Raw genomic sequence first — 72,089 nt, forward strand, 5'->3', positions numbered from 1 at the left:
TTTTTATTAGCTAAATGTATCTATACTGAGTGACTTTCCATGTTTTCTCCTCTAAATTCCATCAATCCATGTTGCGCTGCCGTTACACCAGTTATGTGAAAATGCGGGTATATGACTTAAGCATTAAATTGCCTTCTTTGGACAGTGATTGTCCTATAATTCTCACAGGATTGCAGACAATTGAATAATGCGCGTTATTATTAATTTGTCTGCAATCCTGTAAGAATTATAGGACAATAACTTTCCAAAGAAGGCAGTTTAATACTTATATTTCCGTTTTTAATTTAAGGTTTTCTTATATTTCCAACATGTTATCGCATTTCAAAGTCAAATTTTGCTCTGTTTGTCAATTAGACATGTTCTTGTGACGTCACGAGTACACGCGATCGTTCCCGGGAAAAAAAATATAGTTCGTGGAAATAATTAACAAAATCATCAATTTCATTTCAACAATTTAATCATTGTATTCCACCGTGAGGATATTCACCTTTTATACGTCAATAATACACTGAATGTAGTGACGTCGGTCAAAACGACGTCATTTAGTCACGACGTCACGAAAAGGTTCTTCATACTGCACCAATTGGAATGATGTGAGAATTATGATCTGATATCTTTCTATTTTGTTTGGTAAGGTTATATAGTCGCAATGCAGAGCAAATGGAAATATACGGTATTAACATAGTCGGTAACTGGCGGAATGCACAGGTAAAGCAAATGTAACAATTCTTTGCATGTTTATATAGGTAAAACCATATCAACATGCATGGTTGATTCAGATTCATATTAAGATAAATGACAGTTGTATACAGGTAAAACAATATCAGCATATTTGGCAGGTAAAAACAGGTAAAACAATATAAACACATCTGACAGGTATATACAGGTATCGCAATATAAACATATCTGACAGGTATATACAGGTATAACAATATAAACACATCTGACATGTATATATAGGTCATATCTGACAGGTATATAAAGGTATCACAATATAAACATATCTGACAGGTATATACAGGTATAACAATATAAACACATCTGAGAGGTGTATACAGGTATAACAATATAAACACATCTGACAGGTATATACAGGTATAACAATATAAACATATCTGACAGGTATATACAGGTATAACAATATAAACATATCTGACAGGTATATACAGGTATAACAATATACGTAAACACATCTGACAGGTGTATACAGGTATCACAATATAAACATATCTGACAGGTATATAAAGGTATTACAATAAAAGCAAACATATATGACAGGTATATACAGGTATAACAATATAAAAATATCTGACAGGTATATATCGGTCATATCTGACAGGTATATACAGGTATAACAATATAAACATATATGACAGGTGTATACAGGTATAACAATATAAACACATCTGACAGGTATATACAGGTATAACAATATAAACATATCTGACAGGTGTATACAGGTATAACAATATAAACACATATGACAGGTAAACACAGGTATAACATTATAAACATATCTGAGAGGTATATACAGGTATCACAATATAAACACATCTGACATTTATATACAGGTATAATTTAATCTTGTTTGTAACAAGCATTTCATTGGCTTAAAAATGTATGCTATCAGCCCATAACGTTAAAAAATGACGTCGCCGTTTGTAACGTCGCTTTTGATTGGCTGATACAGCAGCGCAATAATTTCTAAGAGAAAAGATTCCGTCAATAAAATTGGATTCCCACAGGAATTGTGTATAGTAGACTAAATTATAAGAATTAACTTGAATATATTTTTCATGTTATGGAGCTATAACACAAAAAAACGGAGTGTACTCTCGCTTCGCCTGTATATCCAAGGGCCACGTAATTCTCTGGGCATATGACTGAAGTGCTTGAAACAGCTGAACCCTGTTGTCAGGTCCCGGAAACAAGAGACTTTGCATCAAATCTGTTATAGAATTTAACAATGACAGTTTTTTTTCAAAACTATAGAAATGTGTCAGTAAGACACGGATGCCTCGCTTCCTGTTAGGCCGTGTATACATGTACATGTATATCCTCTTACACACAGTGTAGTAGGTGCTGCGAGCTTTATGTTACACACGCTGTGAATTGGAGTGTGTGCTATTTTTAGCATGTCACAATTTACGTTTTAGTTAATTACAAGAGCACTAATTAACTTTGAGTACATTTTCAAGAAAATAAAACAACAATTTTATCAAACTTGCAATCGGGCATCACAATATTCTCCCACAAATGCATAGCCATGGCTGTAGTCTCTTGGCTATAAATAGCCTAGAAAACTAAAAATGAAACAAGAAATCGTCGGCCTTAGAAAGATGTTGTCTAAGAATGCCTACAGGGATAAACTGGACTCCAAAACAGTTGACAAATTCCAAAATTAAAGAAACGAAAAAATAAATAAATAACGAGACAACAAAATGAAAACAATCACCATGGTGATAAAAATGTGTACCTATCTTTATGAACATTCGCACTTATATGATTTTAACCTTGTTTGTGCATATCTAGAGGTTGTATTGGTCGAGTAGAAGAGATTGTCAGTTACCCGTGTAAAATACTGGTGTAACTTACATCATGTGACAACACGACACGAAAGTCTGTGCAGGAGAACAAGCAAAGGGTTATGATCCGATACGACCCGGTCTACCTACCTGGAGTATCGAGGATGGAGTTCAAGTTCTTTATCAACTTTAAGTCTTGCGACTTATCAGTGTAAACATATATTAAACAGGATATTTACATAGGTACAAAAAGCCACATTGGTCACATGAGAATGAACAATACACACATACTAACTGTCATATATCTGATCGGCGCTTATTTGGCGCTATCAGATACTTTCCAAGATTACATAATTTAATATTCTGTGTAATTGAACAAGCTTATATACACTAGGGTTATTTCTATAGTAACATTTTAAATACTTCCGTCTTAAATCTGTATATCTTGTGCAAACTAAAACAAAATGAAACTCGTCTTCTATGTCATTAAAATTACTCTTTGTACATAATCTATTAGTTCTAACAGTGCCAACATAACGTCCAGATTCAATGTTAAATTTGTGAGCTGACAGCCTAAGTCGAGCAATTTCTTTCATATAACCGATATTAACTGGTTTTGTTAGATACGATTGTAGTACAATTGTACTGTTTAATTCTCTGTAAAGCATACCTTTAGACATACCTGTATTTAAACTATATCCCTCTTGATTAAAAATGTCAAATAGTCCTGCCTTAATAATTAAAAAAGTGAAATTGTTTCCATTCTGTGCGTCCCAGATATATCCTAAGCCTAAACGATACAATCCATCTTTTATTTCACAGACCCATGGATCCTTGATTAGCAGCATATTTTCATAACAGGATTTCAAAATACAGTTTTCGGTATTTAGCAATTTAAACCAATATTTAAATATTTTTAGTTTCCTTGTTACATGCAATGGATAACGGCCTAATTCGAAATATATCATCATATTCGGAGTGGATTTGCGCACACCTAGCAACCTTTACAAAAATCTACATGTAGTTTTTCGATGTCGGGGCCTTTATGGAATCCCCATACTTCTGATCCGTAGTTGACTATACTACTGATATAAGTATCAAACACTGCTAATTAAGTCTCAATATTAAAATACTGTTTTTTTTACATACACCCAATAATGCAAACAATGTTTTTCTTCCTTGTTCAGGTATTTTTTTGTGTGTTTGTTTAAATTGAGAACATTTTGTTGGCATGAAAATTGAATGTAGAAGCACATGACACACATGAAAAAGTATCCCAAAACAACGAAATTCTTAACTCAATGGAAATGTAAAATACACGTTACTAACATTTGATTGAAATATGTGATGAAGTTAAAATAGATAGCAATGGGCGCAACAGTTATTCTCTGTCTTAATGATTTCCGTGGGTGTATGTTACTAGATTAAAAACATGACAAGACCATATTGAGCGAGGAACTGCTTGTATCTTGAGAAACATTGAAAGGGTGTTTAATTTTCATTAAAAATATTAGGTCACATGTTTGCGATGGGAGCAGTCACGTCAGGAACAACGAACAGGACGAGGTGCCCCAGCAACTATATTGTACGTAACGCTTGATTATTAGCATATTCAATTCGTTACCCTGCCAAGAAATTGGACAGGCGTCACAGAGGCCTAGCGTGATGCAGTCACTCAAGAAGTATACGTTAGTTAAGCCTAACTTGAAAATATATGCCAAACAAAAAAGTTTCGTCCTACTTGTATAAAAAATGTCGATAATTCCCTCGACTACTGAGAAACAACGACACCCTTTTTTATTTTTTTCCCCACAAATTTTATTGTATTTACAAAAGGATTAGACAACAGGCAGTGCCTATATAAGCCTTCTCCTGAAATATAACGACACATAATTGGAACAACAACTAACTGCCTCTCATAGCTGGCAGCCGTATCGTTCTACCTACATGCATGCTTGAAATTTCAGGGGTCACGTTCTCTGCATCCTTGGTGTATGTCATGACAATATTGAAGGCTCTGTTCGCACCACATTGTGGTTATATAAATAGACTAGTTTGATCCTTTGATGTAAATCCAAAGAATCGCGCGGCACGGTAACGGTAAAATTGAATGGCTTTCAAGTCGGGTGCCTGGGTAGTCTTTAAAGGCAAGGTATCCGCCTAGCGATTGGTAATCTTTTCACTTGAAACCAATAAATCAACTAACAGCGTGCCATCAAATTTGTCATGACATACTGCAGGGGTGCAGAGAACGAAAGTGAACGTAACCCATGGAGTATCAACCGATGATGAAGTACATGCTGTAAGACAAAACGTATAATGTATTGAAGATGTCGGAGTTTTAAAGTTCAACAAACCCATTCTTCACCTCTAAGATTTTCAAAATCCTAATCAAACATCCTAATTCAGATACCTGTATGTCATTTGGAGAAGTAGACTGAACATAAAATCATTGATTGCGAATTTAGCTGAGTCTATAATAAGACATTACGGCATTATTATTATGAAAATAATGTATAACAGTTAAGGTGATAGATTTACGTAAGTGTCTCAGACACTCATTTCTACTTCCTATTTTGTTCAATATTGTCTTGTTACATCATATATTGAATATAAATTGATTTTTTTTTTTTTTTTTTTTTTTTTTATCAAAGAACGTTTCGATTAAAGAATTCAGCGATTTTACAATGTGTCCGTCGGTCCAGTAACCAAACTGATAACTACGAAATGACACGTTTTCTGGCCCCGGTTTCATCAACGTTCCTCAACTTTAAACCAGCTTTTCCCTTAAATTTAAGGAAATTCCTTAACTTAGATAAAATCGCGTTTCATAAAGCTTCCTTTACTTAAATCCTTCCTTAAATATAAGGAATTCCTTAAATATTTAAGGCCATATCAACCCAGACTTAAATCGCTAAGGAGCTCCTTAAATCAACAAAGATGGCTGCCATATGAAGAATTTGACAAAGATTAAGTTAGGAGGTTGTAAACCAACTTTCCGACTAACGTTTCGGTCCATTTCACTTTGTTGACAAACCTATGTCCGGATATTCACCATTCTATGGTAGATTACTGTTCGTAGAACAATGATATCGCATGCGGCATTTATTTGTTTGCTGCAGTACGCCTATTTAATTTTGTATTTTGACATTTTCTGGGTAACTATCTGTAGTCACGCGAGTCGTTGTGTGGCCAAAATTTATAATTCGTGTGCATAATAAGTAATGTTGTGTTGTGTTCCCGTCAGTTCATCGTGGTCTCGATAGGATAGGCAGTGTCAATGAACATTCGAAGCCTAAATAAACAACGGTTTCTAACATCTTGTTGGACAAATTCGTTTGCTCTTGTCTACATAAAACCTTCTTCCGGTACTAACGTAGTACTTAATACAATGCCTCACCCATATAGTAACATGGATACAAGTTACCTACGTACATCATGGAGCGCCTTGATTGTGTAAAATCTGGTTCTGTTTTAGTATTAATTTGCTTTTTCAACTAAGGTCAATTACTTATTTGTGTTAAATCTGGCATGTTATAGCAGAACAAATTATTAACATTAATTTTACCAAATACTTATTTTCATAAAAGAATATATAATATAACTGTAGGAATGTCACAATTCATATCTATCCTGTCTTTGGTGTAACTGCTACATTGAACTTGAGGTAAACAAAAATAATATTACCCAATGTTAAGTTTGATATTGACTAAAAATTGCTGAAAATGACCAACTGCTTTCAAATTCCAGGATTTTCTCCTGATATATGGATTATAAAATAAAGATAAGACACTAGACCTCCGGTATCAAAACATTAGATGAGACCAGAGTAAAGTTTTAATGTAATGTTTGGTTGAACCTTATTTTTGGCAGATATGTCTAATCCTCTGTGTGATCATATAGCATCTATTCATAATTTCTGCAGCATGGTATTTCCAAAAATTGATAAAATCACCAAACACACAGCAAGTGAAAACATTTATTAATCTAACTGTAAAAAAGTACCATAACAATTTGTAATTATTGTTTTCTTTAAACACAAAGAGTTTCCTCACTTCAAAGACAACATTGATTGTCTTGGTTTAAGCTGTGTTACACAAATTGAAAATGACCATTGGGTTAAACTGTCTAATGTTAGTTTTGACACCAATTTTTGGAGTGTATGGGAAATTCCATTTGTTGTCTATCCATGCGAAGCAGGATTTCAGGATCTGAAAAAAATAGGTTAAAAAAGTATATTTATAACATTAATTAGCTGTATAATTTAAAGAATTATTCACTATATGAAAGTATATACATATGTATACTTCACTACAGTGAAGAGTAACAAAACTTTTCTTTCCACTGTTAAATATTCAACACTTTGTTGGATTTAAACCTGTATATACACAAACATAGAATAGATGTACAATGGAAGGTTATATTATCATGTATAATGAGAAACAATCAAGAGTCTTTGTAAATTACTGGTCTCTTTTTAGATTTTCCACTGAACTACATATATGTATGTTAAAAAAGAATATTGTTGTGGATGTACAAGAAATTTTGTAGTCCCACCCATACATTCTCCGGAGGGACAACTAAACAAATAAAAAGGTTACAGAATGAAAAAGTATACGAATCTCAACAATTTACTTTGCTATATACTGTCCCTGGTTGCACAGTGTGTTTGGTATCTGCTATATCCATTTTCACACCTAACCTCCTCCATCACAGATTTGTCCCTGTTACACACTTAATGTATGCCATAGTGTATAAATAAACCTTAAAACCTTCAGTGATTACATAACAGTGACTGCCCTACAGTACTGTGGGGTGGGGTTGACCTACCCCACCACATTTGTAGTGGGCACTTCACCACATACAGATATTTCTTTATTGAAAACAATCATATACCACAAATTTGAAGAAAAAAAGTATATAACCTACAGACCATGCATGGGAATTGTGACATTGTAAAAACAAATATATATACAGGGGTATTTTCATGTGAAAGGTTTTGTATAGAACATAGACAATTCATTTGACAAATACTACACATTAGCCAAGAACCATCATATACAGTGTATAGTATATATATGCATACAGTGTACATGCCAGCATATACATGTTGCTTTGTATAGGAATATTATATTCAAATTCAATTATGTATCTTTATTGCATAATGTTATTTCCATTTTTCCTACTTAATAACTTCATTCATTTTTAACGATGTGCTTTTGTTCTGTATTTGTTTGCCTCTCAACAGAAATGAAAAACCCTTTCTGTAGAAGTCATATCTCAATTGGTAAGATATCAAATATACAGATGATTACAGAACTATGAAGAGTGTTCTATATTAATCTGTATAGATACTTATACTTAAGAGTTATTAATTAATATTTTACCACTGGAAAGTTTTTAAATCTGAACACAAATTGATTTGGAGAATTCCATAAATATCTTGAAACTTTCTCTCCTCTTCCTCTATATAAAACAAAATACAATGCCAACAGCTGAGAATGAATATTCATCATAGCTTCTTTCTTTAACAGAAAGCTATTAACATGTTAAAACATTTTAGGTGTGTATAGCAAATTTAAATAAGCAATCCTTTAAAAAGGAAATGAAACTGATTTGAGGAAAATCTTAGGAGGTTTCAACAGAATTACTTTGGTGAGCAATATTGACAAATGAATTTTGTTTGAAAAAATTAAGTCTGGTGGTCAAACTAAATATTTGTTTAAAGTTTTTATCCATACTTTATGTAAACAGGGAGATTTTCTCTCGTTTGGTTCAGACCCTGGAAGTCATATTTTTTTTAAATATTAAAAAAATGATCAATACATTTCAAAATTTGATAAATTAATGAATTATTTGGTGAAATATTGATTAATTTCTCATGTTAATATTTAAAAGTATGGACTTTCTCCACTTTGGTTTAAAATTGAGCATTTTAAAACAGTGAATTTGCTAAATCATTTCTAACAGGTCAAATCTTCCCTGGGTTTTATATACACACCTTTTATATAATTTTTTTTCTTTTCTTTCTAATTTTAAATAAGTCTGGGCTCCCGTTCACAGAGAGCAAACAATGATCGTGTAAAGGATGTGATCAGTGACTAAAACCACATTTTACATATAGTCTGTAGGCCTACAACGTCACACTATGTAAACTGACCTATTTATAGAACAAGTGTGTATTAGTCAACTTATATTTAGTAAAGATTTATGTTCTAGACAAAAGTTATTGGTATTTTTCATCTCTGCTACCCGGACATGAATCGGATATTAATGAGTTAGCTAGGCCACAATAACGTAAAAGCAATTCACTTACGCATTCAATGTGTTGGATTACATGTTAGGTACGCAATATGTAATCTTGTCGTCTGGCTGTTCCGCTTGAAATTGCCGATTAAATCGTCTTCTCATCGGGATATATCAAGATGGACAACACTATTTATTGAGAAAGAAATGTAACCTATCTGCCTTTCCAGGATCTGACGTTTGTTTTAATAATTATATGGTAGTCGACAAGATCACAGCTAAAGAAACCGTGCTAAATAAGACTTTTGGTCACCCTTTCTTGATTAAAGGCTGGGGTGGCTGTCCACAGCTAGTAGAAGAGAACTCAAGGTCTGCGTGTCCTAATATATATAAGTACAAGTAAAATTTGGCTACATGAAGCATACATACATTTGAGGACATGGATGCTATGTGTTTGGCTCACAGAAGACTTTTGACAGATGTTGCCCCAGCAAAGATTATACAAACAGATAATATGGGAAAAGAAATGTTCTGTTTTCAATGGAAAACTGCGCAAATACTTATAGCACAAACGATTATAAAATAATAGCAAACGATTCAGAACACCTAGATTCTACTTGGAATCTTAACGACAGCAAGGTCACTTAGTGACTAAACTTAGAAATAACCCAGGGTCAGTCACTTAGTGACTAAACTTAGAAATAACCCAGGGTCAGTCACTTAGTAACTAAACTTAGAAATAACCCAGGGTCTTGGAATCTTATAAACAGTAAAGTCACTTAGTAACTCAACTTTAAAAATAACCCAGGGTCAGTCACTTAGTGACTAAACTTAGAAATAACCCAGGGTCTTAGAATCTTATAAACAGTNACACCATTATTTAAAAGGAAAATTATGATGTTGTAGGTGACCAATGGAATATGTGTGACAAGTTTCATGCAAATATGGCAATGGGCGAACATTTACAAAAAGTATCTATACATATAATACACACATACATAACAAAACCGACTAGAAAGATTGACGGAATTAATATTAGTCATTGAAGAAAAGAGGCCCCGCGGTGGCCGAGTGGTAAGACTTTTGGTAAAATTGCCAGCCCCATATTGGGATGGAATTTTTCCAGAAAGTCGATATAAACCCCTAAGACATGTTAAATGACTCTGAACACCTTATAGTTTAGGTCCAAATATAGCTGTAACAAATTCTCAGGTCCCTGTGGTTTCATGGAGTGGCATTGTATGTAGATGTACATTATGGGAAGGCGTTGGGTCGCGGTTAATATATCCTCAATTTTACCATGAATTCATGATCAAATACTAAAATAAATCCATCTCAGGTTTCTGTAGCATATCTCTGTCACTGTTTCATGAATAGTATAGATATGCGGGGAGGGGTTTTTCCATGAAGCCCACGCTTCGAGTTCAATCTAGTGAAGATACCCTTACATCTAGTTAATCTTTGGAAGTGAATTCATTTCGAGTTGGGTGTAAACGTTTCAGCTCATCCTCCACTCTAAGATTTAGTGCACTTGATGGTATTTATTTTAACAAGTATTATACAACCATCCTAATGTTGGGTGAACATATTTAATAGTATGACTTCTATGAAGGTTAAATAATTATATATATAACCTGAACTGTGATCATCCTTCGTGGTCATAATACATTTTTGATGCAATACAGTGGCGGATCCAGATTTTGTTTTTGAGTTTCAAGAAACCCCCCACCCTGAGAATTTTCTTTAAAAATCATGTCTTTTCACCATTTTCCTCAATTTCCCCCCACATGGAACCCCCCGCCCCAGATAGGTATCTGGATCTTCTTTGCTTTTAATGTGACCAGGTGTCTCAGCGACACTGTGAAGATATAAAGATATAATATAAGGGACAGTACTTCTGCTTATTTAATATATTGTGTTAATCCGCAAACTTGTCGAAAGGATGTATCACAACCAGGATACATAGCCTTTCTACAATTCGATACTAACCAACCTGAAGAAAATGTTAAGGGGAAAAAAGCTGCCAATCTGTTTAATATATAGCTTTTGTCTGTTGGACCAGGACAGCAGCTATACTACATTTCTCTTGTTCTCGTTTATTCCATCCTCCAACCTCCTTAATCCCTCTCGCCCACTCCCTAACCTCGCTTTCACACCCTTCCCTTAGCGTCATTAATTTCTACCCCATTAATAATTCTATTCCTGTACTACTACCTCTCTCCCGCACCTGTCGCGATTGTTCAACACACTTTATGAAAAGAAGAATTCGTAGCATTATAAACATCAAAATAGAACGGGGTGACTTAATTAGAAATACCTGGAAAACATTAAATTTACATAAAAAAATACATTCCTACGCATATCAACACAGAAGAAAATTTCATTACTCGCACTGGAAGTCGGATGCAAAGGCCTACGTCACAACTTCGAGTTAGGAAACAATTTGGTTCTGGTGTTAACTACACGAATTACATCGTCGGTCACGAAAACTCGACCTGACTAGTAAAACTGTTGTGATATGAGTGGGACACATTTTGTATGCCCAAAATACATCGTTCAGGCAGAAACGTAATATATACGTCTCCGGTTCAGTTGAGGTTAGCTTTTAATTCGCCCATATGCACATGTCTTTTTTTTGTAAGTCAGGTTTTGTTCACTATGATCATGGACTTATCTAATTCCGTGCTATGATGGACAAGTCTAATAGCGTATATCGAATCTACCAGGACAGTGCCTCCTGACCACATGTAACGTTACAGTCCCCGTGCAAAATGAAATGACTCGTCGATATATTTGTTGGCACTGACACATTGTGATAGAAAAACAATAAAACATAACACAGTTTAACATATAGGAATAATGGTTATTAGTTGTCTCTGAATTACTGAATGCTTAAAATCAGTGTTTAACTTTTATAAAAGTTTTGCTACGTCATTTTAAAACTCATCAGTTACCCCCGCGCGGGCCTCTCAGGTGAACCAGGAAGTTTGGATTACTTTTTCAGCAGACGTCAACAACTGACACATGGGTACATGCTCACACGCTGGTACAGGACACAGGCTGAGTGCGACGGAGGATGATCTCTTAAGAGCAGCATCATGTTATCACTTATGACGAAGGTCTTCCTATAGCCAGGTACCCATTATGTGACTACATGTGCTAATATTATAGTAAATACTAGTAACCATCCTACATGTAATATCACAGGCCTGACAACTATGGAACTATACACATGATACACTCACACTGGATATATTCTATACGTGGACTTTAAACTATCACATTGCTTTAGTTTTGTTTAAATTTTAAGCAACGAAACAGATATTGCCAGAGCAATTGTATGGTGAAATCTCAGGGAAATCTCCAACTGCAGAGCAGGGTAACTTTGCTTTTTTGTGTCTTTAGATCTGCGGATGCTATCTATAACACTGTTTGTTTTAGAACAATATTCTTGTCCTCTGATTTATATTGTCTCTGAATTTTTAGAGAAATGTTCACCATCAGTACCTGTTGGGAAAATGTTTATTATGCTGTGTTAAGTTGTAATGTTGTATTCTATAGACAGCATTTAAAATCTGCAAAACCCCCTTACCTGATTACCACAATCTAATTATACCCCCGCAACGAAGTTAGGGGGGTATACATTACTGGAATCACCCTGTCTGGATGTCTGTCGTCTGCAGTAACTTGTCCGGAAAACTCCTCCTTTATTAACAGGTGTATTTCATTGAAACTTTGCATGAATGATCAGTACTTTATGTATTTGTGCACCGGCATTTTAATTTGGGATTTCAACCCTTTTTGATGGAGTTATGCCCGTTTTGTGCGAAAGGCTTGTTTATTTTTCTGTTATTTTTGTTTTTTGTTTTTATATTAAATAGTGATTAACTCATTACTGGTGGGAGACTATATTGCTTTGCATTAGTAAGGCTTAAGCTTACAGGTCTGGTTTATATAGGAGCGGGGTATTAGTTAGCCTTTGGCTTACAGTTCTAGTTTGTACAGCACTTGATATGCTACGACACCCTGGTGATTGTGGGTACGTGTGTTCAGGTTCTTTAGTCACCAAAGTTATTATTCAATCCGTGCAAACTCGACTCAGAACTGCACTGTACTTTTCTGGAGCTTGGCTTTCAGCTCGCATGTTCAGAAGTCCAAGTGAACTTAGTGAGCAATGGCTCAGCATTTGTCTTTTTGTGCCCTCTTCTTTGGAGCATAACTGACCAAAAATGAATCTGCTACATCCATTGCATCCTATCTTAGTATCTCCTTTTGGCCTCAAGGTGTTGAGTGCTGACCCCGGTGTTGAAGGTTATGGGTTCTGTCCCCTGACCAAGACAAACCTGAGTTCTTAAATTGTCTCTGCTTGACAATCGTCTTTAACCATTTCACCCCTATTCATCTTTAGTAGACTCTACCATGCATTAATCTGGATGAGTCCATTATGGTCTACAGTTGTGAAAGGGTTAACTGGTAACTCTACCTACATACCAACGCTCCTGCATCGATTACATATTATGTGTCAACGACATTCTGTTTTTAGCTAACATGTAGGTTAGCGCATAATGTCTGCTCATTATCTTGATAAATTGATGAAAAGTAAAAAGATTAACTTCAAACTTTATAAAAAAGTAATTAGAAGGCTCAGAAAAGTTTTATAACTGCTATGTGACCATAATTTCACAGCTATGGCCCATTATGGATTCATAATGACAATTGTACTCAAAAAGATATCTTAAGTAATATAATTATACATATAATTCTTAACAATCTAACTTTGTAAAAAGTTTAATTACCATAAAAGCTTGGACACAAGGTCAGTATAGCCATTATCTGCATGACCATAAGATTTCTTTTTAGTTATGGACTAGATATATCAACTTACTCATGTCAGCATACACCTCCAAGGAGCAATGTGAGTTAGTGATGTGTTCCAGGCGTTTTGTCCAAGAAGGGTTCAATGCCCCCCCACCCCTTACAGAAATATTGAGTCTCTGGCACACTATTGCTGCGATAGCGCCACAATATTGCGGCAATATCGCGGCAATATCGCTGCGTGTTCAGATTTCGTATGCCAATTAGGTTTCCGGCGATATAGCCAGAATGTTCCGGTGCAGTTGCGGGGATATATCGCCACAGGCTAGGGTTCTGGTTGTCTTGGCAAGCAAGATAGGGATTCCCATAATCAAATATATGATAACATTGCAACAGGGTTGTGGAGTACATATAGTTTAGATAATAAATCATAGCTTATATTGATCAAAGATTGGTTACAAAAAGTTCATAACATATATATGGATTATTTCACAATGTGATATTCGTTAATAGTAGTTATCAATAATGTTAATATAATGTATAAGTATATGAACAGTTATATAAGAAACCGTTCTGTATAGAAGCAACATGAACTGCTGTAAAAATGATACAGCAGTTCCTAAAGCAAGATTTTGATATGATGTACTACACTGCTAAATACATGTAGTAGAATTGTGTAGGACACAATTTAAACTTATAATTATACTGTTGTATAAAAATGCACAATAGTTATTCAGTTAAGATTTTACATGTTTTGTGACCATGGATTATATAAAACCACGGAATTAGATTATTGTTATCTAAGTCCGTGATAAAACATAGAAGAAAACATATTCTACATTACCTTATAAGACTCAAGAATGCTGTCACTTTATCCAAAAAAGATTAAAGCCTCCTTATTTCACACAACTTTTCTCTTCACCATGAGCTCTCCTTCATTCATCAGCCATTTTGTGATTTTTGAATTTAGGGGTCAACTTTATTTAGACAAGTTACATAGGATCATGGGAATTCCTTATCTGTGGTGCACTTCTGGCGATATTCTGGTGATATGAAAAGTGGGCCAGAATATATATATATATCACCAGAATATTTTATCTGTGGTGTACTTCTGGTGATATTCTGGTGATATTCTGGTGACATTCTGGCGATATTCTGGTGATATTCTGGTGACATTCTGGTGATATTCTGGTGACATTCTGGTAATATGAAAAGTGTGCCAGAATATCTCCAGAATATTTTATCTGTGTTGCACATCTGGCGACATTCTGGTGACATTCTGGTAATATTCTGGTGACATTCTGGCGATATTCTGGTGACATTCTGGTGATATTCTGGTGACATTCTGGTGATATTCTGGTGACATTCTGGTGACATTCTGGTGACATGAAAAGTGGGCCAGAATATCACCAGAATATTTTATCTGTGGTGTACTTCTGGTGATATTCTGGTGACATTCTGGTGACATGAAAAGTGGGCCAGAATATCACCAGAATATTTTATCTGTGGTGTACTTCTGGTGACATTCTGGTGATATTCTGGTGACATTCTGGTGACATTCTGGTGACATGAAAAGTGGGCCAGAACATCTCCAGAATATTTTATCTGTGTTGCACTTCTGGCGATATTCTGGTGATATTCTGGTGACATTCTGGTGACATTCTGGTGATATTCTGGTGACATTCTGATGACATTCTGGTGACATTCTGGTGACATTCTGGCGATATGAAATGTGTGCCAGAACATCACCAGAACGTCACCACTAGTGGCGATATTCTGTGCACTTCTGGCAACATGTTCTGGCGAACTGAATTGTGCGCCGCGATATCGCTGCAAACTTTTTATTTCTGTAAGGGCCTCGATCTTGTTCAATATAGGCACTCAAGTTTTGATAATGTATTATAAATTATCACAAGGACTACTTATATATTGAATGGAAGTAAACCATAAGAAAAGTTTAGACTTCTGACAGACCACCAAATTTTAAAATGCCAAGTATGAAAACTTATTTTTAGATGCAATTAAATTGCAATTTAATTGTCAAATATGACACTTTATGGTCCAATAAAGTCTATTAGTTAGGCTCCAATAATTTACCAAAAAATTATTTGAATCTGACAGATGACAATTTTCTACAAAAAATATTTTTAAAGAATAAAGGAATAATTTTATTATTAATTTGATTAAAACAGTATCTTAATATACTTTGTAGAGTAGTAAATTTGGGTCTGTTATTCCGTCTTTGCGTATTGCAGAGTTATCTTCTCTTTGGAGCAGGTATTGATTGTTACGTCATTTGTTTTTGAGAGTAACGTCATCAATTTTTGAGAAAACGACGTAATTTTCTCACACAAACCAATGACGTAACAATCAATACCTGCTCTCAAGATAAGATAACTCTGCAATACGCAAAGACGGAATTGATCAAATTGTTTCGATAATTTTTCATAAGAATACATATTTTACTCATTTGCGAAAATAAGCCAGGGTAAATTAAGATTGGAGATAAAGGTTAGCAAGTATCAATGGCTATTATAGTTGATTATGTTTCTTTGATTGGAGATCACCATTGTATTGGACGAGATTTACTCGTCAATCACAAAGGATAAACAGAGTAATCAATTGATCACAATGATAAGATAAATATTACGTATATATTCTCTAATTGTACGTCACCAGAGATTATTCAGCTGTTAAGATTTAATAATTTCTTCAGTGTTCCTTCAATGGCAGAACAAATCAAACAGAATACTTTTTGTTGGCAAATTAAAACACTTAATTCTACTGTCAGTCATCACATTTTTATAGACCAGAGTACTAAAATATTCACAGGTAACTTCAAGTCTTAATCAATAATCTATAAATAATACAAACAGCTACACATTACATCTCCAGCACACACGCAGGCATACACACATACAGAGATATTAGCCAGGTGGCATAGGACTAGTAGTTAGCACCTGATAAGGCAGCTCCTGCGAATTCCTCAAAATTGTATTATTAATGTATATGCTAATTGTTTTGATTGTATAGATTGTGTACTGTAAAGCGCTTTAGGGTGGCTTAGTTTAGCTAGATAGGGTGCTATATCAAATGTGGTATATTATTACTATTATCAATGCCATTTAGTAGAATTTCTGATTTTCTTGCCTAACAGCTAAACATTTACACCATTGGTGCACATGATCTGCAGTTAGTTCATGCAAAAATATATGAAAGAAGGGATTTGGAATCAATTTGGCATAGAGCTTCCCTGGACACCTGGGGCTCAATGTCACATTTATAAACCATGTTAATTTCCTTGAGAGCAGATGGGTGTGGCTCCAGGTTTAAAACACAAATGTTAACAAAAAAACTAAAGCAAATGTCAGATCATCTCAGGACTAGTTATTATTTTGATTCCCTCTGCAATGAATTGCTGTAGAAGTTAGTTTTGAGCCAAATCTGTTTAATTCTTATTTAATTAAAAATGTTCAATGTCAATCCCTGCAACATATTGGATGGTTTCCTTTTCTGTCAGTCTGACAATGCAGCTGTCTGTACGATATCTTGGTTAGACTTTACATGTAGGTCAGTGTAACCTATATTTTCTGCTTCAATGACTTACAATTGACTTTGTGTTATGCACCATTACTCAAAAACTACAACTTATTGTAAAGAGTAGCAACATTTCATTTGTAGGTCACTGTGACCTTTATTTCAACTTGACTGACTCTGGTTAAATTTGGTATGTACCTATGTATCGGTTATTCCATAATCAAGTTAATCTGTACAAGACTTTCTAGAAGTCGAACATTCATCCAACTTTTTACATAGAGATACATGATTTTTCGGTTTACTATAGCAGTGTATCAAATGTAAATTACAGGTAACTTGGACTTATATTTCCACTTCTCTGACTTCACATTTAGCTCCATTAAATTTCCATCTAAGCAGGAGTAGGGGCATGTATACATTTAATAGTTTGGGCTAATGTAAAATCCAAGATGTTTGCCTTGGCCTCAGGTCGGTGGAGATATTTTCTACTTATGCTGTTTCCATCAGGCCAATTCTACTAAAGTTTTTCTCATGGCCCTAGACGCTGTTATTTTTCAACTAATTCATAATTAAATCTGTTCTTTGGTTGCTGCTCAATAGTGCTGAATATGTCCTCTGGTTACTGCAGCTAAAGATAATCTGTTCAATAGTGCTGATTATGTCCTCTGGTTACTGCAGCTAAAGCTAATCTGTTCAATAGTGCTGAATATGTCCTCTGGTTACTGCAGCTAAAGCTAATCTGTTCAAGAGTGCTGAATATGCCCTCTGGTTACTGCAGCTAAAGTTAATCTGTTCAATAGTGCTGAATATGTCCTGTTCTTTATTGGGTTGATTGGAAATTCAAAATGACTTAATATCCCAGCAATTTGAATAAAAATGTCACATGGAAGTTTTTTTATTTTTATTTTTCGGGTACTTATGAAACCTGATACGGCCACCATTGTCTGAGAATGGAAACAGGTGAGCGATACCAGTCTAATGTGGCTGTTAGCATAAGTTAGTCATATACCAGGACGAAGAGAAACTACTATAGGGGTAAGGTTTCAGTCCTCGTCAGTTGAGGATACTTCCTGCTGTCTATTTAAAAATAAAGAATTTCAACAATTGCAGGAAATATAAAAATGAATATGAATACCTGAAACATGATCTGTTTTTATTGCACACATCTGGAGAAATCCTTTATGATCACACCTACCCACCCATCCCCCTCCTTCATCAAGTTGTATGATGGGTGTTATTATCCTAATAAATGTAGAGCATAATTACTAGTTTCCTGTCTGTTGATGGGCCTTTAAGTTGCTGTTTTTTAAATCAAATCAAATAGTGGTCATACTAGCTACAACTTCACTGAAAAAGTACTGCATTGATAAGTCATTTCAAGGAAAGTAGTTTTACAGACATTTATTTCCACAGTTTTAGGTAGACTTCAATGTTTAGTATATTAGTGAGGAAGAGTTTATTTAGGTAACTACATATGCAACATAATGAAATGAACATCTCTGTGGAATGTGTACTTAACAAGGTGTGTAATCATTGGCTCTAGGTCTAGCCAATGAAAAATGGTTTCAGTTTATTCATATTTATACACTTTCTATTTATACACTTTATTTTATGTTAAGTTTTTATGTAAAATATTAATGTTGGTTGCATTTGTAGTTTTACTATTGATGATGTAATGCCAATGCATATACCATTTATTACCCAGAATTATTTGATCACCAAAAAACGGAAAAGTGACTGGCTCTCTGAATCTTGGGAACTGGTATTGATGTGTATGGACCAGGTAAAGTATATTTTTTTGAATTAAATTAAATATACTGGAAAATTATGAGTAACTGTGTCATATATCTATTGTTTGGTATTGAGATGTACCCTATAAACTGTGGTTTACTTCTATTATTAGGAATTCTACCACATCTTTAGTGTAACAACAGTTTTCATGGGTTCATAAACTGAATAACCATGGATGATAAACCATGCTTGCTGACCATGAACCAAAAATAAAACCCATCCAGTTGGTTAAAATGTACCGGAATTATTTGAATGTATTACCAAGGTAATATAATGATTGAAATATATTTTTTAAACATTGTGATCATTTGGTTTGCAAGTATGTCTTGGCTGACTGAGTGCTGAATACAAAAAGTATGTCACTGTGACCTATATCCCGAGATACAGCTAGGTGAATTGAGAAATCGTTATCAGGGGGACTATGGATTGCCTTGTAATACTTTGTTTGTTCATTCAAAAAATTTCTTGAAAAAACTATTCCTACAGCTCTTTGTGCAGGTGGAGTGGAGGGGGGTTATAAGTCTGCCATTTTGGCGATAGTTCTAGATGTTTTCCAGAGTGAGACATACATTTGAGGGAATATTTTGATCTGACATCATGTCTGTGTGATTGTCTGTGGGTCTGCCTCTCGACCTATACTGTTGACAGTATACAGTATTTAGTATATCAACTGGTGTTAGGCTTCAATCAATGGCATTGGTTTCATAAATGTATTTATTGTATACTTAGGACTCACATAACTAAATCAACTAAGTCAGCCTATCAGCAAGTGTTTCATACGATTGTAATCCCTATCTAAAATTTGTTCCGGGTTAATACAGTGTCTCGGAGTAATTTAAATAGGTAAATGTTGACATATTTTACATTGAATGAAATCTACAGATATTGAACTTTAGAAAAATGTAGAGTTTTAGTAGATTTTAAAATGTGATGGCGGATTGATATGGGGTCAAAGGTCAGGGGGTGTTCCTGTCCCATTTCACCAGTTTGGCATGTAAACTTCCGGTTATCAAAAGCAGACGCCTGTATGCCACCAAACTCACCAAAAAATGCCCTTCGATCCTTTGTCAAGTATGTATCTGTGAATCTAGACAGTTTTCACTAGTGTTGAACTTCAAATATTAACGCTTTTAGCTTAAAAGCTTAGTATAACATATAGTAAATGATTTAGTTGTGTGAGCCCTTTAAAAAGATTTGTTTTGCTAGCTGTCCATAACCCATATCCTGTTCAAACCTATATCTACCATGCATGCACCATATATACCCAGCATGTCTATATCTACCCAGCATGCACCATATCCACCCAGCACATGCCATATCAGTTTTACTTCCGGTTCAACACATCAAAAATCAGACATTACACACAATTCCTTTTGTTACTAAAAATTTTGATGTGGTATGTTAATTAATACACGTATTCAGAATAGGTTTTTATATATGATAAAAATGTGATAATATGCAAGCTTTTCAATATCCTATCCAGTATCAACCCTCAACTAATATCAGCCCTCAAGCCGCCAGCCCCTCGGTTTAATAGGAAGGTCTCAGGTTGATACATGGGGTAGGATATGGAAATGATCATATAACCTCAAAGGGTTAGACTTCTATAAATATATACTTTAAGTCAATCTTTTCTTTCTTTATAAGTGAGCAGAACAAGATGGAAGACTTAGATATTTGTGAAGATTTGTACGATCGGAAGATTGAGCCAAACAGATGTCAACTTATCAAGTACATAGAAACAGGAGATATTTTGGATGAACTGAGACAAAATCGAACCATCGGCATTGATGATTATGAGGAAGTACAAGCCTGCGCCAGCCGTAGACGGAGGACAGGTACGTTGTTTCTATACGTGGTGGTTGATCTCACCTGATCGGACCACATGGATTTTCTCCGGGTACTCCGGTTTCCTCCCACACTAAGACACACACACACCCTGCGTGCTAACATCTGGGCCTAGACTGGCCACCGTCTCTAGTATATTGAATAATTAAGAAAACAATTTTAACTCTAAAACTTTTGATCACTTGGATGTCTAAAGTTCTAAACTAGGGGGAGATAAGCTAGGAGTAGAATGCAGCTGTGGAAATTCTTCATAAAAGAGTAGGGGCTGGTAGCCAGTCTAATCTGGGCCCAACAAGAATTATTTATATAAGTTGACATAACTTGTTCATTGTGTGTTTGTTTACTTTTCATTTTGTCCTCTTTTAAAAAAAAAGTACAAGTCTAAATCTGATAAATTTGTCACACATTTTGTTACATGTATCAAGTAGTCCAAGGGAGTTCCTATTTGTTTAAATGATGGGATTTTGTTCTCTAATGGCTTCAAAAAGGGACTGAAGGCATCATTTTGTGAAATTCCATGGTCTGTTGTCTGTAACACTTAGTACAGGCAGCCATCTTGGATTGTGACAGTTCAAGTTTGTTATCACTTATTCTTAAAAAGGTCTTGACAGGTCTTTTTTAACTCCCTTTAGTCCTTAGATGTGCATGTTTTCTCTTGAGATTGATTTGAAAAACAGGTGGGATATAAAGGCCCATTGAGTCTTTTGTTATTATAACTGCACAACAAGGTTATAGGAGGCACATGCTGTTGTCTGTCTGCCTGTCCATCTGTCTATCAGTCTGTAGATCTTGTCTGAACAATGTTTCATCTAAATTTAATGGAACTCCACTGATATCAGCACTTCAACGGAAGTCGTGGGGTATAAAGTACATGTACTCACTTTGTCCATCTGTCAGTCCGTCTGTCCATATTGCTTGTCCAGATAATAACTTAATTGAGAAACAAATTATCTCATATATTTCAAACTTGGTTTGTGGGTTGCAAAAAGTGCAATTGATTTTGTCTACGGTATATAAGAGGTCACTGTTGCCAAAAAAGATGTTTGCTTGATTGCACTTGCGCGGATGATTAGTTAAAAATTATTGATCATACATATTTCAAATTTGGTGTGTAGACTGCCAAAGCGGATGTGAAGAGCCCTATTGTTGATTTTTGACATCATGGTCTATTTTGACATGGTCTATCAGACATCACATCATGGTGTATCAGACATCATGACCTATCGGACATCATGGTCTATCAGACATCATAGTCTATCAGACATCAAGGTCTATTTTGACATGGTCTATCAGACATCAAGGTCTATTTTGACATGGTCTATCAGACATCATGGTCTATCAGACAACATGGTCTATCAGACATCAAGGTCTATCAGACATCATGGTCTATCAGACATCATTGTCTATCAGACATCAAGGTCTATTTTGACATCAAGGTCTATCAGACATCAAGGTCTATTTTGACATGGTCTATCAGACATCAAGGTTTATTTTGCTTAAAATAGAATTTGTATTGTTTCGTGATAACAAAATTAGAACTTGGTAAGTAGTTTGCCCAAGTCATAAACAAAAATCGAGGATGGCCAGGTTCGATCACAAATCCTGCATTCCTGCATGACTTTTTCTGAGGGATATATATGCTGCCGCTGGCAGCTCTCTCATTGCATGTGTGGATTTTATTTTTTTGTTATCCTATGTCTTAAATTTCTTGTTTGCAGTACCAAATGTCAAACAGCATCATTTTCTTTTTAAATTTTCAGCAAAGCTTTTGGACATCTTGCAAACTAAAGGAGACAAAGGTGTGGAGGAATTTTTAAAGACGATTGAGCTGATTTATCCAGACCTGTATCAGGCAGTGACGGGAGAATCACCACGGAAACCCCCTCCTAGTGAGTAGCAGAAACAACCTGGAAAAGAAGTGCTAAAGCTTCTATATCAGGAGTATCATAATGTAAGAATTTACAATAAGGATTACAAGTTGTTACCAAGATATTAAGCTGATTGTGGTTGGAGTATACATAGGTTTTTATCACATAATGTACAGCGTTATCCAGTGAATATACCTGTCAGATTTTTTTGCGTATTAACCCATGTAATATGACCTATCAACCCTGTGATTGGTTGTAAGTATCAATTGTTTCAATTATGACGTCATGCCTAGGACAATTTCGAAATGGCAGCTTTTTACATTTCAAAGTTGCATTTTACACGAATAAATGCCACAAATCTTGATTATGTGATAAAAAGGATCTTACACCCGTTTTCATTTCTTATGAAATTTATATAACTTGTCACAAATTTTTCATTTTATCTCTTCAGAGGTTTTGCTAAAGTGAAAAATTCTAAAAAATGCTATATTTCCCCTATTGGGCCCCGCCCCTCAGGCCCCTCAGGGGCCAGACCTACGGTTTATACAAAATTGGTTCCCCTTCACCCAATGATGCTTCAGACCAAATATGGAACAAATCCTTTCATTCCTACAGAAGAAGAAGGATTTTAAAGAATTTACTATGTGTTCTCTATTGGGCCCCGCCCCTCAGGACGTTGTGTGTTTATATTTACTGTCCAAACATCTGAAGGATCCTGTAAATTTTCCCTATATGTTTATTTTCTGTCAAAGCATCTGAAGGATCCTGTAAATTTTCCCTATATGTTTATTTTCTGTCAAAGCATCTGAAGGATCATGTAAATTTTCCCTATATGTTTATTTTCTGTCCAAGCATCTGAAGGATCCTGTAAGTTTACCCCCTATGTTGTTTGTCTTATAAGTTGACTACGTTACACTCTGCCTTGGCAGATTTCTTACGTTGTAGTCGGATGCCGTCCATGCGTACCATTAACCACCTGCCACAACTTGCCCAGGAACTGAAGACACAGTACCAAAATAACAAACAACTAGTTCAGCAACTACAGGAGTTAGAGAATGCCATGGTGTTTGAACAGAATGATAACAAAGAATTGGAGGTATTATTTGAAGAATTCACAAGCTTCAATGACATTATTTATTGTACAATCTTTATTTTATGATGTTTTTGAAATAACAATAAACACACATTTTTCGATTAAATGGCCGCAGCCTATTTAATGATATTTATTCTCAACAAATGTGACGAGCAGGCCTTTCTACTGACAGGTAATTTCCTCCCCCCTGGGTTATCCAAAGCGGGTTGTAATTTTACCCTAACTAAACTCACCAATGACTAGAGTTATACACTTTAGGTACATGCAACGGTAAGTACCCCACACTGAGTATCTACCACACTGGTACTGGACACATCAGCTACTCACCCTCCCCAGGGTAAACCTTGGCATAGTTTGCACGTACCTGACTATAAATAGCCTTGTCAATCTACCCAGATCAACGAGGCGCCGCCATACTTTCAGGGTATAACCTTGGCAAGTATTACGTAACATTCTCCACCACGGAGAAACCAAATACTGTACATGTTTATAACTATATCCTAATTACTATTATAGTACTTCCACCATCTCGACTCCCTGGGATTCACAAGGCAAGTGTGATGGGGAGTTTACTGTTAAACTCGTTTATAATATAATGTGGGTTTACCCGACTTCTAGGATTAACATCTAATGGTCCACTTTTAGTACTACTTTGGAAGCTGTCTGATAGTGATACACAGGGGATTAACATCTAATGGTCCACTTTTAGTACTATTTTGGATTAAAGGTTACTGCCATGGCATCTGATTGGCTGAGAAAATGTGTTATAAATTGAGTTATAGGGGACAACTTTGTCCATACTTTGTGGGAGTGATACATATGGTATATAATTTATATCATATTGCCATAGATTGGTTATGGCCTTAGATTGGTTAAGACGATAACAGTTATTAATTGAGTTCTCTAAGGCTGTCAATGGTGTTAATACTTTTTGGAAGTGATATATGAGATATACTTTCAATATATGTAGAAGTTGACGTAATTTTCATCATTCAAGATAGCTGCCGTCGCCTGTGATTGGCTATATTTATAGAAAATATTTGTCATCACTATAGGGATTTTATTTCTGAGAACACTTTGATCAAATTCCATACAGAGGTTGTATTTCAGGGTGCTACAAGGAAATATTTACATGGTGCTTCAGAAATGTACAGATAAAACGAAATCCATTATCAGAAAATGAGCTAGCCAGAGTGGTATGTAATTAGATACTGTTGGCAAGATGCAAAGTATATACTTAGTAACAGAGTGATGTGCATAAAGGGGGATTTATATATTTTTCTATGTATTTTATGAGTGGTTTATTTTTCAGAAAGAAAATTCTGAACTCAGAAAACGGATTGACAGTTTGAAAAAAGGCAGTGATGCATTGGAATCTCAAGTGGCAAGCTTTATGACAGAAAACCACAAACTCAAGGATGAATCCCGTTTGTATATATTATATATCTACCATGACAGGCTTGTAAGACTTGCTAAGTCCACGAAAAACAAAAACGCTTCAGTATATTAAAAATAACCATTTACATTTGAATTTAATTGAATAGAAAACCTTCAAACTAGTTTAGAGTTCTTTGTTGTGGATCCAATATTTCAATAAAACAAGTATTGATACAAAAATACAGTGTACTTCAGCAGAGTTAGTCTTTTGGTGATGTGGGATCAATGTCAAGGTCACTGTTCTATCAAAAAGAACACTTTTGTGACTGCTTTACTAGCTTTGTTTTTCTACTGGTGCGGATGAAACTCAGAACACAAATACTTCAAAGAAGTTTGTGTATGGGTTTGACCCAGATTTTAAGTCAATTTTCATAAAGAACTGATCAACAGGTACATTCCCAAGTTTGCTTGTTTGTCTGTGTGGCTTTAACATCCACACAATAGCCAAGGTCATATAAGGAAAGTGCATGGGACCCAAGGGAGACAGCCCTGAAAGGGAAGAATCGACAAGGGAGGAAAGTATAGGTCAAGATCTAAGGCTTTGCAATGGGGGCATTTTGTTTTCTTCAAAGTCCTCTAAGAAGAAGATACAGAAGAAAACCCTAAGACATGTCTAGTTATAAAACCCCTAAGACATGAATAGTTATAAAACCCCTAAGACATGTCTAGTTTTAAAACCACCAAGACATGTCTAGTTATAAAACCCCTAAGACATGTCTAGTTATAAAATCCCTAAGACATGTCAAATTATAAAACCCCTAAGACATGTCTTGTTATAAAACCCCTCAGACTATCTAGTTGTAAAACCCCTAAGACATATCTAGTTATAAAACCCCTAAGACATATCTAGTTATAAAACCCCTAAGACATATCTAGCTATAAAACCCCTAAGATATAATTAGTTATAAAACCCCTAAGACATGTCTAGTTATAAAACCCCTAAGACATGTCTAGTTATAAAACCCCGAAGACATGTCTAGTTGTAAAACCCTTAAGACATATCTAGTTATACAACCCCTAAGACATGTCTAGTTATAAAACCCTTAATACTTGTTTAGTTATAGAACTCCTAAGACATGTCTAGTTATAAAACCCCTAAGACATGTTTAGTTATAAAATCCCTAAGACATGTTTAGTTATAAAAAACCCAAGACATGTCTAGCTATAAAACCCCTAAGACAAGTCTAGTCATAAAACCCCTAAGACATGTCTAGTTATAAAACCCCTAAGACATGTCTAGTCATAAAACCCCTAAGACATGTATTAAGTTATAAAACCCCTAAGACATGTCTTGTTATAAAACCCTAAGAATTGTCTAGTTATAAAATCCTAAGACATGTCTAGTTATAAAACCCTTAGACGTGTCTAGTTATAAAACCCAAAGATATGTCTAGTTATAAAGCCCCTAAGACATGTCTTTAGTTATAAAACCCTTAGACGTGTCTAGTTATAAAACCCCTAAGACAGGTCTAGTTATGAATATTACTCACAGACCTTATTTTTCACTCAACAGTTGCTTCATTTGTTGGTAAATAAAAGTAATGTTTCGAAAGTATGTTTTAAAATTATGAGCATGCAGTGAAGAAAAGAAAATAATCGAAAATATTCAATAAATTCTTATCCAATATAAAATTAATGCATCTTTGTCCAAATCATTGTACACTTAACTTTGTGCTGGATGTATTGACTTTGTGAAAAAGTATTTTGAGAAATTTGAAATGAGAAAAATTACCTTTCTAAGTGAGTTGTATGAGTTAGAGATTTAGCAATGTTTGTTGTATGGACTTTGTGCAGTAAACTACCTGAAGACGAGCCTGGAATACCACCAACAGTCTGAGCTGTATAAACAGAGGGCCCGGGAGATACAGACAGAGAAAGATGAGATGGAACGGACATTTCGTCGAATACGACAGGAACACCAAGAGGGTACATAGCCGTTCTTAACATTTGTGCTCATGTCTATATAGTTTCTGTTTTATTTTTAATATTCCTTGAAACTAACTGTTGTTTAAGTTAAATTCTTGTCTGTTGATTAAATCGGATAACTTGGTGAAAATATATATCTGTGCTAAATGATGAAACATGAACTTCATCTAACGATAAAGGTCATAAGTAGTAAACAAGTATGGTTTTAAGTCATTAAATGTCATATAAGAATGAATATTGAATTGATATCAGTATGTTCCAATAAACTTTACCAATAATATATCAAATTACTAACACCTTTTCTATTCCTTGTTAGGAGTGCGCCAGTCACGATTATCTTTTGGTGTCTCCATACGACCAACAGAACCAGACCCATCCGTCCCCTCCACAGTAAGTCTCAACTTATTGTTTAACCTGTATAACATAACCCACATCTCATCTCCAGGAAAAGTCTCTGCTGTAATACCAAACTGACACCTCACTTACCTGTATAATCCAACCCACATCTCATCTCAAGGAAAAGTCTCTGCTGTATTACCAAACAGACACCTCACTTACCTGTATAACCCAACCCACATCTCATCTCCAGGAAAGGTATCTCCTGTATTATCAAACCTACACCTTAGCTCCAAGATGAGTCTTACCTGTATAACCTAACCTACACCTTAGCTCCAAGATGAGTCTTACCTGTATAACCTAACCTACACCTTAGCTCCAGGATGAGTCTTACCTGTATAACCTTAACTACACTTTAGCTCCAGGAGGAGTCTTACCTGTATAACCTAACCTACACCATAGCTCCAAGATGAGTCTTACCTGTATAACCTTAACTACACCTTAGCTCCAAGATGAGTCTTACCTGTATAACCTAACCTACAACTTAGCTCTATGATGAGTCTTACCTGTATAATCTAACCTATATGTTAGCTCCAGGATGAATCTTACCTGTATAACCTAACCTACCCCTTAGCTCCAGGATGAGACTTACCTGTATAACCTAACCTACAACTTAGCTCCATGATGAGTCTTAACTGTATAACCAAACCTACACCTTAGCTCCAGGATGAGACTTACCTGTATAACCTAACCTACAACTTAGCTCCATGATGAGTCTTAACTGTATAACCAAACCTACACCTTAGCTCCAGGGTGAGTCTTAACTGTATAACCTAACCTACACCTTAGCTACAGGATGAGTCTTACCTGTATAACCTAACCTACAACTTAGCTCCATGATGAGTCTTAACTGTATAACCAAACCTAAATGTTAGCTCCAGGATGAGTCTTACCTCTATAACCTAACCTATATGTTAGCTCCAGGATGAGTCTTACCTGTATAACCAAACCTACTACTTAGCTTGAGGATAAGCCTTACCTGTACAATTTGTATAACCAAACCTACACCTTAGCTCCAGGATACGTCTTACCTGTATAACCAAACCTACAACTTAGCTCTATGATGAGTCTTACCTGTATAACCAAACCTACACCTTAGCTCCAGGATACGTCTTACCTGTATAACCAAACCTACACCTTAGCTCTATGATGAGTCTTACCTGTTTAACCAAACCTACACCTTAGCTCCTGGATGAGTCTTACCTGTATAACCAAACCTTCACCTTAGCACCAAGATGAGTCTTACCTGTATAACCAAACCTAAACCGTAGCTCCAGGATGAGTCTTACCTGTATAACCAAACCTACACCTTAGCTCTATGATGAGTCTTACCTGTTTAACCAAACCTACACCTTAGCTCCATGATGAGTCTTACCTGTATAACCAAACCTACACCTTAGCTCCAGGATGAGTCTTACCTGTATAACCAAACCTACACCTTAGCTCCAGGATGAGTCTTACCTGTATAACCTAACCTAAACCTTAGCTCCAGGATGAGTCTTACCTGTATAACCTAACCTATATGTTAGCTCCAGGATGAGTCTTACCTGTATAACCAAACCTATATGTTAGCTCCAGGATGAGTCTTACCTGTATAACCAAACCTACACCTTAGCTCCATGATGAGTCTTACCTGTATAACCAAACCTACACCTTAGCTCCAGGGTGAGTCTTACCTGTATAACCAAACCTACACCTTAGCTCCAGGATGAGTCTTACCTGTATAACCAAACCTACACCTTAGCTCCATGATGAGTCTTACCTGTATAACCAAACCTACACCTTAGCTCCATGATGAGTCTTACCTGTATAACCAAACCTACACCTTAGCTCCAGGGTGAGTCTTACCTGTATAACCAAACCTACACCTTAGCTCCATGATGAGTCTTACCTGTATAACCAAACCTACACCTTAGCTCCATGATGAGTCTTACCTGTATAACCAAACCTACACCTTAGCTCCAGGATGAGTCTTACCTGTATAACCTAACCTAAACCTTAGCGCTATGATGAGTCTTACCTGTATAACCAAACCTATATGTTAGCTCCAGGGTGAGTCTTACCTGTATAACCAAACCTACACCTGAGCTCCAGTTTCAGTCTTACCTGTATAACCGAACCCACACTACACCTCCTTGATAAATCTCACCTGTATAAACTTACTCTCACCTCAGCTCCATGATAACTCATACATACATAACCAAACCCAACCTCAGCTCAAAGATGAGTCTTACCTGTATAACCAAACTCACATTTCTTGGATTTCTCACCTGCAGGAAAACGTTCAACTCATTGGTTCACATATATTTCCAGGATGTGACTGACCAGTCTGCTCTAGAAGCTAACTTGATGCTGCAACAACAAATGCTGAATGAGAAGCTAGAAGAAATGCAGCAAGAATTGGCCCAGACAGCTGAAGATCTCCATATGTCACGCACACAGACTGACGAGTTCCAGAACCTGCATAAAAATGTATTTAAGAAATTTCTATGTCAATATAAACTCGAATCTAACACAAATCCTATAAACCATTTATCGGCAGTACAAAAAATAAATCTTTTAATTCTCAAGTTCTAAATATTATCAAGTTTACCCAATGCATTTAATCGAACATTTGTAGCACACCTGGTCGACCATGGTGAGCTTCTGTCATATCATGGCTTCTGTTATCCGTCTGTCAATAATTTCTTCAAACAACTCCTTTCTCTTAACCAGCAACTGGAATAAAACAAAAAATTAGGGTGGTCAGGTGGTGGTCGGGTGGTGGTCAGGTGGTGGTTGGGTGGTCGGATGGTCGGATGGCACAGTGGATAAGCACACTCGCCTTCCCAAATTGATGGGAAAAGGTATGGGGTCACCTGCCTGACCATGTTGATTTGTTCTGTGTACTCGGGTTTCCACCCACATCAAGACCCACTGCACACTACCATCTGGACCAACAAGAATGATTGATATAACTTGATTTAACTTGTTTCATAATTATTATAAAGTAAATAAAGTTTATATTAATTTTACCAAAATATGACTGGTAACATTGCAAGGTGTGGATATCATTGTTTACGTTACTGTCAAAGAAATTTGAATGTGCATCAAAGGAATAAGAAGTTTGCCAGCGTCCCTTAATTGAATAATAAGACAAAATGGATCGCGAATATGTTCCATGTATCTAGATGTTGAAGGAACCAAGCAATGGTTTTCATGGGATTGTTATCTAGCTGAAGAGTGAACGGTGCCATATTTGAAACAAGTATCAATTTTTTCACTGTGTTTATGCTAATTTTTATGTAATTGTACTTTACTAAGCTGAAGAAGGGAGATAAGTAAATATAAAGAGACAAATACACGTATGCTACCAGGATCGCCCACGGGTTTGGCCCCACCCATGGAGACTTGACCCCTGGATCATAAGTTCGAAATAGTTGAGAACCCTACCCATATCCATATACAATTGCTGGGTAAAAGAGACAAACACAGTCAGGATATTAGAATCTGGCAACATCCCAGGGGACTTAGTTCTTGGTCACTACTTGAAAGCATTTCAGATCCCCACCTTATAACCATATATACATTACTGAGTGTAAAGAAATTAATACTTATGTACTACCAGAATGCATCATGGGTATGGCTCACTTTTGGAGACTTAGTATCTGGGTCACAACATTGAAACGGTTGAGATCCTCACTCCATACCCATACACGAAGTTGCTGAATGTAAAAAGACAAGTACACATATGCTACCAGGATGGCGTTGAGGTCTGACCACACCCCTTGGGACGTTGTGTCTGGCTTAAAACTTTGAAACAGTCGAGATCCCCACCCGAAAACCTTACATACAGTTTTGTTAAAAAAGTCAGCCTTGGTGTCTGCTCCCATCCCTAGGGACTTTTTTATTTCCTGGGTCATAACATGAAAACACCACCCTATAACCATATATACAATTGCAAAAAATGAAAATTTGGACACACTTATAAAATCTATTACCTGTAACTGAGCGAGATCGGGTTATCTCAGTCGAGGGTTAAGATTCTGTAACAAAATCCCAACCGAGTCGTAAGCCGAGGTTGGGATGTTACATAATCATAGCCCGAGACTAGCTAAAAACTGTAAGTATCCCACCTTCGGCCTCAAATGATGATGACCTCTTCACTGCTTAAGCTACATTTGAATGCTTCTGCGTAAAAGCGTAGCCCATCCTTACATATATTACAACATATTTCACAATGTAGATTATATTTTATCTACAACATCAAATATCTAACAACATCAAAACTATACAATAATGTCAAAACAGAACATTTATAATGCAAATTGTTAATTTCAAGCAGTTAACGCGCGGATGAATACATCGTAGTGTAAAAATTCTGCGAAATGTCACGTAAACGTACAAGACAGATCGAACGAGATAGAAAAATCTAGCATGACGTGGGATATCTCTGTCTGAGGTGCGATAAATATACTATCTGGTTGTGGATTGACCCTGTAGACTGGTCTTATCCCAGGAACCTTATTTGCCATTCTACTTTTAATGCGAATATTTTGTCATGGTTGTTTAAATATCCAGGTGAGCGATACAGGCCCTCTGGGCATCTTGTTTATAAAAGACAAGATGTTTTACACAATTTTAATTTTCAAGCAAATAAGTAAAATTTGTTTGTTTCCTATGATAGTTTTTACAGTAATAGTTAAAACATATACTGTATAACAGGAAATGTTCGTGGATACTTTCCTTCGTGGTTTGAAGCCATTTAGATCGTTTCGTGGTACAAACTTTCGTGGATATTCTGTATTAACAAACAGTAGACATGTATATCATTCTAATTCGGTGTATTTTTTGGTTCAGTAACAACCACGAAAACCATGAATGTTTCTACACAACGAACATTTCATGATATACAGTAGATGACATCAGTATTTGTACATTTTCAGGTGAAGGAAACCTGTGAAAGACTGAAAAAAGAGAGGACAAAGATGGACAGTCTCCTAGAGAAACAGCTGTCTACAACCAACCATTATTTTGAGATGATCCAGAAATTGGAAGATGACAAGAAAATGGTAGGATGTTATTCAGGAATGGTGACTTTATAACTGTGACTGATCCATTTTATGATTCCTTGCTGAATGTAGCGGAGCATCTACAAAACAGAAATACCTGTCCCTGTATCCAAATTTCTTGAAATATTTTAGCTCATCTGGCACACCAGTGCTTCTGGCAATGGTGCAGCATCCACTGCCCAGCTTCTGGTGTCAACTTTTAAATGACTTTATCATGCTGATAGTCTCAATATTTGCCCTGTACCTGGCCATGTTTGTGTTCAAATGAATGTCCTTGTATCACTTTCAATGTCATTACGGTCAAATATGTTCAAAAGATTAAAAGTACTTAAAAATAGTTGGCCTGGATCCTGCTGAAGTGAATGTGTTCCTTTACCTACCTTCAAGGTCACAAGTATCAAATATGTTGTGGTTTTTTTAAACAAAATACTCCTGAATATTCGGCCTTTCTAGGATGAAATATATTTTTCGAAAAAAACCTCTTTGACCTTACAATGTTTAAAGAAAACTTCAGAAGATCTTTAATGCCTGTTTTGAAATAAATTACGTTGACATACTTTAATTGTCACAAGGGTCAAATACATGTATTTTTAAATTCAAATGACATTTTATGAAGATCCATAAGGTCTAGTTTAATGACTTTGGATGAGATTCATCAGTTAAGGATTATTAATATACAGTTTGTTCTGTCTACAGACAGTATTTGGAACTACATGTTGGGTTTTGCGAGCTTTCGAAAGCAACTGTTTCCTTTGTCAAACAAAGAGTGTAGATTACCATTGTTGTGGTCTTCATAAAGTTGTAAACAACTCCTAAATTAGTGTTTTGCTGAGTTAGCTGTCAAAAAATGTATGTAGTTATTTTGTCTCGCCCCTATAATGTATCCATTAAAAGCTGATATAGGTATGCATAATGCCCATCCACCTGACTGCACTGTTAGACCACATCCACCTGACTGCACTGTTAGAGCCCATCCACCTGACTGCACTATTAGAGCCCATCCACCTGACTGCACTATTAGACCCCATCCACCTGACTGCACTATTAGACCCCATCCACCTGACTGCACTGTTAGACCACATCCACCTGATTATATAGGTATGCATAATGCCCATCCACCTGACTGCCCTGTTAGACCACATCCACCTGACTGCACTGTTAGAGCCCATCCCCCTGACTGCACTATTAGACCACATCCACCTGACTGCACTACTAGAGCCCATCCACCTTACTGCACTGTTAGACCACATCCACCTGACTGCACTGTTAGACCACAGCCACCTGACTGCACTGTTAGACCACATCCACCTGATTGCACTGTTAGACCACATCCACCTGACTGCACTGTTAGAGCCCATCCCCCTGACTGCACTATTAGACCACATCCACCTGACTGCACTATTAGACCCCATCCACCTGACTGCACTATTAGACCACATATGTCCACCTGACTGCACTACTAGAGCCCATCCACCTGACTGCACTGTTAGACCACATCCGCCTGACTGCACTGTTAGACCTCATCCACCTGACTGCACTGTTAGACCACATCCGCCTGACTGCACTGTTAGACCACATCCACCTGACTGCACTGTTAGACCACAGCCACCTGACTGCACTGTTAGACCACATCCACCTAACTGCACTGTTAGAGCCCATCCACCTGACTGCACTATTAGAGCCCATCTACCTGACAGCACTATTAGAGCCAATCCACCTGACTGCAATATTAGAGCCAATCAACCTGACTGCACTATTAGAGCCCATCCACCTGACAGCACTATTAGAGCCCATCCACCTGACAGCACTATTAGAGCCAATCCATCTGACAGCACTATTAGAGCCCATCCACCTGACTGCACTATTAAAGCCTATCCACGGGACTGCACTATTAGAGCCCATCCACCTGACTGCACTATTAAAGCCCATCCACCTGACTGCACAATTAGAGCCCATCCACCTGACTGCACTATTAAAGCCTATCCACGGGACTGCACTATTAGAGCCCATCCACCTGACTGCACTATTAGAGCCCATCCACCTGACTGCACTATTAGAGTCAATCCACCTGACTGCACTATTAGAGCCCATCCACCTGACAACACTATTAAAGTCAATCCACCTGACTGCACTATTAGAGCCCATCTTCCTGACAGCACTATTAGAGCCAATCCACCTGACAGCACTATTAGAGCCAATCCACATGACTGCACTATTAGAGCCCATCTTCCTGACAGCACTATTAGAGCCAATCGACCTGACAGCACTATTAGAGTCCATCTGACTGCACTACTAGAGCCCATCCTCCTGACAGAACTATTAGAGCCAATCCACCTGACGGCACTATTAGAGCCCATCCCCCTGACAGCACTATAAGAGCCACTCCCCCTGACTGCACTATTATAGATCCCATCCACCTGACAGCACGATTAGAGCCAATCCATCTGACTGCAATATTAGAGCACAGCCACCTGACTGCACTATTAAAGCCTATCCACGTGACTGCACTAGTAGAGCCCATCCACCTTACTGCAATATTAGAGCACAGCCACCTGACTGCACTATTATACCACATATGTCCACCTAACTGCACTACTAGAGCCCATCCTCCTGACTGCACTGTTAGACCGCATCCAACTGACTGCACTATTAGACCCCATCCACCTAAATGCACTATTAGAGCCCATCCCCCTGACAGCACTATAAGAGCCACTCCCCCTGACTGCACTATTATAGAGCCAATCCACCTGACTGCAATATTAGAGCCAATCCCCCTGACTGCACTATTAGAGTCAATCTACCTGACTGCACTATTAGACCCCATATGTCCACCTGACTGCACTACTAGAGCCCGTCCACCTGACTGCACTATTAGACCACATCCACCTGACTGCACTTTTAGACCCCATCCACCTGACTGCACGATTAGAGCCAATCCATCTGACTGCAATATTAGAGCCAATCCACCTGACAGCACTATTAGAGTCCATCTGACTGCACTACTAGAGCCCATCCTCCTGACAGCACTATTAGACCCAATCCGCCTGACTGCACTATTAGAGTCAATCTACCTGACTGCACTATTAGACCACAACCACCTGACTGCACTGTTAGACCACAACCAACTGACTGCACTATTAGACCCCATATGTCCACCTGACTGCACTACTAGAGCCCGTCCACCTGACTGCACTGTTAGACCACAACCCCCTGACTGCACTGTTAGACCGCATCCAACTGACTGCACTATTAGACCCCATCCACCTAAATGCACTATTAAAGCCCATCCACCTGACTGCCCAATTAGAGCCAATCCACCTGACAACACTATTAGAGCCAATCCATCTGACTGCAATATTAGAGCACAGCCACCTGACTGCACTATTATAGAGCCAATCCACCTGACAGCACTATTAGAGCCAATCCACCTGACTACACTATTAGAGCCCATCCACCTGACAGCACTATTAGAGCCAATCAACCTGACTGCACTATTAGAGCCCATCCACCGGACTGCACTATTAGAGCCCATCTATCTGACTGCACTATTAGAGCCCATCCACCTGACTGCACTATTAGAGCACATCCACCTGACTGCACTATTAGAGCCCGTCCACCTGACTGCACTATTAGAGCCCATCTATATTAGAGCCCATCCACCTGACTTCCACCTGACTGCACTATTAGAGCCCGTCCACCTGACTGCACTATTAGAGCCCATCCACCTGACAGCATTATTAGAGCCCATCCACCTGACTGCACTATAAGAGCCCATCCACCTGACTGCACTGTTAGAGCCCATCCACCTGACAGCATTATTAGAGCCAATCCACCTGACTGCACTATAAGAGCCCATCCACCTGACTGCAATATTAGAGCCAATCCACCTGACTGCACTATTACAGTGCAATCTCATGAGAAAATAGTTTGTAAATACTGCTTGTGTACAAAATAAGGTTGTCAATGGTTAGCTGGTTAATTGGTCACTCAGTCGAGAAAACCACAAACTGCTTACAAAATTTAATAATCAAATAATGTAAGATAGCAAGTTCTGACACCCCTTTTTCAACCTGGATAATTCTGTCTTATATGCAAAGGTGCGAAATAAGATGTCATCTTGTTTCTTTTACAAAATATCTTTCTATCATTAACTACTGTTGATACTTTCAGCATTCCAGTGGTGATCGTTTTTCAATGGTGATCTTATATCAGTGTTGATCTTATTTCATTGGTGATCTTATTTCAATGGTGATCTCATATCAGTGTTGATATTATTTCATTGGTGATCTTATTTCAATGGTGATCTTATATCAGTGTTGATCTTATTTCAATGGTGATCTTATTTAAGTGGGTGATCGTATTTCAGAGGTGATCTTATTTCAATGGTGATATTATTTCAATGGTGATCTTATTTCAATGGTGATCTTATTTAAGTGGGTGATCTTATTTTAATGGTGATATAATTTCAATACTGATATTATTTCAATGGTGATCTTATTACGCCTTTTGCGTATATTGTGGGTATGCCAGTTCATCAATATGCTAGCCTACTAAAATCAATGATATTCTAACATTTAAGTGTGTAAACCAGGATTCAAAAAGCTTCCTCCTGATGAATAATCCCTGTATACAGACGTTGTATTCAGGGATTTTGGGGTTTGAATTCCTATAACATACTTAAATGAACCCCAGTAACTTACAATGTCTTCACAATACACTGATATAAGTTTTACATAACTGATGATCTTAATAAAATATTGAAATAAAATTAGTTAAAATAAGACATTTTGAAGTTTACATTCTATAAAAAAAAAAAAAAAAAAAAAAAAAAAAATCTGTTTGGGAAGCCTTCGTCTCAAATTTGATTTTGTGAGGGAACAAGTCGTTGAAAGGGTTAACAGTAATACTCGTGATGCTTCATTTCCTCGGTTTATAAGCAGAAGCTATTAAACTTGATTATGGCCCTGAGTCAAGATATAGGATTCTTATGATATTTGCATTAACTGGATGATGACCAGAGATGAACTATAACTAAGGCATTATTTTTAAGACTAATACATAGTGTGAAGGTCTGCTTCATGAGATCTCCGTTTAACTGGACTTCAAGATAAAAACAGACACATACTGTTTAAGGATGGTGTAAATTAATATACATTGTACATTTGTATATCGTTTTTAGGCTTTGCATATTCAGACACCAAATATCTCAAAACATCTAAATGCTATTTTAGAAATCAGTATATAAAAAAGCAGTGATTATGTGGTCGTTAAGCCGCCTTATGTTTCCTGTTTAATAGTTAGAGGACGAGCGCATTAAAGAACAAAAGAAAGTGAGTGAGGAGTCGGAGAAGAGAAACAAACTGTTCATGGAGAAACATAAATTGGAACAGGATTATACAGCGCTGTGCACTGAAGTGGAATATTTACGTGGAAAACGCAATTCACAGGTATAGTCTGTAATTTTTAATGCTCCTGTTCCTTAGAACTTTTATTATTTCTAAATGCTGAAGTTACCTTACACATTGTTATTTAAGGACAGAATCATGGTCTGTTGAGGTTTAGGGGGCATAAATCCCTCTGCAATAAAGCATTCTAGTCTCTCTGGAGTATAACTTACAGATAAACCTCATTGGGTCTCGAGTCAAATTTAATGAACTGTTATGGGTATAAATCTCATTGGGTTTTGAGATAATTTTTATGAACTGCAAAACCCGATAAACCTCAACAGAACAGGATTCCTTATATTTACATTCAATGCGATTTGATAATTTGGATAATTCCAATGTTTAAACAATATAAGATATAGACACATGCTTGTTTCAATCAGAAATTTATGGGGAAAAAATTGAAAACAATCTATATCAATGGGACTATTTTCTATACTTTTTTCCTGTTATATGCTTACCGGAAAGTTCATGAAAAAATAACTCTCCAGCTCCTTGGTACGTATATTGAGTCCAAGTTCAGTAGAAATGAAAATGTATTTCTATACCCTAAAACACTACATTTCTTTATCCTAAAACACTGTCACAATTCTTTATACACTTTCATGTATATATACCCTAAACACAGTTACATTTCTAAATGTTCCATTATTCTAGAATGTTGGGTGATATTGCAATACCTTAAAACACTTTTTTTTTTTTTATATGCTTCAGTACCCTAGAATCCTGTTAAGAATACAAAAAATCATATTTTATATTCCAATTCACAATGATAATCAGTATTTTATATAACCTAGTTGGTTATCATTCTTAACTTCAGTGTGATCTTAAAATGTTCCCATTCTTGTGTTCAGTGTGTCTATTAATTGTTCCCATTCTGGTGTTCAGTGAGACCTTAAATTGTTCCCATTCTGGTGTTAAGTGAGACCTTAAATTGTTCCCATTCTTGTGTTCAGTGAGACCTTAAATTGTTCCCATTCTTGTGTTCAGTGAGACCTTAATTTGTTCCCATTCTGGTGTTCAGTGTAACCTTAAATTGTTCCCATTCTTGTGTTCAGTGAGACCTTAAATTGTTCCCATTCTGGTCTTCAGTGTAACCTTAAATTGTTCCCATTCTGGTGTTTAGTGTAACCTTAAATTGTCCCCATTCTGGTGTTCAGTGTAAGCTTAAAATGTTCCCATTCTGGTGTTCAGTGTAAGCTTAAATTGTTCCCATTCTGGTGTTCAGTGTAACCTTAAAATGTTCCCATTCTGGTGTTCAGTGTAACCTTAAATTGTTCCCATTCTTGTGTTTAGTGTAACCTTAAATTGTCCCCATTCTGGTGTTCAGTGGAAGCTTAAAATGTTCCCATTCTGGTGTTCAGTGTAAGCTTAAATTGTTCCCATTCTGGTGTTTAGTGTAACCTTAAATTGTTCCCATTCTTGTGTTCAGTGAGACCTTAAATTGTTCCCATTCTGTTGTTCAGTGTAACCTTAAATTGTTCCCATTCTGGTGTGTAGTGTAACCTTAAATTGTCCCCATTCTGGTGTTCAGTGTAGCCTTAAATCGTTCCCATTCTGGTGTTTAGTGAGATCTTAGATTGTTCCCATTCTGGTGTTCAGTGTAACCTTAAATTGTCCCCATTCTGGTGTTCAGTGTAACCTTAAATTGTTCCCATTCTTGTGTTCAGTGAGACCTTAAATTGTTCCCGTTCTGGTCTTCAGTGTAACCTTAAATTGTTCCCATTCTTGTGTTCAGTGAGACTTTAAATTGTTCCCGTTCTGGTCTTCAGTGTAACCTTAAATTGTTCCCATTCTGGTGTGTAGTGTAACCTTAAATTGTCCCCATTCTGGTGTTCAGTGTAAGCTAAAAATGTTCCCATTCTGGTGTTCAGTGTAACCTTAAATTGTTCCCATTCTTGTGTTTAGTGTAACCTTAAATTGTCCCCATTCTGGTGTTCAGTGTAATCTTAAAATGTTCCCATTCTGGTGTTCAGTGTAAGCTTAAATTGTTCCCATTCTGGTGTTTAGTGTAACCTTAAATTGTCCCCATTCTGGTGTTCAGTGTAACCTTAAATTGTTCCCATTCTGGTGTTCATTGTAACCTTAAATCGTTCCCAATAAAGCGTTCAGTGCAACCTAAAATCGTTGCCATTCTGGTGTTAAGTGAGACCCTTAATTGTTCCCATTATAGTGTTCAGTGAGACCTTAGATCCTTCCCATTATAGTGTTCAGTGTGACCTAATTTGTTCCCATTTTGGTGTTGAGGATGATGGTAGACTGCTGTTATTTTCATGTTTTACCTGACATTATATTACAGGAGAGCCAGGACAGTTCTGACGACCAGCTATCTCAAGTTTCGGTAAGATTCATCAACACACATGGTACAATGAAACCATTATGAGGCAATTTTTTTTTAGGCCAGCTAGGGTCAGGGCCCAATGAGGGAAAAAGTGGTTAAGATTTGAAAGACTTTTCCTTCTATATGGATCGACAGAATTTAACCTAATTTGGTGTTAAGTAACCTAAAGGTTTGATTTTGTATAAATGAAGGTTGTTGCACCCTTTGGTACAGAAGGGCTGGCCAAATAGTGAGAATAGCAGCTGGCCATATCCTGCTAATGGTCTTCATGGTTTGTGTCTGAAACAGTAAGTGGCCAAGGCATAACTATCACATTTTGTATAAATAAAGTGGGTACAACCCTGGGGCCAGAGGAGCAGGGCCAACAATGGAATTTTACACCTTTATTACTTCAAAATATTACTTCTCAATGGCTAGACAGATTGTAACCATGTTTGGTTTAAAAAGGTCATAATATTTGTTTTGATAAATGAAGTTATTACAACCCTTGAGATTGAAGAGATCCCTGCATATATCATAACATCATAACAGTTGAGATCCCCATCATGTATAACCATTTATTAGCTTGCCTGGCCTGAAGGGCCAAGTGAGTTTATGCCTTGGCGCAATGTCCGTTGTCCGTCAACATTTCCGTATAAAACACTACTTAATGGCTAAGTGGATTTTGACCAAATCTGGTCTGGAGCATCATTGGCCAATGGGTTCTCAATTTGTATAAACGGAGGATATAGACACCTTGGGGGCAGAGGGGCGGGGCCAAAAATCTTCTCCTTCTAAACCAAATGAGGGACTTGACCAAATTTGTTCTAAAGCATCTTTGGACAAAGGGGTCTCAATTTTGTATAAACAGATGGTGTGGCCCTCCTTTGGGCAGCGAGGCAGGGCCCAATAAGGGAAATAAAAGAAAAAATATATATAAAGGAAAATTTTAAAAATTCTTCTATTTTTGTACCGATGAAAGGATATTTGAACCAAACTCGTTCTAGAGCATCTTTGGGTGAAGAGGATTCAATTTTGTATTAACTGAGTATGTGGCTCTCCTGGGGACAGAGAGACAAGGCCCAATAGGGGAAATATAGGAAAATATAGGAAAATGTTTCTCCTTCTTGTACAAATGAAGGGGGGGGGGGGGGGGGGGCAGAAGGATGTGACCCAATAGGGGAAATAGAAGTAAATCAATAAAACCCTTCACCCTTCACCTTCCATATGAATGAAGGAATTTCCCCCATATCCAAATGTACAATTGCTACCTCCCTGGGTCATAACATTGAAACTGTTGAGATCCCCATGTCATAACGATTTACAAAAGAGCTTGACTTGAAGAACACACTCATGTTCTTGGTGTCTTACTTACCCAAATAGATTTAGTCCTTCTTGTAACTTGTCTTTGTTGTACTCCTTTGATACTCAGCAGGTTTTAAATTGAAAATAAAATACCAGGTGAGCTATTAAGGCCCCTGGGCCTCTTATTAAATTTCTAGGCATGAATAGACCATTACATTCATGCCACAATGATTAGCTCAGGGGTCTGGCCCTACTCCTACACTTGCTTTGCATGAAAAGACAACACTCTGGCTACCAGGATTGGCCTACCCTTTGGGACATGGAGCCGTGAGGATTAGTGTAGCAAATATAGATGAATGACGATTTAACTGACTAATGTTAAAATGTACTAGGAAACTTTATTTTTTACTTATCCAGAACTCGCGTGATGGAGATGTGGAAAGAACTAGAGGTAGGTTACCGGATATGTATGTCAATCATAGCTGCTGCTGAAATTGTAAAGCTACAGGGTGTCTTGAGGACAAAGGTGTGGGGCCCAGTTGGGGAAATATGGATAAATCCTACATCTTGATTATCAGGATTAAGGGATTTTACTTAATTTGACCTGGAGGATCCTTAGGTCCTTCTTATATAAGAGTTTGTTCAAGGGAAAAAAAATAATTATGACAAGATGTTTGGTAAATTATAATAGGAAAATGATTATCTTAAAAATACCTGATTTAATGTATGCATGTTCAGATAGAGAGATTAAAGTGTGCGCTTACAATTGGAGAATAATTCAACATTTATTCCTTACATTTCAAATACAAAAGGATAAAAAAAGTCTATCATACATAGATGCTGAAAAACAAACAGATATGCAAAAATTAACATTCATACAACAAGGTCGTCATATATGTTCTTCAAATCCATCTGTCTGTTTCATATAAAACAAACAATAGCAGTGAGGTATTCAGCCCCTTAGGCCTCTTGTTTATAAAAATGATAGCTTTCATAAACTTAAAATATTTATGAAATAATAAGTTTTATCATTTTAAGCCTCAAAAGAGAGGTCATGCATTGAAAAAGGATTTGACATTTTTTCACTGCAGATAAAAGGAGTGGAATTTATAGCAACAATTCGTCCATCCATGTCCACCCAGGTACTGTTCGCAAGCCTTCTGACCGCATTACAGATCAGATCCCTAGCAGACTGAACACACAGGTGGCACGACTGATGGTGTCAGGCCCCAGAAGTAGGTATTTTATCATGTATTGTAGTTACAATCTCCTGAAACAATTTTCATACAAAATATAATAATTATCTGATACCGGTCTTTTTTAATGTTTTGTTTATACATACTGTATCTCTATTGTTCATGATTCCTCAGATTTTGTTCACAAATACAACAAACGTTTGAGAAGTAAATATTTATCAAATGATAGGGGCCCTGTCTTTCAGTCTGTCTACGTTTCATTTCTCAGAAAAGATCAACAGACATAGATCAAACGAAGATCTCATGTCTGGGTCCTTTATGACTTGTTATCTCACCTGCCCGAAATTAAATACACTATAATGNACTATTTTTTACTCAAATTGGTACATATTTCAACAACAAAAATAAATACTATAGACTCAGGTGACCGTTAAGGCCCATGGGCCTCTTGTTTTATTATATAAGATGACGACAATAATGTACCAGAAAGGGTTTATCGGCGTGGCAAACTGAAAGATGGTCAGTACGTAACCATGGAAATGATAGACGAGGTTCCAGGTGAGGATAAGTCGTTCAAGTCAGATGAGTCTGTCCACACATCAGAAGACAACGGCCTGTGTCCAGTACTAGAGGATATGTTAGCTCCATACATACAGTCCTCGTAAGTCTGATTGTAATATTGTCCTCGTAAGTCTGATTGTAATATTGTCCTCGTAAGTCTGATTGTAATATTGTCCTCGTAAGTCTGATTGTAATATTGTCCTCGTAAGTCAGATTGTAATATTGTCCTCGTAAGTCTGATTGTAACATTGTCCTCGTAAGTCTGATTATAATATTGTCCTCGTAAGTCTGATTGTAATATTGTCCTCGTAAGTCTGATTGTAATATTGTCCTCATAAGTCTGATTGTAATATTGTCCTCATAAGTCTGATTATAATATTGTCCTCGTAAGTCAGATTGTAATATTGTTCTCGTAAGTCTAATTGTAATATTGTCCTCGTAAGTCTGATTGTAATATTGTCCTCGTAAGTCTGATTGAAATATTGTCCTCGTAAGTCTGATTATAATATTGTCCTCGTAAGTCAGATTGTAATATTGTTCTCGTAAGTCTAATTGTAATATTGTCCTCGTAAGTCTGATTGTAATATTGTCCTCATAAGTCTGAAATCTGATTGTAATATTGTCCTCATAAGTCTGATTGTAATATTGTCCTCGTAAGTCCGATTGTAATATTGTTCTCGTAAGTCTGATTGTAAAATTGTCCTCGTAAGTCTGATTGTAATATTGTCCTCGTAAGTCTGAAATCGGATTATAATATTGTCCATGTAAGTCTGAAATCGGATTATAATATTGTCCATGTAAGTTTGAAATCGGATTATAATATTGTCCATGTTAGTCTGAAATCGGATTATAATATTGTCCTTGTAAGTTTGAAACTTGATTGTAATATAATCCTCTAAAGTCTGAATTCTGTTTATGGTACAATCCTTGTATGTCTGAGATCTAAAAGAAATACAGTCTGCTTAAGGAGGCTCCACCCTTTAGCAGTTAGCCAGCAGAATTCAATGAAAGTTTCACATAATGGTAATGTCACTATGTAGAGATGATTTTATGAAAATCTAAGCATTCCGATAAACTGGGGCTTTTTTTGTAAAAAATACTGAAAAATTGTTTTTTTGTCATATCTAACACTTTCACATTTTTTAAGCATGTGGCATTATTCAAAACTATTACAACAATAAAATAATGAAAAGAAACATTGCTAATCAACCCTACAAACATTTTATTTTTCATAAAATATCTACAAAATGTTACAAAAAGCGTTTTTTAATGAAATTGTATGGAAAAAAGTTACTATATACAATCTAAGAGCAAACAGGACACATAGGTTCATACAAAAAGAGTGAATAATTGAACCAAATACGCACAAAATCTTCATAATTCATTTATTTTACATTTTACAATAATTTTGATCCTGATGAGAGTTGTCTACCTTGAAAAAAATTGGAACTTTTTGCAGAGGGATAGAATTTGTACAATGACACTTATTTTATTTACTATACCAAAAACGACGTAAATAAATGAAATTACTATATTTAATTGTCAATTTACTGTTCTTTTATGGAACAAAATTACACTCAATCATGTACACTTTGGACATCATTCCATAGCCCGCTTACGCATGGTATATTAACATGTCAGGTACATACGTAACCGTAGGCTATTGCATGGTTTGCCGTTATTACGTGCACGCACATGCACTTGCATTTTATAGGGATCTTGATATTTTACAAAGAACTATTTTTTTTTGTAATTGCATTTGTGAACCGATTTATCTGACAGAGCGTAACTCGCTGCTCGACAACAAAAGTCGTAGCGACCAAGAGCTTGTGAAACTGTTAGCATGTGATACGTACAGGTGAGGTCGGTAAACAAAACACATCAGTCTACATTCCATGCGCCCCATATACAACCTTCTTGAAGTCACCTGATCGATGTCAGTGTTTTCCTGTGAGTTAATTAATATCTTTGTATTATAAGCTTTTTTTCTGAAGTAGTCGTGTGATTACAGATGATTTCTAAGTTATTAGAATGTCTCGATATCGTGTACTATTGTATACCCAGTGTTGCTATAATTTACACTACGGTAATGGAATGCCCGATACGCAATACGAAAATGACGACACGAAAATATGATAAGAAAAACATGTGTATTACGAAGGGTGGGAAGTCCTCAAGTCTCAAATCTGCTTGTACAATGTTATAAAAGTGTAAATGATAGTGACAGTTATTTTTACCACTTGTCCTTCAGTATAGGAAAATGTTTGTGACTGTTCCAGGTCCACCAATCCTCCTTCCACCTACACCATAAAGATACCAACGCCCTTACTAAAGGACAAGTTTGAAATCACAGGTGGAAACATGACTGGCATCTATGTAAAGAAGGTCACCAAGAAAAAATTATCCCAAATTCAGGAGGGGGACAAGATACTGTCGGTGGGTTTGAAAACATTCCTAAAGGAGAGAACAGAAAATTCTGTCAGTACATTTCAAAATTTTGTCAATACATTAAGGTCAGCAAAATATTTCTACATGACAGAGACAAAATGTTCTCAGTCGGTCTGGAAAAACTCCTTTAATAGGGAGATAACAAACTGTCACCAGGTCTGGAAATATTCATATTGGTTGGAAATACTCCTATATATATGGTAGACAACATATTTTTAGAAGGTCTGGTTATACTGAGAATGTTAATTGATACCTTATTATGTGCATATACTACCTAGATATTTATTAGGGAAATTCCTATCATGGATATGATGTTATGTATATATGACCTTGAACTTCAGGTGGGGGTGTTCATCACTGACGTACAGGCACTCCACACGGACTTGGTGTACCGCACCTTTGAGGAGGCCACACACATCCTGCAGGCCCAGGCAGACCCCAGACATGCTAATGTGGTAGAGATCAAACTACAGAGGGACCCAGACGGTGAGTCAATACCACATATGAAAGGTTTTATTGTATTTCTGATAATGTGAGTGTATATTGGGATCTGCCTGTACAGGTTTCCCAAACAGGGTTACCACTCTACAAACTTCATTTCTTTTCTGAATGTCGCAACACTTCACACACATGTTTGCAAACATCACCTCTTGTACATGTTTGTGTTTCATCCACCCGCATTGAAAAACTAGGTCACTGTTACTTTAAATAGAGTTATATAGAAATTGCTCTACAGATTTCATTCTTTTTCAATCATCACAGAACTTCACACAATGTGTTCATATACATCCCCTCTACAGACTTCATTCTTTTCAATCATCACAGAACTTCACACAATGTGTTCATAAACATCCCCTCTACAGACTTCATTCTTTTCAATCATCACAGAACTTCACGCGATGTGTTCATATACATCCCCTCTACAGACCTCATTCTTTTCAATCATCACAGAACTTCACACAATGTTTTCATAAACTTCACCACTTATTCAAGTTAAATAGAATTTGATAGAAGTTGCTCAGCAGACTACATTTCTCATTCTATTGTCAGTAAATTTCAGGCACCTGATCACAAACATCATCTCTTGTCCAAGTTTTCATTATACAAGGGTATATTCATATTGTCTGCAATGTTGTGTTTTATCATACTTCTCACTGATTCAAGCTTAGGGGAACACTGGAGGTTTTATTGGAATGTTTAAAATTTTACATGTAAATCTTTTAAAATACAGTAACTGGGTCAAAGTCATGTTTGTGTCAAAGTAATTTATCTATGTTTTCTTTCTCCAGAATATGAAAGAGCACTTAAATGGATAAATCTGCAGGGCAGTGGAGATCTTTTCTACGTCAAGTATGTTATCTCTTCTTAATTTATAAGAATCATGGGAGATATTTGAATCCTCACTGGTTACAGAGAGGCTGATGTATGTACCTCTTGCAGACTACTACTACAGCTATTAACTTAAGTGCATATTTTGTACCACACATTTAGTGTATGCTAGTCTGAATGTGAGCTGACAGTAGCAACTAGTATCTGAGCTCTCAATGTGTGCTGACAGTAACAGCTAGTATCTGAGCTCTAAATGTGAGCTGACAGTAGCAGCTAGTATCTGAGCTCTCAATGTGTGCTGACAGTAACAGCTAGTACCTGAGCTCTCGATCTGAGCTGACAGTGCAGCAAGTATCTGAGCTCTCAATGTGAGCTGACAGTAACAGCTAGTATCTGAGCTCTCAATGTGTGCTGACAGTAACAGCTAGTATCTGAGCTCTCAATGTGAGCTAACAGTTGCAGCTAGTATCTGAGCTCTCAATGTGTGCTAACAGTAACAGCTAGTATCGGAGCTCTCAATATGTGCTGACAGTAACAGGTAGTATCTGAGCCCTCGATGTAAGCTGACATTTGCAGCTAGTATCTGAGCTCTCAATGTGAGCTGACAGTTGTAGCTAGTATCTGAGCTCTCAATGTTAGCTGACAGTTGAAGCTAGTTTCTGAGCTCTCGATGTGAGCTGACAGTTACAGCTAGTATCTGAGGTCTCGTTGTGCTGACAGTAACAGCTGGTATCTGAGCTTTCAATGTGAGCTGACAGTTGTAGCTAGTATCTAAGCTCTCAATGGGAGCTGACAGTTGTAGCTAGTATCTGAGCTCTCAATGTGAGCTGACAGTAACAGCTAGTATCTGAGCTCTGAATGTTAGCCGACAGTTTAAGCTAGTATCTGAGCTCTCGTTGTGTGCTGACAGGTGCAGCTAGTATCTGAGCTCTCAATGTTAGCTGACAGTTACAGCTAGTATCTGAGCTCTCAATGAGTGCTGACAGTTGCAGCTAGTATCTGAGCTCTCAATGTGTTCTGACAGTAACAGCTAGTATCTGAGCTCTCAATGTGTGCTGACAGTAACAGCTAGTATCTGAGCTGTCAATGTGAGCTGACAGTAACAGCTAGTATCTGAGCTCTCAATATGAGCTGACAATAACAGCTAGTATCTGAGCTCTCGATGTGTGCTGACAGTAACAGCTAGTATATGAGCTCTCAATGTTTGCTGACAGTAACAGCTAGTATCTGAGCTCTCGATGTGTGCTGACAGTTGCAGCTAGTATCAGAGCTCTCAATGTGACCTGACAGTAACAGCTAGTATCTGAGCTCTCAATGTTAGCCGACAGTTGAAGCTAGTATCTGAGCTCTCAATGTGAGCTTACAATAACAGCTAGTATATGAGCTCTCAATATGAGCTGACAGTTACAGCTAGTATCTGAGCTCTCAATGTTTGCTGACAGTAACAGCTAGTATCTGAGCTCTCAATGTTTGCTGACAGTAACAGCTAGTATCTGAGCTCTCAATGTTAGCTGACAGTTGAAGCTAGTATATGAGCTCTCAATGTGAGCTGACAGTAACAGCTAGTATCTGAGCTCTCGATGTTAGCTGACAGTTGCAGCTAGTATCTGAGCTCTCAATGTGAGCTGACAGTAAAGGCTAGTATCTGAGCTCTCAATGTGAGCTGACAGTAACAGCTAGTATCTGAGCTCGCAATGTTAGCCGTTAGTTTAAGCTAGTATCTGAGCTCGCAATGTTAGCCGACAGTTGAAGCTAGTATCTGAGCGTTCAACACATGCTGAAAGAAACAGCCAGTATCTCAGTTCTCAATGTGTGCTGAAAGAAACAGCCAGTATCTCAGTTCTCAATGTGTGCTGAAAGAAACAGCCAGTATCTGAGCTCTCAAAATATGCTGACAGTAACATCTGGGATATTGGTACCATCTATATTACATAGTGTGGTACCAAATTTTATCTATATCTCCTTATATCATATCATTTTAGACATTAATGTATTGATGTTGTAACTGCCAACAATGGTACAGTAATGTACATGTTAGATTGATCATATAAATTCTGAATAATGATGAGTCCAGAAGACATCAGTTATCATTATGTCATAGAGTGACAACTCTATCTTTACGCTCATCTTGTTTGAAGGAGCAATGTGAGCTTATATGCCTTAATACAAATTGTCATCCTTCTGTCTGTCAACATTCCATGAATGACTTCTTAAAGTGCTCAAGAAAATTTTACTGCAATCGACTAGAAACGACCGTGGGTGTATGGGATTCCAATTGTACAAATGGAAGTGCTGATAACCTGAGACTCTTCCCTGCCCCCTACTTGAAATCCCCTACGGCCACAAACACTCGCGCATGCATGCTCTGCAGTTTATATGCAATATTACTTATTATGAGAATACAATTAGTTTGCCCAGATTGTTTAAATACCCGTTTGAGTAATACAGACCCCAGGGCCTCTTATTGAAGATTTAAGGCTTATATCAATCGGAAACAACTGCCGCTCTTAAGATTTTAGTATTACATGTCAATGGATTCTAACATCTGTCAATGAAACATTGGTATTTCTGTTTATGATTTTTACAAACTGTATTATTTTTGTCCCTTTTTTTTTACAGGAGTAACTTTACATTGGAAGAAGAAAACAGTTGCCCCAATATACAAAATGGGGAAATCTTTTGTGTTTCGTCTACCATGACGGGGATTTCTGATAAATACTGGAAAGCATTTCGATTTGACAATGAGAACAATTCATGGTCAAATGATCCAGTATCATTACCCAATGTCTCTGAGTAAGTAGATTAATGATCCAGTATCCTTACCCAATGTCTCTAAGTAAGTAGATTAATGATCCAGTGTCCTTACCCAATGTCTCTGAATAAGGAGATTAATGATCCAGTGTCCTTACCCAATGTCTCTGAATAAGAAGATTAATGATCCAGTATCCTTGCCCAATGTCTCTGAGTAAGTAGATTAATGATCATGTATCCTTACCGAATGTCTCTGAGTAAGTAGATTAATGATCCAGTGTCCTTACCCAACGCTCTGAGTAAGTAGATTAATGATCCAGTATCCTTACCCAATGTCTCTGAATAAGTAGATTAATGATCCAGTATCCTAACCTAATGTCACTAAGTAAGTAGATTAATGATCCAGTATCCTTACCCAATGTCTCTGAGTAAGTAGATTAATGATCCAGTATCCTAACCTAATGTCTCTGAGTAAGTAGATTAATGATCCAGTATCCTTACCCAATGTCTCTGAGTAAGTAGATTAATGATCCAGTATCCTTACCCAATGTCTCTGAGTAAGTAGATTAATGATCCAGTATCCTTACCCAATGTCTCTGAGTAAGTAGATTAATGATCCAGTATCCTTACCCAATGTCTCTGAGTAAGTAGATTAATGATCCAGTATCCTTACCCAATGTCTCTGAGTAAGTAGATTAATGATCCAGTATCCTTACCCAATGTCTCTGAGTAAGTAGATTAATGATCCAGTATCCTTACCCAATGTCTCTGAGTAAGTAGATTAATGATCCAGTATCCTTACCCAATGTCTCTGAGTAAGTAGATTAATGATCCAGTATCCTTACCCAATGTGGCTTCATTAAGTGTTGAGCTCTTAAGTTTTTTCAACAGTCTGTCCATCTCTCACAACTGGGTTAATTACTAATATTAATGTGGTGCATGATCCTGTTACCATAAAGAAACATTTCAGATCCCCACCTTGATACATACACTTGCTAATGCATGAAGAGACAGATGCACTAATGCTATCAGGATTGGTCTAGGCATCTGTCCCTGCCCCTGGGGACTAAGTCTCTAGATCCTAACATTGAAATGGTTTAAATCCCCACCCAATAACGAATTGTAATATTGTTAGGCATGATGAGACAGACCTATCATGCTTCTAGGATTAGCCCATAGTTCAAGCCCTGCCACTGTGGACTTGGTCCATAGGTCATAACATGGGTGATGATATTTGGCCACTAGGATGCTGATCTGGAAGGCAATCAAGTTGTAAGAATTTGTGTCACTTTCAAGGTTACAGGGCTCAAATTTGTTAAAAGAAAATGAGTCCCCATTGGCCAAGGATGCTCTACAACAAATTTGGTTAAAATCACTCCATTCATACAAAAAGAAAAAATGATATTGTACCTTTATTTCCCCTATTGAGGCCCCACTCCTCTGACCCCAAGGGGAAACATCCTCCATTTATACAGAAATGAGTCCACTTTTCGTAAAGATTCTCCAGAACTAATTTGGTTAGAATCCGTTCTTTGGTATAAAAGGAGAAGAAATTAGAAGTGCTAACTTTATTTCCCTAATGTAGCCCCGCCCCTCTGTCTCTGGAAGTGGGGGTACATCCTTGTTTTATACAAATTTGAGTCTCTTTTAGCCAAGGATGCTCCAGACCAAATTTGGTCAAAAACCATTAAGGACTAGTAGTGTTTTAAATGAAATGGACCAATGGCCGTCATGGCATAGATCACTGGTCTCTTGGACCAGGTGAGCTAAACAGAAATATGTACTAAACAAATTAATAAATAAAAAGAGATGTCACTAATTTTAGTGCACTATAATTTACAGGGTGTTAAAGCTAAGACGAGCGGGAATAAGTGCAAATAGACAACGTGGCCGCGCGCAAGCATTCCGACGTAAGTATCAATAAACACAGGCCAACATGTCTGTTGGTAATAAATAAGCACCTGTTAGGTAGGTATCAATTATATGTGTATAGAAATAACTCTTTATGGTGTGGTAGGTATTTAAGAAACCACATCACTAGGAGACTTCTTGTATAATGTTCACAAAGCTTTCAACCCATCAAGTATGAATAGTACAAAAAACACACTAAAATGGATTTTTTAATTCACCTGAGTTACACAGGTGATCAGATTTAACTGTTTTTTGTCCATTATCATGTGTCATTGGAAGTGCTTAAACATCTATCATCGTGTGTCATTTAGATTACGACCAATATTTTATGAAATGATTCTAAAATGATAAGGATCAGAAGCTAATCTCTAGAAAGGGCTGACCCCCATCTGCCAGGAGGCTTAGGGCAGGGCCTCAAGGGATCAAAGAGTTCTAAACCTTCAAATGACATTTAAAAAAGTGTATTGGATTCTAAACAGCATTTCATAAAGGGATCCCTACATAATTAGGAGCAGAATTGAATAATTAAGGGACTGAACCTCTACATAGGCTAAAGGGGGATTTTTGTCACTTACTGAAAACCTTCAAAGCTAGGACAATCAGACAAAACTCTCATGAAATCATGCTTAAGTGATGAAAATAAGAATTAATACTTAAGGTGCTGTTATCCCCTTTTCCCAAGGGTTTTTAGGTTGAGAATATAAAAGTTAACATTTTGCAAAAACTATCACATCTTTAAAACTTTCTGGTAGATGTTTACCATCATGACAAAAATGATCCATAGATCATGAGCGTCAGAAGATATACACAAAAAGGGCTTGACCCCCTCTCCGCCCGGTGGAACTCTAACCTCCCCACCAGGTGAGCTCATGGAGTAATTTTAAGTAATTCATATAATTAGTGCAAAATCTTTAAAAGATATCGCATTTGAAAGTTGCTGGTTAATTTAGAACAAACTTTTGTGAAATCAGTCTTTTCTTACTATACCCATTATTTATTTATTCATTTTTAGATGCATTGGTAATAAACAGTGTATCATTCACAATTCCACTGAGGTGACTGCTTAAGCCCGTGAACTTCATGTTAATCTACTAACGGCCATGCTAACATATTCTTTTTTATCTCCTTACAGATCGACCATATTCACGAGTGTTGCCAACAAAATGTAAGCATTCCACTATAAATAAGGGATATCTAGTGGTTTCCCCCTTGAATGCCATTAACATTTTCACATGTGTGTCACCATATTAGGTGAAAATATTAACAGTAAAACAAGTAAAACACATGTACATAAATGAAGTAGATGACTCTGTAACAAACAGCAGGAAGTTTTAGAGTTTTAGAGAGAAGGGAGCGGAAGTGTTAGAGGGAAGGGAACGGAAGTGTTAGAGGGAAAGGAAGGGGAAATGTCACAGGAGAGGGGAGGGGAATTGTTAGAGGAAGGAAGCGGAAGTGTTAAAGGAGAGGGGAGGGAAATGTTACAGGAGAGGGGAGGGGAAGTGTTAGAGGATAGGGAAGGGGAAATGTAAGAGGGTACTTGCTGGGGAGGGAAGAGAAAGAGTTAGAGGGTAGGGAAGGGGAAGAGTTAGAGGGAGGGAAGCGGAAGTGTTAGAGGGTAGGGAAGGGGAAGAGTTAGAGGGTAGGGGAGGGGAAGTGTTAGAGGGAGGGAAGCGGAAGTGTTAGAGGGTAGGGAAGGGGGCGAGTTAGAGGGTAGGGAAGGGGAAGTGTTAGAGGATAGGGAAGGGGAAATGTAAGAGGGAGGGAAGCGAAAGTGTTAGAGGGTAGGGAAGAGTTAGAGGGTAAGGAAGGGGACGAGTTAGAGGGTAGGGAAGGGGAAGTGTTAGAGGGAAGGGAGCGGAAGAGTTAGAGGGTGGGGAAGGGGAAGAGTTAGAGGGTAGGGAAGGGGAAGTGTTAAAGGGAAGGGAGCGAGAGAGTTAGAGGGTAGGGAAGGGGAAGAGTTAGAGGGTAGGGAAGGGGAAGAGTTAGAGGGAGGGAAGTGGAAGTGGAAGTGGAAGAGGGGAGAGAAGGGGAAGTGATAGATTGTAGGTGAGGGGAAATATTAGAGGGAAAAAAGGGGAACAGTTATAGGGTAGGGAAGGGGAAGTGTTAGAGGAAGGGAGCAGAAGTGTTAGAGGGAAGGGAAGGGGAAATGTCACAGGAGAGGGAAGGGGAATTGTTAGAGGAAGGAAGCGGAAATGTTAGAGGGTAGGAGAGGGGAAATGTTAAAGGAGAGGGGAGGGAAATGTTACAGGAGAGGAGAGGGGAAGTGTTAGAGGATAGGGAAGGGGAAATGTAAGAGGGTACTTGCTGGGGAGGGAAGGGAAAGAGTTAGAGGGTAGTGAAGGGGAAGAGTTAGAGGGTAGGGGAGGGGAAGTGTTAGAGGATACGGAAGGGGAAATGTAAGAGGGAGGGAAGCGGAAGTGTTAGAGGGTAGGGAAGAGATAGAGGTAAGGAAGGGGACGAGTTAGAGGGTAGGGAAGGGAAGAGTTAGAGGGAAGAGAAGGGGAAGAGTAAGAGGGTAGGGAAGGGGAAGTGTTAAAGGGAAGGGAGCGGAAGAGTTAGAGGGTAGGGAAGGGGAAGAGTTAGAGGGTAGGGAAGGGGAAGAGTTAGAGGGAGGGAAGTGGAAGTGCTAGAGGGGAGAGAAGGGGAAGTGTTAGAGGGTAGGTGAGGGGAAATATTAGAGGGAAAAGAAGGGGAAGAGTTATAGGGTAGGGAAGGGGAAGTGTTGGAGAGAGGGAAGCAGAAGTGTTAGAGGCAAAGGGAGGGGAAATGCTAGAGGGTACTTCCTGGCGAGGGGAAGTGTTAGAGGAAGGGAGTGGAAATGTTAGAGGGAAGGGAAGGGGAAATGTTAGAGGGTACTTTCTGGCGAGGAGAAATGTTAGAGGGTACTTTCTGGTGAGGGGAAGTGTTAGCAGGGAGGAGATATATATAGATGAGAGGTGAGCGGAAGAGTTAGAGGAGAGATTAGAAGATAGAAAAGTCCCTAAACAATTCTTGATAGCACTTTTTCTCAGAAATTACTTCAGGTGTTTCCTAAATTTCACACAAAGTTCTCCATGGTCCCTTTATATGCATATCAAATTTTGGGACTGATCACAAAACTAAGATGACCGATAGGCAGCCATCTTCAATTGGAGAGTTAAAGTTTGTTAGCTCTATTTCTCAGAACGTAATTGAGGGATCTTTCTCAAGTTTGATATGCAAGATCCCCATAGTCCTTAATGGTACATGTGCACTTTTGAGACTAATTAGAGGAACAAGATGGCTGTCAGTCAAACTAATGAAACAGATAAGAGAAAAGATCGAACGGACAGAACTAATGAAAATGGTGCGATGGTGGATGCCAAGATCCCCCTGGGATCTCTTGTTAAGAAGGGGTAGAGGGGAGAGAAGTGGACATGTTAGAGGGAAGGGAGTGGAAGTGTTAGAGAGCAGGGAAGTTGAAGTGTTAGAGGGTAGGAGAGGGGATGTTTTAGAGAGGAGAGAGGAGGGGGAAGTGTAAGAGGGTAGGGGAGGGGAAGTGTTAGAGTGTACTTCCTGGGAGGGGAAGTGTTAGAGGATAGGGGAGGGGAAGTGTTAGAGGGTAGGAGAGGGGATGTTTTAGAGAGGAGAGAGGAAGAGGAAGAGTTAGCAGAGAGGGGAAGTGTTAGAGGGGGTAGGGGAGGGGAAGTGATAGAGTGTACTTCCTGGGGTGGGGGAAGTGTTAGAGGATAGGGGAGGGTAAGAGAGGTGTTAGGGGGAGGGATAGTGTTAGTATGGAGGAGAGAGATATTGTTAGAGGGGAGGGGAGAGGTAAGGTAGTGTTAGAGGAGAGGGGAGGGGAAGTGTTAGAGGAGAGGAGAGATTAGAAGATAGAAGAGGGAACTAGATTGAGTGTTTATTACAATGAGTTTGTGGAACACACACTTTTATTTCTAATGCAAATTTCAATGTATATTTCAGCACCAAGCACAGATTACAGTACAGACAATGAAGCCTTGTCCCAGTCTACGACTTTCCCCGTGAGTACCAAGTTTGATGGCAAAGTACACTGGCACAAGGAAGGGAAGCTGGAGATGATGGATGTGGAGAGATACCGCCACCTGCTGGGCTATAGCTCTGATGTGTCTTTTGCTGCTACCAGCATTGACCTTGACGGCGACACCTCAAAGATATGCAACTCTATTTGCTTATCAAACGAAGATTTTTCCACAAAGTAGAATATGAATAGGTTATAGAGATTTATTTTTGATTGGCTAAATATTTTAGTGAAACTGTGATAGTGTGGGCTTTTGATTGGTACATTTATTTTGGTAAAAGTCCTGAAGACCAAGGTCTCCTCAAGAGGGCAAAGATCAAGTCAGTCTAATTCTTGTTGGACAAAAAAACTATGAATGACTGAGTATTTGTAATTAAACTTAATTCAGTTGAATGTATCATGACTAAACAGTGTGTCACTTTCAGAAGTTTGTCATATTCCAATCTTAGGTCCATATCCCAAAGGTCTTCCATGTACAAACCTTAGGTCCATGTGTTGGTATGGACATGTACTGCTTTGTAATACTTCATTCAGCATGTTGTTTGACAAGACTTACACAGCAGTTCAATGCTGGAGACCTATACTGGCAGACGTAGACTTTTTTTATTGCTGACCAGACATGGGCTGGTACGCTGATCATTTTTATAGTACCGTACTAAAAATGTGCAGTACTGTATAACAGGAAATGTTCGTGGATACTTTCCTTCGTGGTATGAAGCCATTTAGATCGTTTGGTGGGCCAAACTTTCGTGGATATCCTATATTAACAAACAGTAGACACTTACCATTCAAATTTGTTGTATAGCAACTACGAAAAAATCAGGCATGTTTATACACAACAGACATTTCTTGACATACAGTATATGATGAAAAGGATATGAGATGACCATTTCTATATCCTATCCTGTTTTAACCCCTGACCAATATCAGCCCTTGGCCCATGGGTGTCCAGCCCCTTGGGTCTCACATGGAGGTCTCGCGTTAATACAGGGTGGGATATGGAAATGATCATACAGTCACTCATAATAACGGAATACAGAGGTTTGTTTGTGACATCAAAATGAGTATCAATACATGTGCCACGTGTGTGTGTTGATGTTACTACACTGTATTTACCGCCTGTAATAAATTGTATAGAGAAACATATGAAATGTTTCCATAGTTCCAAAATGATTTCAAGATGGCTGTAATTTTCAGAGATTAATGCGTTGAATATCTTTGACCAAAAGGAGTGTTACTAGGTGGGGATACTGTAATTTAGGTGTGTATATCTTTATGTTGTTAAAGTGATGTTAATATCCTGGGTCACTGAGCTTCAACTTTTCACAACTTTTTACTTGAATCCCACAATGTATCAAAAAATGAATGTTTATATCACTGAAATCCGTGTGAGCCTATGCACAGTAATATATATAGTAGTAGAGTAATATGTGACAGTAATATATGTAGTAGTAGAGTAATATGTGACAGTAATATATATATAGTAGTAGAGTAATATGTGCACAAGTTTGTGTTTACATTATCATTACAAATGGCATTGATGGTTTGTTAATCCTACTTATAACATCAATGCATGTTATCATATCATAACTTTTTTAAGATCTGTGTTTATTTGTGAAACAGGGTTCCTTATTAGTGTGTTCGAGGTTTTTCATTCAAATGTTATACATGTATTGTTCTTTGCTGGCATTGTTGATGTTTTACATAGTTTGTATATATTTTTTCTATTTTTTAACAAAGCGTTGATTCCTGTTATGCTTCATATCCAAATGGTTTGTTACAGTGTTGCCTTGGGGGTCATTTTAGTCCTTAAAAAGAAGACTTCATACATAATGAAATCCTGGTACAGTAAAACCCCCACTTCCTTGAACTCAGTTTACTCGAATACCCCTCATTCATCGAACAGTTTGTTTGGTCCTGACAAGTTCGTACATATTCTTTGTAAAGTAACCCCGGATTAGTCGAACCATTATTCCTCGATTACTCTGTGTTCCTCAAACAAAAAATTGTCCTCGACTCTTGATGGTCATAGTATTAATTAATCCTGTTTATTCGTCAAACAGGTGTGACATGTCATGCCTGACAGATATTTTACCTGTGTATCACACTGACACTTCGAAAATACCTTGGGCTAAGACTTCAGTTTACCAGTATCGGAGATATGCTTAATAATAGCTTGTACTATTTACAATACGTACGTTTGTTTAATTATTATCACTCAAGATTTGACAGATTTATACTTGACGATCTAGGACCAACATCGGATTACTCGAATACCATGTATTCTTCGAACTATTGTTCTGGGTCCCACAAGTTCTAGTAAGTGGGGTTTTACTGTAAATGTGATCCTATGTTGAGTTTCTATGACACCTGGGCGCAATATATATGAGCTGAGACATCTAGCGCAGATTTCAATTGGGCCAATACGAGCTTTAAGCTCATTTCCCGGCCATCCGGATCAAGGTAAATCAAGGTAAGGTAAAATCATTAAACTACTGGTGTACTTATATCAACCACAAAGGTGCATTTATTATATGGTAAGGTTAGGCATAACCATGACATATTTTCTATTTCTATATACAATGTTTTATGGCATTTTAGTCTCTATTTTACCATGTGGTGAATTGATTGTACACAGTGGTGTGTTACTGGTATGAACACCCCTCGTGTCTCCATAGATGTCTACCATGAAGTTTGTTTTATCGTAGGGTGAATTGATAGTACACAGTGGTGTGTTACTGGTATGAACACCCCTCGTGTCTCCATAGATGTCTACCATGAAGTTTGTTTTATCGTAGGGTGAATTGATAGTACACAGTGGTGTGTTACTGGTATGTCTACCATGGAGTTTATTTTACCGGGCGGTGAATTGATAGTACACAGTGGTGTGTTATTAGCTCACCTGGCCCGAAGGGCCAAGTGAGCTAATAACACACCATTGTCCGTCCAGCGTCAACATTTTACTTTAAACAACTTCTTCTGAATAACCAAGACTAGCATAGGGTGATGATATTTGGCCAGTAACATGCTGGGATGAAGGGCTACCAAGTTTGTTCAAATAAATGACCTTCATCCATTTTCAAGGTCACAGGGGTCAAATATGTTAAATTCTTTAAACAACTTCTTCTGAATAACCAAGATTGGCATAGGGTGATGATATTTTGCCAGTAACATGCTGGGATGAAGGGCTACCAATTTTGTTCAAATAAATGACCTTGATTTATATTCAAGGTCACATGGGTCAAATATGTTTAAAACCTTTCAACAACTTCTTCTGAATAACCAAGAGGCCTAGGGGGATGATATTTGGCCTGTAACATGCTGGGATGAAGGGCTACCAAGTTTGCTCAAATACATGACCTTGACTTATATTGTAGGTAGGTCACAGGAGTCAAATATGTTTAAAACATTTAAACAACTTCTGAATAACCAATAGGCCTAGGGTGCTTAAATTTGGCCAGTAACATGCTGGGATAAAGGGCTACCAAGGTTGTTAAAATAAATTACCTTTGTTTATATTCAAGGTCACAGGGGTCAAATATGTTTAAAACCTTTAAACAACTTCTTCTGAATAACCTAGAGGCCTAAGGTGATATTTGGCCAGTAGCATGCTGGGATGAAGGGCTACCAAGTTTGTTCAAATAAATGACCTTCATCCATTTTCAAGGTCACAGGTTTCAAATATGTTCAAAACATTTAAACAACTTCTTCTAAATAACCAAGAGGCCTAAGGTGATGATATTTGGCCAGTAACATGCTGAGATGAAGGGCTACCAAGTTTGTTCAAATGAATGACCTTTCAAGGTCACAGGTTTCAAATGTCTTCAAATCTTCAATCAACTTCTCAATAACCAAAAGGCCCAGGGTACTGATATTTGGCCTGTAGCAATCAGGGCTACCAAATTTGTTCAAATGAATGACCTTGACCCACTTTCAACCTAATGTCATTGTTTGACATTCAAGGTCACACTGATATTCTGCCTGTAGCTGTATTTTAGTCCACTTTCAAGATTACAAGTGTGAGATTAATACCAGGTGAGCGATGCAGGCCCATTGGGCCTCTTATATAATTACTGGTATAAACATCCTCATGTCTCCATAGATGTATACCATGTAGTTTATTTTACTGTGGTGTGAATTGATAGAACACCCCTTATCTCCATAGATGTCTACCATGGCATGAACTATGTGATTTTGAGTGACTATTTGTACGAGAAACAGTTTTATTTCACAACTTTATCTTGTGGTTTCTTCACTGCTACATTTACCTGAAAATTCAAACCACTGTAGAATCATTTATTTTCATGGGGTTAAAATTTCATGGTTTTCATATACTAACCTGTTTCAAGGACATTATATTTTGCTGATTTCTGATTTTCCCTTTTTATATTGTACCAAATTTATGTTTTTGTGGGGATTCAACTTCATGGAAATTTGTTTTCTACGAAATAAACGAAATTTAATGTCCCAAGAAAATTGATGATTTTACTGTAATCCCTTTAATTAAACTTTTGTACATATGTACTTGATATTTGTCTGTCAGGATGTATTACAGCATTTTTATTGTGACAGTAAGCTAAAACTTTATACTAACATTTATACCACTGAAATTATAACAGTTTTCCAGTCTATCAGTCATCAGCAGTATGCTACTATAAAAGTGGAAATCTTCTCACCAGGCAGATTTTGTTGACTTTAAAGTTTAACCTTGTGCAACTCATAACTGAACTAAGAAATGATAAAATCAAATGAACTGGTTTGTATTTACTGAGATAGAAAACTGGAAATAGTCCCACTATTAAAGTATGTGTAGCAGTGGTGTTATTTTAACAGCTTTTAATTAAAATGACTTATTTTCATAGTTTTTAATAAAGCAAAATTCACAGCAGTTATCAGTGTTCTTAGATTTGTACCACTTGCATTATCCACCGATTGGAGATCAGAGGGGGTATTGGAATGTGTGTCGTCTGTCTTTCCATCCAACCACCTCCAATAACTCGAAGATCCAATTGAGACCAAACATCAAGGTCGCTGTTTCTATGAATATAAAAATCTCTCTCCAAACGATAACTGGAATTTCCATGGGCCAATCTGACTAAAACTTAGTAGTTGCTTCCTTACTGAAATGTTTGTTTGGTATTCCTCTATCGGGGCTCTAGCCCTCCAACCCCAGGGGTCCTACCATCTTCATTTATAAAACAAAATGATCAGCTTGGCCAAGTGATGTTTCGAACCAAATATGGTTACAATTTTTTCAGTTGTTCAAGAGGTGGAGTATTTTGAAGTAACAAGAGTGCTAGTATTGCTCCCTTGGATATTTAAGTAGTTATTGCCATATATTTTCATTCAAAGCAGTAACGCAAATAAGATCCAAGGGATAAGGCCAGTCTTCGGAGCCAATACTGGTAGAATAAGTTTTCAAATTTTCATGCTCACCATGCAACTAGTGGTTTAAACTTTGACTTTTGGGCTGTTATCCAAAACTAGCACTGTTGGGATATTGTAAGAATTTGTCAAATAAGTTTTAGGTGTTGGGCAATACTCTGGACAGGTAAGTTACAATAAGTATGTCTCGCCATAAATAAAATAAGATTTTATTATTTTTCTTATTTTTTCACTGCAAATACTATTATTTGCCAAATCAAATCAATGTCACAATATTACACTAAACACCAAGTAAAAATGTGTATTAAACATAACTTTCTTTTTTTCTCTCCAATAAATACGTGATTCCCAGTACGATAATAACTCGGGAAAGGGTCCAGCTGTGATCGGCAGGTGTAGCAGAGATAAACATTTCATATTTTTAAACAATGCTTTTGCAATATTTAGGCCTAAAGGTGAAATGGTTTCATTGCCAAACAAAAAGCTGCAATAATAAAAAAAACAACTCGGTATACAAGGCATGATGAGATACCCAATCACAACGTAGCATACTTAAATTTGAGAACGCTCCAGAGCCCAATAAAGCATAAAATAAGCCAAATTCAGCATCTGCAACAAGCATCCAATTCAGCAAACTTAGCAGTTACATAGTTTCTGAGATAGTGATGAAACAACAACTTTTAGACTGTTACATAGATGAGACCATTTCATGTAAAGGAAGCCGCTAAAAAGTAAAACTTAGGTCAAACTCAGCATGACAACATGCATTCAGAGCAACCAAAGCTATATCACTGTAATGTGGAAATTCAAACTTCGAATTTTACAGAAGATTGCACTCTTTTTTTTTTTAATTCATGAAATTCCATTCAATTAACAAAAATACTTAAACCTTCTGCAAGTGTAAAGTTTTTAGACTGGTTTGTTGCTGGTATCATCTATACTTCTGTATAAGTATTTCTACTATATGACAAACAAACAATGCATACAATTTTTTTTATAGTTTTTATTTTAAAGTTTTCAGAAACTACAAAGTCCTAAAGATCACAATAAACTTAACAGTCTAAGAAAAGTTTAAAAGACAACCTATTGGTGATATCTTGACAATGAAGCAAAGGAAACAACTTGTGATATACATGTACAGTGTGTTTACAATCATCACACCACAATAACAATAGCAGAACGTATATCCCAATTATGTATTAAGGGATATACCTATCACCGGCAAATAAAGGCTGCTGCATTCATTTTCTTGTAAAAGATTCTAATATTTCAACTTTGAAGCTTCAATGAAAGCATTTCACGACGTTTCTAAATTGTTTGGGGTTTTATTTTTAATTGACACCATGTACTTGGAACCCTTCTGACGTATTCTTATACAATTAAGTTTCCTCTGGCACTGACACCAGACTTGGCAAACAACAGACATCTATCTGTCTATCTGTCAAAATGCCGAAGTCTGGTGTCAGGGCCAGAAGAAACTCTGGCTTATTTGCTAATCTTTATGACAAAACATCAAATGACCGCTTCACTGGTCATTTGTTTGATGAAGGTGACAGTGTACATATCATACTAATCATCGAGACGTCACACAGAAAATTGTAGTGGTTGGGTAAAAAGAACTTCTCATTAAACATATCAAAATCTTGTTAATACTACAGAGAGGTGAATTATTGTTCTTGCGATTTATAATAGCCAATGTCTCCATTTGCCCATAATTTTTTTAATTGTGTCATGTCAAGATGTTTAAACGTGCTGGAGGAATAAACAACAGCCATACCTATCATAGACATTAACACAGCGTTCCCATTTTATGACATGCCGATCCTCATGTGGAAAGATCTGGGATGATGTATGACTAGCCATGGTCCAGATTATGTGAAAAGACAGACGGATGGTTGGACAGTGTCATAACATGAAATTGATACAAGCTGATAATTTCCTGGACAAGAAATGGATAATTTTAAGTCAATTTTAAACTGCCTTTATAAATATTTTCTATAAATAGCAAAGGACAACAAGAGATCCCAGAGTGATCTTAGCGCCCACCATCGTACCATCTTCATAGCTTCTAAGTAAGAGTGATCTTAGCGCCCACCATCGTACCATCTTCATAGCTTCTATGTAAGAGTGATCTTAGCGCCCACCATCGTACCATCTTCATAGCTTCTAAGTAAGAGTGGGTAGCGCCCACCATCGTACCATCTTCATAGCTTCTATGTAAGAGTGATCTTAGCGCCCACCATCGTACCATCTTCATAGCTTCTAAGTAAGAGTGATCTTAGCGCCCACCATCATACCATCTTCATAGCTTCTAAGTAAGAGTGATCTGTTCTCTGATCTGTTGGATTAAGTCATGTAAACGGTGCACCTTGTGGTCACTTTTGCTCAAAGCTTAAGTGTGTGTGACTTTATTCTTTCAAAGTGAAGTTGTCATTTGACCTATTTACTAGCACAGTACTTAATTAGTAACTGTGATTCAGCCATTCCAGCCTCTCAAATGAAGCAAGATACAGTAAGTTATAAATTGAGGTCAATGAGATTTTATATTCGATCAAGTGAAGTACTTTAGAACTTATTCTGATGGTCACTAAGAATGGATGCCCCCCTATAGGAGCTGCCAATATTCTAAAAACCATATGATTTCTAACATGACATATTATACAAATATAGACTTTTGTGCTGGTGAATATGATGTGATATGAACCTGAAAAAGCGATTCACCGAGGTCAATTTCATTTTTTCAGGTTCATATCACATCATAATTTATTTACCAGCCTAAAAGCCCATAACTAATTTATTGTATGCTTCAACAATAAAATTTTGTACAGTTAACCTTTACTTGGAACGAGCCTTCGTGTAAAATTTAGCCAGGGTTGAATCAAACATTTCGGCATCATAGCTTTTGAAGACATCGTCAAGATTTTTTTCCTGAAGATAAGCGTGGGGGACATGCTGTGCGTGTTCGGTGGCGGTTTTTATGTTAACAGCATCTTTATCTGCAAGTAGTTTTTTGAAATTTATAGATGTAACGGAGGCGAATCGTTCACCAGCAGCCATCCTCTGTTGTCTTCTGACAGATCTTGTTCCGTTCTAACAGAGCATGCGCTACGTCAAGTTTCGGGGAATTTCCATATAGGCTATTTTTAGAAATTGATATTCACCGGATTACCAGTCTACATGAGTTTTTGAGGACTGGTCACGTGTATTGGATAAGACCAATGTGATTGCGAGAAGTTTTCAAGCATATAATAAAGGCTTATTATAAGAAAATACTATATATCTAGGTAACTGCAAACCTAAATTCCCAATATAAACTAATACTTTAACAAATCCAAAATGTCTGATGTCAACAGAAATGCACAGGTCTCCACAAAATATTAATTACAATTCCAACAAGAAATTATTTTCTGTATAAATGCAGCAATGTGATTAATCTTATAATAAAAAAAAAAACACAAACATACTGAGATGTCATTTCCCAGATAATATGTACAGACACTTATGGAGGCACCATTCAAATCGCATGCTTAAAAATTAACAGGGATATAAATTTTAAACTAAATAAACTATATGTCTGATATATGTATGCATTAACATTTTGGCAAAGAGTTGCACTTAACCCAATTGCTTCACCATGAAGTTTGTTTAACACATATAACTGGTCTCTTAGAACATCACTGGGTAGGAGACCAACACATTTATTAAAAAATAATCTTTCATAAGACCATTGGTCATTCCAATCACACATCCTACCTATCAAACAGTCTGATCGGGACAGCCCCCCACCATCAAACTGACTTGTCAGTTCCATTCATCCCCTTTATCCAGCAAACTGACCAGCAGTTCTAGTCACCCCATTCATCCATCAAACTGACTAGCAGTTCCAGTCAGCCCCCTCATCCATCAAACTGAGTGGCTGTTCCAGTCACCCCCTCACTCATCAAACTGACAGGCAGTTCCAGCCACTCCCCTTTATCCATCAAACTGACTGGCAGTTCCAGTCACCCCCAACATTCATCCATCAAACTGACTGGCAGTTCTAGTCACCTCCAACATTCATCCATCAAACTGACTGGCAGTTCTAGTCACCCCCAACATTCATCCATCAAACTGACTAGCAGTTCCAGTCAGCCCCCTCATTCATCAAACTGAGTGGCTGTTCCAGTCACTCCCCTTTATCCATCAAACTGACTGGCAGTTCTAGTCACCCCCAACATTCATCCATCAAACTGACTGGCAGTTCCAGTCACCCCCAACATTCATCCATCAAACTGGCTGGCAGTTCTAGTCACCCCCAACATTCATCCATCAAATTGACTAGCAGTTCCAGTCAGCCCCCTCATTCATCAAACTGAGTGGCTGTTCCAGTCCCTCCCCTTTATCCATCAAACTGACTGGCAGTTCTAGTCACCCCGAACATTCATCCATCAAACTGACTAGCAGTTCCAGTCAGCCCCCTCATTCATCAAACTGAGTGGCTGTCCCAGCCACTCCCCTTTATCCATCAAACTGACTGGCAGTTCTGGTCACCCCCAACATTCATCCATCAAACTGGCTGGCAGTTCTAGTCACCCCCAACATTCATCCATCAAACTGGCTGGCAGTTCTAGTCACCCCCAACATTCATCCATCAACCTGACTGGCAGTTGCTGTCAGCCCCCTCATCCATCAAACTGACTGGCAGTTCCAGTCACCCCCTCATCCATCAACCTGACTAGCAGTTGCTGTCAGCCCCCTCATCCACCAGTTCCAGACACAGCCTCTTCTTAACACACATAATGCAGCTTCTGTATTTCATCCTTCCATACTCTGTGGCCATTCCTGCATTTGTTTGAACCCTGGAGACACACTGTATGCCATAAAGTCTGTGGGAGTTTTCCCTGTAGATAGCACTGGGATGGTGTTCTTTGGAGACACAATATCGTCTGTTATAAAATCATCCTCCTCATCCTGTAGGCATAATATAACAAACATTACCAGAAACCTTACAATAAACAGCTAGTTGTTCAATAATAATTACATACAAAAGCATACTCAAATCTTGGAGGTCAATGTAACAGATTTTGCTTGGATGTCACATCAGTAAAGTCCTTGTAAGTATTGTATGGTACCAAAAATTATCAATTTTGAAATATTTATGTTTAATGACAGACATTAATTATTGTTTTCAAAGTAAAATTCAACTGTAAGTTTGTTTCAAAAGACAAAAGCAAAAATTATTATCTATCTAGTAGTCACTCACCTCTGTATCATTATCTATCTAGTAGTCACTCACCTCTGTATCATTATCTATCTAGTAGTCACTCACCTCTGTATCATTATCTATCTAGTAGTCACTCACCTCTGTATCATTATCTATCTAGTAGTCACTCACCTCTGTATCATTATCTATCTAGTAGTCACTCACCTCTGTATCATTATCTATCTAGTAGTCACTCACCTCTGTATCATTATCTATCTAGTAGTCACTCACCTCTGTATCATTATCTATCTAGTAGTCACTCACCTCTGTATCATTATCTATCTAGTAGTCACTCACCTCTGTATCATTATCTATCTAGTAGTCACTCACCTCTGTATCATTATCTATCTAGTAGTCACTCACCTCTGTATCATTATCTATCTAGTAGTCACTCACCTCTGTATCATTATCTATCTAGTAGTCACTCACCTCTGTATCATTATCTATCTAGTAGTCACTCACCTCTGTATCATTATCTATCTAGTAGTCACTCACCTCTGTATCATTATCTATCTAGTAGTCACTCACCTCTGTATCATTATCTATCTAGTAGTCACTCACCTCTGTATCATTATCTATCTAGTAGTCACTCACCTCTGTATCATTATCTATCTAGTAGTCACTCACCTCTGTATCATTATCTATCTAGTAGTCACTCACCTCTGTATCATTATCTATCTAGTAGTCACTCACCTCTGTATCATTATCTATCTAGTAGTCACTCACCTCTGTATCATTATCTATCTAGTAGTCACTCACCTCTGTATCATTATCTATCTAGTAGTCACTCACCTCTGTATCATTATCTATCTAGTAGTCACTCACCTCTGTATCATTATCTATCTAGTAGTCACTCACCTCTGTATCATTATCTATCTAGTAGTCACTCACCTCTGTATCATTATCTATCTAGTAGTCACTCACCTCTGTATCATTATCTATCTAGTAGTCACTCACCTCTGTATCATTATCTATCTAGTAGTCACTCACCTCTGTATCATTATCTATCTAGTAGTCACTCACCTCTGTATCATTATCTATCTAGTAGTCACTCACCTCTGTATCATTATCTATCTAGTAGTCACTCACCTCTGTATCATTATCTATCTAGTAGTCACTCACCTCTGTATCATTATCTATCTAGTAGTCACTCACCTCTGTATCATTATCTATCTAGTAGTCACTCACCTCTGTATCATTATCTATCTAGTAGTCACTCACCTCTGTATCATTATCTATCTAGTAGTCACTCACCTCTGTATCATTATCTATCTAGTAGTCACTCACCTCTGTATCATTATCTATCTAGTAGTCACTCACCTCTGTATCATTATCTATCTAGTAGTCACTCACCTCTGTATCATTATCTATCTAGTAGTCACTCACCTCTGTATCATTATCTATCTAGTAGTCACTCACCTCTGTATCATTATCTATCTAGTAGTCACTCACCTCTGTATCATTATCTATCTAGTAGTCACTCACCTCTGTATCATTATCTATCTAGTAGTCACTCACCTCTGTATCTTTATCTAGTAGTCACTCACCTCTGTATCATTATCTATCTAGTAGTTACTCACCTCTGTATCATTATCTATCTAGTAGTCACTCACATCTGTATAATTATCTATCTAGTAGTCACTCTCCTCTGTATCTTTATCTAGTAGTCACTCACCCCTGTATCTTTATCTATCTAGTAGTCACTCACCTCTGTATCATTATCTTCCTGTACAACATTCCCTTGGTATTCCCTGTAATGGGGCATGATAAACTTTCCCGACCTGTGAAAAAACACAGAAACTAATTGTTTAAAGATGTCCAATTATTACTATTATTAGTAAGTGCAGGTTTCTGTTTGCACTGAATTTACAAATATATTAAATGATAACAGAATATGTGACAAGAAATCCAAGAGGTATTGGCCCCCACCATTGTACCATTTTTCACTGGTTTTATGTAAGATTGGTATTTTCTATTCTTTACACTTTAACATCTGACTCGGTTGCATTGAGTCATGCAAACAGTAAATCAAAACTTCCCACTGCTGTGTATGACATTATTTTACAGTGAGGTTGTTATTTGACCTATTTACTATTGACGTGTTGATGGGATTGTTGACGTGACGTCATTGTAGTGTTGAAGTGACGTCATAACATTGTTATGAATAGGTGAATCCCCCCCGTCTCAACCCTAGGGTGAGACAAGGAAATCTCACACTGGTAAAAGTATGGATACACCTGTCCAGGGTAAGAGACAAGGAAATCTCACACTGGTAAAAGTATGGATACACCTGTCCAGGGTAAGAGACGAGGAAATCTCACACTGGTAAAAGTATGGATACACCTGTCCAGGGTAAGAGACAAGGAAATCTCCCACTGGTAAAAGTATGGCTACACCTGTCCAGGGTAAGAGACGAGGAAATCTCACACTGGTAAAAGTATGGATACACCTGTCCAGGGTAAGAGACAAGGAAATCTCACACCGGTAAAAGTGTGGATACACCTGTCCAGGGTAAGAGAAAAGGAAATCTCACACTGGTAAAAGTGTGGATACACCTGTCCAGGGTAAGAGAAGATGTGTCTAGTACTTCTAGGGAAATAGTGATAACATCCTGAAACTGTCAAAATATAAGAGGCTGTCTGGCGACCATTTTGTTATCCTGATTAGCCTTAAAATGGTTTGTAAGTACCTACGAAAATCCACATTTAAAATTTGGTAAAGGTCTGTCAAATGCTTTTTAAGAAAAGGTAATAACAAAATTGAGCTGTCAAAATTCAAGTTGGCTGTCAAATAGACATTAGTTATATTTCAACTTATGTTAATCATTCGTGTTGGCCCAGAAGTTAGGGCACTGGGTTTTTTAATGTGGGAGGAANGGGGGGGGGGGGGGGGGTACCCTAAGTACCTGGAGTACCTGGCAATAACCTACTTGGTCAGGCAGGTGACCCCCATACCTTTTCACGACCAATCAGGGAATCAAACCCCGGTCGCTGTAGTGAAAGGTGGGTGCGTTATCCACAGCGCCATCTGGTCACTCAGTATTTTCTGAGTAACAGTTTTAAAAACTTGAACCATCAAAACTCAAAATGGCTGCCTTTTGGTTATCTTTTTTTATTTCCAATCAGTCCTTAAACTCAATAAGCACAACAAAGGACCTTTGGGAACCTTCACGTGAAATTGGAACAAATATCCCTCCAATACTTTCTGAGAATTTGTACTAACAAACATCAATTCTCAAAATTCAAGATGGCCACCTGCCCACCATCTTTTTTCATACAGTGCTGAGTGAGGGATACTTTACCTGTGTTATGTACAGGGTTGAGAGTGTGTGGTAACTTAGCTGTGTGGTATGCATGGAGAAAAGGGTGGGACTGACTTACATAATTATGTAGTATGTATAGAGTATAGAGGGTGGAGGTTAAATTACCTGTGTAATAGGTAAGGATCAAAGGGAAATGCATCATTGAGCTGGTCTCCTTTTCTTGTCGACGATGATGGCAGGAAACAACGATTATTTCTCTCTATTATTGTATCACAAAAAGCTAACTGGTGTGTTCTGAAAGGAAACAGGTCATATATCATTATTCGGTGAAGTTTTGTTGGTCGATCTAATTCCAATAAAAACGTACTCCTTCATGAAGAAGTCTATTTTAGACTAAAGAATGAAGCAACCCTAGCCTGTGTGATGCATACAGGAAAATTCTAAACCCAAGGGTTAGACTTTTGAAGTTGACCACAAGGATTGGCCAGGTACTAAACTTTGACAATCTTATCCCGAGGTTTGAGATTTCTCTGTTTGTATTACACAGGAGTGATTGATTTTACTCTCCTACACTTGCCTGCCTTAAAAAGCTCTGAATTGTAAATAATCCCAATACACAGTCCTATCATTAATAGTGCATGAAATGTGTTACAAAGGTAAGGTGACTACCTTATTGTGATATAATTACACTGCATGAAATGTGTTACAAAAGTAAGGTGACTACCTTATTGTGATATAATTACACTGCATGAAATGTGTTACAAAGGTAAGGTGACTACCTTATTGTGATATAATTACACTGCATGAAATGTGTTACAAAGGTAAGGTGACTACCTTATTGTGATATAATTACACTGCATGAAATGTGTTACAAAGGTAAGGTGACTACCTTATTGTGATATAATTACACTGCATGAAATGTGTTACAAAGGTAAGGTGACTACCTTATTGTGATATAATTACACTGCATGAAATGTGTTACAAAGGTAAGGTGACTACCTTATTGTGATATAATTACACTGCATGAAATGTGTTACAAAGGTAAGGTGACTACCTTATTGTGATATAATTACACTGCATGAAATGTGTTACAAAGGTAAGGTGACTACCTTATTGTGATATAATTACACTGCATGAAATGTGTTACAAAGGTAAGGTGACTACCTTATTGTGATATAATTACACTGCATGAAATGTGTTACAAAGGTAAGGTGACTACCTTATTGTGGTATAATTACACTGCATGAAATGTGTTACAAAGGTAAGGTGACTACCTTATTGTGGTATAATTACACTGCATGAAATGTGTTACAAAGGTAAGGTGACTACCTTATTGTGGTATAATTACACTGCATAAAATGATGACCTCTTCCTAGTGTTAAGTGATTATGTTTTTAGAACAAAGAGGCATGGAAAATTTCCCCCAAGTAGTAAAACCATATTTATAAAAAAAAGTAGGACTGTATCTGTGAAGCATTAAAAACACAGTGGTAGGGATAGGTACGGAGGAATCATGATTTCTTTCAGATTACTATTGAGATGATCTGTCATTCTTTGACATGAAAAAACTATTCTCTATCACTTATGCAGAAATCCTAAATCATATCTATATAAGACATCACTCAGAAAATGGACAATCATCACAAGACGATACTGTTATCAATATCTCTGCTCCATAGACAAGGTAGTTACAATGTAGCATACTATCCCATTGTGAATGGTACCGAGCCCTACAGTTCATTATGCATTTTTTCTTTAGTAATCATTTAAAACAGATGTATACAGCAATAGTGAAAACATGAATAATATTTTTTTTTTCCAAAATGATGAAACACATTTAGTTAACAACATGAACATTTTTCAAAGTATTATCTATGCAGTAACTTTAGGTACCCAGATAACAATTCTTAATGTGATATACATTTAAAAATTAAAGAAGTTACTGAAGTGTTAAATATAAGTCAATTTCAGCATCTGCAACATGCAACCCTAGCTGCATCATAATAATATAATAGTTCGAGGTTCTTATATACCGCTTCATCACAACCTAGTACGTAGGTCTTCTCAAAGCGGTTCACAAATTATCATCCGTGGTTATAGGGCCTTCGCAACCAGCCAATATCGTTCTCAAATCCCTGTTGATTATTGCAAGTATCAGTAATATACATGAAGTACATGTACTTATAAATATGGACTGAACAATTCTCCTTACTGTGAATGGATGGACAGATCGACAGAACCTGTTTCTATACACCCACCCCCCCCCCCCCCCCCCCCCCTTATCAACTTCATTAAAAAGGAGATAATTTCTTAATCTTGTGTGATAATGGATACTTAAATGATTGCCCAGTAAATACAAACCTTGTGACAGACGCAAAAGACTT

The 72,089-nt window shown here is 37.3% G+C and overlaps 2 protein-coding genes across 5 annotated transcripts in view; one reads left to right on the forward strand and one right to left on the reverse strand.

Annotated features, from left to right (window-relative positions):
• Positions 1 to 11,744: 11,744 nt before the first annotated feature.
• Positions 11,745 to 58,842, forward strand: LOC110463849 (caspase recruitment domain-containing protein 11-like). Of its 3 annotated transcripts, none has more exons than XM_021518741.1 (22): positions 11,745 to 11,906; positions 18,829 to 18,906; positions 20,562 to 20,752; positions 22,523 to 22,651; positions 23,560 to 23,726; positions 25,036 to 25,150; positions 26,955 to 27,086; positions 27,403 to 27,476; positions 29,796 to 29,954; positions 32,408 to 32,533; positions 37,831 to 37,980; positions 40,277 to 40,318; positions 42,020 to 42,053; positions 42,694 to 42,837; positions 43,264 to 43,459; positions 45,639 to 45,795; positions 46,149 to 46,293; positions 47,097 to 47,157; positions 49,756 to 49,929; positions 51,730 to 51,797; positions 52,931 to 52,963; positions 55,741 to 58,842. In XM_021518741.1, the coding sequence occupies exons 3-22, from the start codon at positions 20,575 to 20,577 to the stop codon at positions 55,995 to 55,997; spliced, it is 2,541 nt and encodes an 846-aa protein (XP_021374416.1). In that variant the 5' UTR covers positions 11,745 to 11,906; positions 18,829 to 18,906; positions 20,562 to 20,574; the 3' UTR covers positions 55,998 to 58,842. The 3 variants fall into 3 exon arrangements, with proteins under 3 accessions (XP_021374416.1, XP_021374418.1, XP_021374417.1); XM_021518742.1 differs by lacking the exon at positions 11,745 to 11,906 and adding an exon at positions 11,941 to 12,150; XM_021518743.1 differs by lacking the exon at positions 18,829 to 18,906.
• Positions 58,843 to 65,724: 6,882 nt separating this feature from the next.
• The window catches only part of LOC110463852 (RNA polymerase I-specific transcription initiation factor RRN3-like), a 19,844-nt gene continuing 13,479 nt past the window's right edge, over positions 65,725 to 72,089 (reverse strand). For both annotated transcript variants that reach the window (XM_021518749.1, XM_021518750.1), the window contains exons 13-16: positions 72,067 to 72,089; positions 69,871 to 69,999; positions 68,152 to 68,224; positions 65,725 to 66,151 (exon numbers count right to left, since the gene is read on the reverse strand). The exon at positions 72,067 to 72,089 is cut by the window's right edge and continues 86 nt beyond it. In XM_021518749.1, coding sequence (XP_021374424.1) covers positions 65,996 to 66,151; positions 68,152 to 68,224; positions 69,871 to 69,999; positions 72,067 to 72,089 — 381 coding nt within the window. In that variant the 3' untranslated portion in view covers positions 65,725 to 65,995. The remainder of the gene's footprint in view (positions 66,152 to 68,151; positions 68,225 to 69,870; positions 70,000 to 72,066) is intronic.

Source organism: Mizuhopecten yessoensis, unplaced genomic scaffold, assembly GCF_002113885.1.
Source record: "Mizuhopecten yessoensis strain PY_sf001 unplaced genomic scaffold, ASM211388v2 scaffold10937, whole genome shotgun sequence".
Lineage (NCBI taxonomy): Eukaryota > Metazoa > Mollusca > Bivalvia > Pectinida > Pectinidae > Mizuhopecten > Mizuhopecten yessoensis.

Bases quoted from the DNA above. Each gene is read 5' to 3' on its own strand.
- LOC110463849 (XM_021518741.1), top strand. From the start codon at position 20,575: ATGGAAGACTTAGATATTTGTGAAGATTTGTACGATCGGAAGATTGAG. The intron at 42,838-43,263 runs GTAGGTATTTTA...TTATTATATAAG, and splicing joins GATGGTGTCAGGCCCCAGAA to ATGACGACAATAATGTACCA. The intron at 46,294-47,096 runs GTGAGTCAATAC...TTCTTTCTCCAG, and splicing joins ACTACAGAGGGACCCAGACG to AATATGAAAGAGCACTTAAA.